General features: G+C 44.5%; 1 protein-coding gene across 1 annotated transcript; it reads left to right on the top strand.

Moving 5' to 3' along the window:
- Positions 1 to 28,626: 28,626 nt before the first annotated feature.
- On the top strand, positions 28,627 to 59,698 carry IRS2 (insulin receptor substrate 2). The gene is made up of 2 exons (XM_054446582.2): positions 28,627 to 33,228; positions 57,235 to 59,698. The coding sequence occupies exons 1-2, from the start codon at positions 29,187 to 29,189 to the stop codon at positions 57,237 to 57,239; spliced, it is 4,047 nt and encodes a 1,348-aa protein (XP_054302557.2). The 5' UTR covers positions 28,627 to 29,186; the 3' UTR covers positions 57,240 to 59,698.
- The last annotated feature ends 12,391 nt before the right edge of the window (positions 59,699 to 72,089 follow it).

Raw genomic sequence — 72,089 nt, 5'->3', positions numbered from 1 at the left:
ATCCATAATCCCTTCCAACACCCTGAGGACCCACTCCACATTTCTGTATCTCAGACAGGTGCATTTGCTTCCAGAATGGAAACTTTCTCAGGTTCACTGTTCAGAGCTCTGACCCTGGTTATTGGCCTAGAGGTAATGCATGAAGTGGTGGTGCAACTTGAGGAGGGTGGGCACCACCTTGTAACAGATTCCCTTCTGGTGATGTTTTCACAGTCTCTAGGAAAGGGAAGCCTGCTCTCCCCCAGTGAAGAGAGGGGTTCTGCAGGCAAGGAGCTCTAGGGAGTCTCAGAGTTCAAGTTGCTCAGGCTTATCCACCAAGGGTCTCCACCCCACTCCCAGGGACCCTCTGTTTCTCATCATGGCCTTGAATTTGGTGTAGGACAGCTGTGTCCCTGCTGCATATTCAATCTGCCTTGTAGTTCAATTAAACCTGGTGCCTAATTTTCAGCACAGTCTGCTCTGAGGCTGTAGGGAATCAGGGCTCTTTGAAGTCTTGCATGGCAGCCTTCTGGCTTTCCCCGTATAATTTTGTTGACAGTTGGCAAAGCTGAGTTTGCTCAATCTTTTAAGGCTCCCATATAAGTTAAACAAAATACAACCAACTCCATAAGAGTTTTAAATAACATCGTTCTATATTGTTTGATAGTCATAGTTACAAAAAAAAAAAAAAACATTAAAAACCCTCAGTGCTTTCCCTTCTCCTTGCCTTCAAATCAGAGGGCTCTGGGCCAGTGGAGTGGCCCAGACCTACAGCCTGGATGAGGGCCACTACTTCCCCCTGAGGAGGCTGATGTGAGTCTGCCCCTCCCCTTTCCCACAACTCTGGGCCTTCTGACCCATGACATGCTAATGCACTGCAGGCGAGAGCCTCCGGCAAGTGTGAAGCTCCTGCACTGCCAGGGCTCACCCCTACTCCACTTCCTACCTGCAATGGGGTCCTTCTTCTTTTTCATTTAAAAAGGAAATTTTTATGGGTAGGCGGTAGGTGTATATATTTATGAGGTACATGAGAAACTTTGAAACAGGCAGACAATGTGCAATAATCACATCAGGGAAATGGGACATCCATCACCTCAAAGATTCATCATTTCTTTGTGTAATGAACATCCCAATTGTACACCCTCAGTCAGTCTAAAATGTGTAACAGATCATTGCTGACTGTAGCCACCCTGTTGTACTATCAAGTGCTAGGTCTTATTCATTGAACCTAACTATATTTTTGGATCCATTGGCCATCATTGGGGTCCTTGTTGTCCCCTGACTAGTGAACTACCCGCTTTCAGAATCCTGTACTGAGAGTGTATGTTCTATGGCTATCCTGGCTCCGACTTTCTTGGCCTCTGTTCTGCTGAAAGCAGAGATGGAGACCAGGGCTTACCTAGTTCTTGTTTATGTGGTATCTGTTCCCAGGAGGCAGGAATGAGAGGATGGAGGGCGCAAAGCAGAAGAGGGAGAACGTCCGCCCAGAGAGGACATCCAAGCGGCCGCACCACGAGCAGCTGGTGCCTGAGCCCGTGGGGACCTTTGCCCAGAGAGGACATCCAAGCGGCCGCACCACGAGCCGCTGGTGCCTGAGCCCGTGGGGACCTTCGCCCAGAGAGGACATCCAAGCGGCCGCACCACGAGCCGCTGGTGCTTGAGCCCGTGGGGACCTTCGCCCAGAGAGGACATCCAAGCGGCCGCACCATGAGCCGCTGGTGCTTGAGCCCGTGGGACCTTCGGAGAGGCCGTATCGATTCTGCCACAGGAACTGGCTGGTCACATGGAAAAGGCAGATGTCTGTGTCCATCGCTCTCACCCTCCACGGCCTGAGAGCTGCCCACGGTGGGTGAACTCCTCCCACTTTCATGCAGCATAAGCACTCGGCAGCATTGAGAAGGCTTTTCTTTCCATCTTTCGTGTCAAAAATCCCAGGGAAAGAGCAAGAGATGAGTGATAAACTTTCAGGCCAAGGTGCTGTCGGCATGAGGGGAGTTGCAGCCTCACAGAATCTTCCACACTGCTGCGCTGGAGTCAGAGGGGAGGGGAAGGGATGTGGGACATGCACAATACCACGCGGCTGCTATGAGGGGCCAGGATGGGGACACACATCCAGAGGAGGGGGACACACGGCCAGGCCAGGGGCAGGGATGGGGACACACAGCCAGAGGAGGGGGACACACAGCCAGGCCAGGGGCAGGGATGGGGACACACAGCCAGAGGAGGGGGACACACGGCCAGGCCAGGGGCAGGGATGGGGACACACAGCCAGAGGAGGGGGACACACGGCCAGGCCAGGGGCAGGGATGGGGACACACAGCCAGAGGAGGGGGACACACGGCCAGGCCAGGGGCAGGGATGGGGACACACAGCCAGAGGAGGGGGACACACGGCCAGGCCAGGGGCAGGGATGGGGACACACAGCCAGAGGAGGGGGACACACGGCCAGGCCAGGGGCAGGGATGGGGACACACAGCCAGAGGAGGGGGACACACGGCCAGGCCAGGGGCAGGGATGGGGACACACAGCCAGAGGAGGGGGACACACGGCCAGGCCAGGGGCAGGGATGGGGACACACAGCCAGAGGAGGGGGACACACGGCCAGGCCAGGGGCAGGGATGGGGACACACAGCCAGAGGAGGGGGACACACGGCTAGGCCAGGGGCAGGGATGGGGACACACAGCCAGAGGAGGGGGACACACGGCCAGGCCAGGGGCAGGGATGGGGACACACAGCTGGTGCAAGGGGCTGGGATGGGGACACACAGGCAGGTGAGAGGCTGGGACGGGGACACATGGCCAGGCAAGGGGAAGGTACGGGGACACACAGCAAGGTGAGGGGCTGGGACGGGGACACACAGCCAGTGTGAGGACACACAGCAAGGTGAGGGGCCGGGATGGGGACACACAGCCAGTGCGCAGGGCTGAGATGGGAATACACAGCCAGTGTGAGGGGCTGGGACAGGGTCCAGGCTGGTCTCCTACATGCCCATCCAGGGTGGACTTGGTAGCACCATCCCCAGCACAAATCTTTCACCTCTAGGTCTAAAGTGGTGGTTCTGGGTCCCATGGACACAGGTGGACTCAGCCAGAGGTGTGTTCTCATGCCCATTTCACACAGGGCGGTGACATGAGAGGGCAGCTATTCACAACCCCTCAGCTGGAACTCAGCAACTCAGGCACATCTAAGCTCCAAAGGCAGCAGGCGAGAGCCTCAGCCGGCTTAGCCAGGGGCTTGTGGGCTTTCCTGACACCCTGAGAAAGAAAGAACGGGAGAATGGATGTCGGTGGATGCGGACGGCAGGACCTGCAGCCAGAGCAAGGCTGGGAAGGAATGCTGGCAGCAGGCACCTGCCATACTGTGTCCAACAGAGGAGTGCTCTTCGACAGCTTCGGAGGGCAGTGATGCCAGTCCTGCTCAGACAGGGAGGACTCAAGGGAGTTAATAAATTGGGCTATGGGCCTTTAAGATTGATGGAATCCCTTCATTTTTATCAATGTGGTCTCACTGCAAGGGAATTGGAGTTCTCTCTTTTCCATACTCAGCTCAATCTTTTGCCTGTTGACACCTCTCATCTTCTCTCAGGCCAGTCCTCCTTTTGGGTTATAGCAGAATCTCATAATCATTTTTCTTCCATTCTACCAAATTGCCTGTGCAAGATAGAGTAGCTGTTCCAAAGACTTCAGACAAGGAACAATAGCTTAAACATATTTATACTTGAGTCAATTTTTAAAAGAAATGTGAAGCCAGGCATTTCCAGGAACCCTCTTAGCCCAGTCATACTGGGTAGCAACAGACAGAGCCAAATGCTGGGAGCAGGGCATGGATGGTGGGAGGGGCTGCTGGAACCCACGGGCACGGTCAGACCAAAGACATCCAGTGGCTTTCCACAGGGGACATCTGTCGGGTGTTTTGGAAGCATCCAAACGACAACCCACGTCTGTGGACCGGGGCATCTGCGAGGCAGGATCTTCTGTGGTCTGGTTGCCATCCTGCCCCAGAAGAGGATGGATCATTCTCTAAAACTCCAAGCTCTCCTGGAGCCAAACTCAGTGCCTTCAAGAGCTTAGGGCTAACAGTAGCCTCGGGCTGCCCAGGAACTGCCTCCTCCTGTCCTTCCTGGTAAACATCCTCACTCAGAGCTTCTCCACAGAGGATGGCAGGGAAAGGTGCTAAGCGAGAACCTAATGTTCTGGGTCCTCGGTACATCATAAAACCATAATCATGCAGACTCTTATGTCTATGTCCAATTTGATTGTAAGATGACTGAGGGCACAGGCCAGGGGTTGCTCTCACACTCCTCCCTCCTCCAGGGCGGGGCACAAAGTGCTGCACACAGGAGGCCTGCTGCCGCTCTCTTTGCTTAGCTAACAATGAGAACATGACAGGAGTGAGTTTTGGGCCAGATTTCCTGATTAGCAGCTGCAAACGTTCTGGAGCTGCTGCATGCCTATGTGCACCACATCACTCCACACATACACTGTGCACTCCCAGGCATCCAGCCTCTGCACAGCCTGTTCCTTCTGCCCAGGTGGCAATTCCTTTCTTCCCTCTCTTATTACAATTCCAGGCTCCTATGTATCTGTCCTCTGATCTCAGTATAGATAGAGCTTCCCCTAGGAAGCATATTCTAAATCCTAAGCCCCAGGGAAGGGCTTCTCTGATGGTCTCCCATGGATCTCCATACCCCACTCCTAAAATAGATGTGTAATCACACAGCCACTTCTCCAGGACCTCTGACTGAAACCTTGTCAAGTCAGGGACCACGTTTGTCTGTTCTCTGCGGTGTTGGGCACCCACACTGTGTCTGGGCACAGCAGATGCCCCATGGATGTTTGTTGGATGAATATACGAAAATGACGGCTACCACTTAGTGAGCGCTTATCAAGTGTCAAGTTCTGTGCCAGCCTCTCCGCATAAAGTATCCCAATTTTTAAAACAGTCTTGCTAGGTAGACATTACCATGCTATATTTAAAGACAAGAAGAACAAAGCCCAGAGAGATTTTAAAACTTTTCCAGAGTCACATGTCCAAGAAATAGTAGAGATGCAATTTTGACCTTGGTCCTTTGAAAAGGAAGTGTGTTCTTTCCACCACTGGTGACTGTGTAAGCTACGGAGCCAGCAGCCAGATCAACTCGTCCCTGCTGCTTTTTGAGAGATGGGCTTAAGTAACCTCCTTCCCTTGTAGTCTACACTGATGTTTCCAAAACAGAAGACATGAATTTCAAGAAGGCACAACTCAAATCTTATTTCCCCATGAACTGTTTTCCTTTGCATATTCATAATTTATTTTTCACAACTCGTGGTTTTGTAATTGATTGTATACTGTCTTAATTCATTGCACACTCATTTCTTATTTACATAGGGCATATCCTCGAAGAGCATTTAAATGAATGAGGCTTGCACTTCTCCTGTTCTTACATGAACCCCAGGTGCTCAGATGGCTGTGGTTGTCAGGAGGAGACAGAGTGGGGTGTAGAATCATCAGACACAACCGTTAGTGGGACAGGGCGTCCAACTTTCTCTCATGCCACAGTCAGGACCTCACATTTAAATGCTTCCATCAAAAGGACAAAAGCAATTGATTCTATTTGTCTTCTTCTTGAGACCACGGAATACACTTTGGAATCAAGAAAGTGGTCCCCCAAACATAGCTCGAAACCAGAAATGAGCTGCTATGCCTTGGGTTTGTTGGTGTTTCAGATAACTGGGAGCTGCCTGCAGCGGAAAGAGTGCTCCGTTCAGGGGAACAGACAGCCAGGATGGTCTCAGGATGCCTTAACTTTCCTAATGAGGTGCCAAGGCCATCGCGGATGCCAACTAAGGGGTAAGGCAGGTGTTGGTCCACACCTGTCCATGCTAGACTCCTGGGATCCATGGAAATCCCTCTAGAACAGTGCCTGGCTATGCACCTTCAGTCCTGTGCTTAGCAGCAGATTGTCACCTGAGCATAATGAACGTTGAACCACAGGAACTTTTGGAGCTCGGGAGATGCAGAGGCTGTGGCCCCAGCCCTCAGTGACAGCAGACGGTGTCTTTGGGAGGCTGGCGGGGGGGACTCTTCACACACTGTGCCAGGCTGCTTCTGTGCACTGTGTCAGGAGCTCCACCTGGGCTCTCGCAGAATTTGCAAACGATCTGCAAAAGGTCAGAGAGTCAATATTTTGGGTTCGTGGACCATATGTTTTTTGTCAGAACCACTCAACAGGTGGGTTGGAGCCAGGGTTATAACTCAGGTTTATTTGACTGTAAATCCCCTGAGATCTTCCCTATGGTTACCCTGATAAATAGTGACTGCTCACACCTTACATACCATATATGCCAGACATTGTAAGCACACTTCAAAAAATTAACTTATGTGATCCTCAATAATTTAATTTACTTGAACCTTTCTATGACATAGGAATTGGCCTTATAGTCATTTTAGAAATGAGGAAACTGAGGCACAGAGAGTTTAAGTAACTTTCCTGAGGACACACAGCTAACGGTGGCGGTGCTGGGATTTGAATCCTGGCAGACTGCCTAGGAAGTCTGGACCTATATCCACTACACTAAAACAGAGGTGAATCAGATGTCCACAATAAAAGACACTGTATAATTGAATGCATAGCTTGGTGATCAGGACTCAAAGCGACTTCAGGGTTTAGCGCAGAGTCCATCTGGAACAGGCCCAAAGTATCCCCCAGCCCCATGAAAGGAGGACAGATATGACAGAGGAGGGCAGGAGAGGACAGCGCCAGTCCCTGTGGAACCAGGCAATTTGCTCCTTGTCCAGACACTCTGCATCTAACCCATAACCAAAATTTATCAAGCACTTACAATATGCCTTACTCCATTAAGCACTTTCATTTCTCTAAAAGACAAATTAATCTGTTTTACTGCATAGATAATCAGAGAATATTAAAACTAAACAAGGCTTTAAAAATCACCTAGAGGGTTCCAGCTCAGAGCAGGGGCCGGAGTTACAATCTGAAGACCAGGCTGTGGAGGCTGCACCACCATCTGCCAAGAGGCTTGGCAGGTGGGATTTCTCTTGCTCAGGTGGCAGACAGTCCTACTCAAAATGGCCTACATCAAAAAAATGGAGACACATTGGCCACATGCTGAAAGGTCTGGAGGTGAACTCAATACATTTACACACAATGGCGTGATCTGGGCTCACTGCAACCTCCGCCTCCCAGGCTCAAGCAATTCTCCCACCTCAGCCTCCCGAGTAGCTGGGATGACAGGCATTTGCCACCACGTCTGGCTAATACTTTTTTATTTTTTATTTTTAGTAGAGATGGGGTTTCACCATGTTGGTCAGGCTGGTTTCGAACTCCTGATGTTAGGTGATCCACCCGCCTTGGCCTCCCAAAGTGCTGGGATTATAGGTGTGAGCCACTGCACCTGGCCAGCTACTCATTTTTAAATAAATTACAATCAATAACCAACCCTATAACGTACTGGGCATTTGGGTGATGAGAAAGTGAGACACACAGAGGACAAGGTGCTGGCCAGGGTGACTTAATAGAGTGGAAAACCACTGTTTTCAGGACGCCAGCACCCACTCCCACCTTGTGAAGACACTGACATTTGCTTCAAGGGAATGGCTCTGACACCACAATTTGAAAAGCATCCTATAATTCATTGCTAGGTCAGGTGACAAAGACTCAAAATGGCCTGGGAGGATGAATCCACCCCAGCACCAGGGATGGCGTGTGTCGTAGACCCATCGAACAAGCACAGGACCTCTGTCAGCTGCTCAGAGACAGCGAGTCAGCTCCAGACCTTCTGACTGAGGTACTGGGGAAGTATTTTCTGATTCTCTCTCTCTCTCTGTTCAGCTGGTGGTTGAGAAGCAATAGAGCTCAAGCATCCAGGGCTACTGTTGGAGGCTGCGAGAGGGTGCAGCAGAGCCACAGATGTGGGTAAGAAATGGAGACAGAGAGCCCAGATTCCAGGGACCGCGGCTTGCGCTGTATAGTGTTTCACTTTGTGAATATATTCTAACTTTTTGTCTGTTCTATTTTTGATGGATATTTAGCTTGTTACAGTCCTTGCTACTATTGAAATAGTGCCAGGAATATTTTTGTACATATTCTTTGGTAAAAATAAGTACCCACTTACGCTGGATATTTACTAATGCCTACAGAAGAATTTAAATCATGACAACTTTATGAATAACAAAGTTTGCCAAAATATTATTTATAATTTAAAAAAATAAAGATCAACAGGGAAATGATAGGTCTTTAAATACACAATCTTGGGAAGAAGTGTTTTGATTTTTATTTTCACCATTTACCAAAATAAAAGCATTAAATACATAACGACATAATAAATTCTAAGAAAGCATAAGCAACACCAGAGAAGGAAGAAATTTCTAAGTGTGAAAATGTATTAAGTAAACCACAATGGAAAAATCTTGAGTACATAGCAATTTTAAACTTTTGTGGGCCAACACATATAATTAACAAAATTATAACTTATCTAATAATTCAGAAAAATATTTATAACAAATACATCAAAAAGGTTTAATAAACTTACTATAATCTAAGTTCACATAAATTGGTGATAAAGACATTACCAACCCAAGAAAAGTTAGCAAAACTGTAGAAACGGATTTACACCTGTGCTTAATAATGAAAACACTTCAACATTTCTAGTAATCAAAGGAGAGAGGACTGAAACATGGGGACATAATTTTGCACTACCACAAGGTACAAATATTTAACACTATTAAAACAGCGCTGAAGAGAATGGGAAAAAAAGAGGCACGGTTATATGCTGTTGGGTTAACTTCTGCAGGAATCAGCTCAGCAATAGGCATGTGAAGCTTAAAAACATGCAGAGCTCCTGAATCAGTATTTCTACACTCAGGAATCTGTTCTTCCCCAGGAATAATGCAAAACACAAACAAAATAAGTGTATACCATATTCATCAAACCAGCATTTATCATTGAAAGAAATAAGAAAAAAAGCAATACCTAACAATAAAAAAGTAGAGAAAAATGACTATTGACTATGTGATGGAATATGATGCAACCATTAAACGATGGCGGTCATTAGGTTATGCAGAGCAAGGTCAAGTGGCCAAGTGGCACGAGCATCACCACTCCTGCAGCAGCCTGTGCAGCTTCCACTGGGCAGAACAGACCCAGGACGACAGGCCCGTAGTACAGGACTCCACTGTCCATCAACCCCACCCCGCCAGGTAGCAGCAGTCCAGCTGGTGCAGATGTTTGTTGCCTGGAGAGAGAGTCTGATCCCTGAACTGCAACCTTCAAACTGCGAGACGGGGGAGTGTCACTGGGGTGTCGTCAGGACCTTGGATAACTCCAGTGAGGCTGTAAGATTAGAAATGGCACCAGGAGACAGTGGGAGACGGTTGTCCACCTGCAATTGAAATAAGGAAATTTCTCATCGCTTCACAGTGAGTGAAGGTGTCTGTGGGCTCGTCAAGTTGAGTAAGAAAGAAAGATAGATGTGGAGGAGGGACACAGGCTAGGGGAGAGACAAGCTGGAGATACCAACTGATAAAAGAGTCCCCTTAGAGACAAACGTATGTGTTTGTATGTTGAACCAGACACAGTGAGGGGCTAGGCATTCTTCTTTGGCAGATAGGAGAATGCAAAGCAAGAGGAAGAGCAGTTACAATTCCTGTGATCCTGTCTTTAACTTCATGTTGTGCTGAGCTAACAGACATGTTCTGAGTTCCAAAGAAAGAGAAAAAGAAAAGGAATCATGTTACCTAACTCACTGTTGAGATGAAAAGGGAGTGGATGGCGGGCAACTGGGACGAGCAAGTTTCTTTGCTGCTGCCCTTCGCTTTAACCGAGCTGTTTTTATGGCTTTATTATGTAAGTTAAATTTTTTAAGAAGTTAAATGAGTGGCAAAAATCAAGCAGAATTTGTGGCAATTTTATATGTTCTTTCAAAGGTGTGCATGGTGGGGATAATAACATTTATATAGTGATTTCATGCATATTATCCTTTTTATTCATTGCATGAACTTGACTATGATTCTGATGTCACAGGTGAGTAACTAAATGTTCAGGAATGTTATCTGCCACAGGATCAGGGCAGCCACACTGTACACAGCCAGGGAGCCCTGTTCATAGTGTAGTATTTGTGGGTGGTGCTCCTGAAGTTGTGTGTGGCTTTAGGTGGCAGTCCTGACCAGCCAGAAGTAAATGGCAAAAGGTGCCTCTCAAAACTAGATTCTTTGTCATCTCCTCCCAGGGTGTCACATTACTGAAATCTGCTAGTTAAGGAAAGGAGGATTTCTCTTCTATCCTTTTTTTTCCCATACTACAAAATATAATTCATACTGCAAATAAGCTTCCCTTCCTACATGATTTGTTGAGGAAAGAAGTCATCCTATTAGGGTTCAATATCTTTAAATTTTTAAGCAGCTTCTTTGAAATGCATTTTATTTGGTATTGCTATCTATTGCTGTGACACCGTATTCATATCAAATGTCATTTAAAGACTATATATAAAATAGTTACGTGTTCTTTCTAGTACAAAAACAAAGAATGAACCATAAAAAAGGTTTTTAGACAGAATTCAAAAAAATTGAAAGCCTCTGGTTTTCCCTTTTGGGCAAAACTTCTAGTCTTGATACCCTGAAAAATCTCTGCTATAAAAGACCTCTAAGGTATAAAATAAAATAAAAATCCACATCCTTTTAAGTTCATAATGACCTTGCAAGAACGTAGGAGAAATCCCAGGGGACAAAACAAAAGGGGGCAGGCACGTCGTGGAAAGGCGGTGCAAGGAATGACGGCTCTGGGGGAACCTGGTAATTTCCCTATACCTTGTGCTGTGGTTTCAGTAGCCCCAAAAGGCAGAAGACAACGTGGAGGGCTCTTGGAAGCGGAGAGTCTCCCTGGACCTTCTCATGCAGCCAGAAACTCCAAGAGCCATGCTGAGTGAAAGGACAAACACACACACACAAGTCTCTGCCCTTCAAAGGGAGAGAAGGTGACTTCAATATCTAGGCACAAAGGTTGGAAGTCAGCAAACTAACCAACAGATGATGACTCAGCCACACAGCTCCACAGCCAGATGCTGGAACTATCAGACGCTGAGCCCTTCTCTCAAGGTCCTTTTTTAGGGGAACCCAAAGTTAAAGAACGACCAAGTTAAATCTATTCCAGAAATGTAAATTTTGTTTAACATTGAAAAATCAATTAATGTAGTTAGCCCTACTTAATAAAATCAAACTAGAAAGGCCTAAGATCACCTCAGTAGGCACTAAAAAATATTTGATTAATTTTTATATCCATTCAGCTTAAAATCATTGGCATAATGGGCTAGAGGAGAACTTCTTTAAACTGAAAAAAATTGAACCTACCAAAATCTTAGTGCAAACATGGTACCAAATGGTAGAATCTAGAACATTCCCTTTCAAAAAGGATTAAAACAAGGTTGCTTTTACACCATACATTGGTGGCTCTAGCCAGTTAAATAAGATGAGAAAATCTGTAAGCAACACACAAAATGGTATTATTTGTGTATTTATAAAATATTTCCCTCCAAACATCTTTAAAGCATTAAAATTAATATGAGGGTTTAACAAAATTATCAGATATAAGATAAATTAAAAATTGATTTTATTTCTATACCCAAGCAACAAAGAGAAAATGTAGTTTTTAAAAATGGATACTGGCCAGGCGCGGTGGCTCACGCCTGTAATCCCAGCACTTTGGGAGGCCGAAGTGGGCGGATCACGAGGTCAGCAGATCGAGACCATCCTAGCTAATGCGGTGAAACCCGTCTCTACTAAAAAAAATACAAAAATTAGCCGGGCGTGGTGGCGGGTGCCTGCAGTCCCAGCTACTCGGGAGGCTGAGGCAGGAGAATGGCGTGAACCCGGGAGGCGGAGCTTGCAGTGAGCCGAGATCGCGCCACTGCACTCCAGCCTGGGCGACAGAGCGAGACTCCGTCTCTAAAAAAAAAAAAAAAATGGATACCTTTTACAAGACTAACAAAATATATAGGGTGCTAGGAATAAATCTAACAAGATATTTTAAAGATATCTACGGGGAAAATTATAAAACTTTATAAAAAGACATTTTACAATTCCCTAAAGAAATAGGGAAATGTGCCACATTCCTGGCTAGGAGAACTCAATACCTTAAAGATGTCCAATCTTTCTAATTTTATCTCAGTCCTAACAAGGTTTATTAAACTTGTCAAGCTGATGCTAAATCATAAGGAAAAGAGTTACAAATATCCAAGACATTCCTGAAGGAAAGTGAAGAAATAGGTGAAGGAAATGGTCTACCAGAAGGTGAGATTTGTTAATAAAATATAGTAATTAAGACAGTGTGGCATTGGCATAAGAAGAAGCAAAAAGAACATCAGGGGAAAAGAACAGAGGGCACAGAGGCTGACTCATGCAAACCTAGAGACTTGCTATATCTGGGAAGCGCTATTCAGACCAGTGGGAAAAAGTCAAATATTTGAAACACGCCTCAGAAACAATTAAAAAAAAACTGAAATTGAGCCACTATCAGACACCATGCACAAACATATAATGCAGGTGAATTAAAGCTAAAAAAAAGAGAGAGAGAAAGGAAATACAGGGGTAAATACTTGAAAATTTGGCGACAGAGAAAAAAATTAAAACAAAATGAAAAAGGCACAAAACTCAAAAGGGAAACTTGATAAATTTCACTCAGTTAAAATTTAAAATTGATGTTTATTCAAAAGAAAACATAAAGAAAATAAAAAGCAAGTAATAAATTTGACAAATCGATTTTTATAAAAGATTAACACATGGCATATATAAACAATGCCTACAATCCAATGGGAAAAATTATAAAAGACAATGATACCTTATCGGTGGAATTTTCAACTTGTACACTCACTTTAGAAAATGATTTTTATTACGCATTATAATTAAAGGCAGACAGAATTAACACTGGCAATTCTATTCCTCTGTCCAAAACAGTGTGCCTAAGAATATATATGTATGCATAAATAATTGTTAAAAGGCACTTTAATTGTTAAAAGGTATGCAATTGTGAAACATACTTTTTTAAAAAACAAATCATGTTCAAATAGAAATTTTAAAAACAACTACAAATAACCTAAATTTCCATTGGCAGAAGTGAAAAACAGTTATATATTTATTACAACTGAAAAAGATGAACTATGACTTCAGAAATCATAATACATTTCTCTCAAAAGCGTAACGATGAAATCGTAATACATTTCTCTCAAAAACATAACGATGAACAGGGACAGAAAGAAGACTTGTGGCCACCAGGGGTGAAGGGAGGGGAACTCAAAAGTGACTGCTGTGGGCACAAAGTTTCTTGAGGTTTCTTTTTGGGGTGATGAAGATGTTCCAGACTTAGATTTTGATGACAGTTTCACAGCCTTGTGATTACACTAAAAAATACTAAGTTGTGCATTTTTATGGTATCTAAGTTATATCTCAATAATAAAACCATAATGTTGAGCAAGTTGCAGAAGAATATTAATAGGATGATAATATTTGTATAATGCTTAAATTTAAGTACAATGCAAAATGTTTACATACATATCCAGTAAAATCATGAAGACAGCCAAAGGATAATAATCATAAAATTTCAGATCGTGATAAGGCTAGTCAGTGGACTTCAAAATATTGGTAATGTTCTACTTTTTAGGCTTGACTATGCCAATTTTAAAGTATTATTATTTATAACTTACATATATGTTAAGTATCTTTTTGTATGGGTGTACTATGTTGCACAATATAAAAATCCAATAAGTAAAAAATAAAAGTTCTTAAGGTAAATAAACTGAATTTCATCAAAAATTTGAGAGGAAAATTGGAAGAAGAGTAACAATGGGTAGGTGTGAAAAATAAAAGATAATAAATACCTAGTATATTGCTGAACCAATAAGCAATTCAAAAATATTAGGGCAAAAATATTTATGAGGGGTGGAAAGAAGTGAATAAGCTTGAGAGATACTAAGAATAGAAAATTGACAGAATTTGGCAATGGATTGGGATTGGGGGTGAAAACTATTGCAAGAATGATTTCCAGGTTTCCAGCTGCACAATTGGATAGATGGTGACCTACTTATCAAGGTAAGAATCATCTCCCAAATAATCATTAGCAAGGGCAGTTAAATTTTTATTTGCAAGAAATTAGAAACACCAAAAATGAAGCAAGTATTAAGAGGTGGTTAAATGAATCATGGTACAATGGGGTGGAAGAATGGTATGCAGCCATTAAAAGTCATGTTTTAAGAGACGGATGACATCTCTTAGAATGACATCTCTTAGAGTATGTGTGGCATTTCAAAATGCAATTAAAATCACCATGAGTCTCTTCAAGTCCATCTCTTTAGGACTCTGATGTTACATGGAAGGCTGCAAAATCACACATTGTATCATGCATGTGCTATGAGGTAGTATGGGAAACTGATGAGGAAGAGAAATGTTCCTGATTGTTACGAAATAATTATGTGGCTGGGGTTAAAAGCCTCTTAGGACAATCAAGTGGCAGCTTTCACTCAGACACTTTTAAGGCATTGGCAAAATGCCTTCTTTTCAAGTGCACCCCAGGTGATTCAGAGTAAAAGCTCAAAACAGCACCTTTTTGCCCAAAGCTACCTTCAGAAAGAAGGGTTGTCAATTTGCTAGAAATAATTTTTGTAATCTTCTAGGGTTATAGGCACAACATGGTTACTCTCTTTCCCTTAACTTTGGAATGTTGGAGTTTTGCATGTCTATCCCTTCTTGTCCTTTTTTCCATTTTCTCCATTACTATCTTCCACTTTCTTTCTGTTTCATCTTTTGAAATAAGAATGGAATAAATATTGGAATAAATATTATGTTTTTATTTGTTTATTTATAAAAGGACAGTAGTTACGGTATTGTTACTTTAACCTTCTCTGTGTAGACATAATGTCTTAATCATGGCATTTCTATTATATTTTTTAGGCAGCATTTACATAACATAAAATTATTCATTTTAAAATATGCCATTCAATGACAATTAGTACTTTCTATTGGTAGATTTTTAATACATTTATGTTTAATATATATCACTGAATAAATAAGATTGCATTGAATTAAATAGGCCTCCAAACAACAAAATGCAAATTGAAAACATTTCCTACCTTGCCAGGATGCATATTGTTTCATTCTTTCAAGGGAAATCCCTGCTTAGATATAAACTTCCTAAATTAATATAAATATCCTTACACAGTTAAATATGAGTTTAGGAAGCAAGTGTTTAGGTAGCAAGGGATAATTCATTTCCATTATATGCCATTAGCTCTTGGAAGGTAGACTTCCAATTATGAAAAACACTGATTTCATTGAAATGAGGGTTTTCTACTCCCTCAACAGAAAGCCATGGGAATAGGTGGTTTTATTCAAGTGACCAAGTATGGCTAGAATCACCTCTCACCTCCCTCTCCGCATTAACCCCACAGATGCAAACAGACTTCTCTGCAGTTCTAAAGATTACACACTTCATCTTGATACCATTGGGAAATGAAGAATTAGAAGAAACAAATTCTAGATTACTATAGTAGCACATCTATAAGATGAGATTTTACAGATTAATCCTCTTTGCTACAAAACTAGATTTTTTTTCCTCTAAAAACCTTCAGCTTTCTTTGACTGGCTTTACCCATTTTTTTCCCTCTAGCAATGGTCAAGAGACAAATTGTACTCTTCTGGAACCAAATCTTGAAATATTTAATAAATATCTAATTTATCTAAATCATGTATTTACACATATTTGTTCAGAATACATAATATGGCATAATTTGTCACTTTTTAGTCATAAACTTCCTCTGACTCCTTCACAAAGGGCTCAGGTTTCCTTGCCTTGGCCAACTCCCTTCACCAAGAGACTCTAGGATTGGTACTTCCAGAAACCTGGAGGCCAACTAGGCCCCCTCTTCCCCCTTCCTATACTCCCTTTTCCACCTCCCTGCACCCAACATGCTTTGTTCTTCTCTATTCTAGGTCATTCATTCCATCACAACCTCTGGAATTTCCACGTCATTACAACACAAGCTTCTTTTATCCTCAGATACCAGCTCTTCACTGCTTGAACAGAGAGGATCTGTAGGGCCCCATCTTTGTGGCCTGTAAACCAATCTGATACAGAACACAAGCGATTATAGCCAATATGTACTGGCTGTGTCTACCGTGCCAGGCAGGAGCTTTCAAAGGTCTTTAAGGTGTTAATTTATGTGAACTTTTCAGTAGCCACACAAAAAGTATTTAATCAGAAAAAAATTATATAAAATTGTAATCTAAAAACATAGAAGAACAATCCTGAAAAGAGTGTGTTGAGCACTTATGATGCAGCAGGTTCTTTGAGAAAGCCTATCAAGCATAGAGAGTGAGTCAAAACACACCCAGGGCAGGTTCCAGAGGCTACCAGGAATGCTCCTTGAGGAGGTGCAGTGGAGAAAGGACAGCCTGCAGGACTGAGGACCAGAAGAAAGGCCAGACCCCAGTCTCCGTCTCTATTCCAAGATGATGCCAACATCATTTGGTCTCACATGTCTGGTGGCATCTAACAGTCCTCTAATGGAGAAATCTCTGGAAAGGTCTGAGCTGAAGTCATTGGAAGGGAGGTGTTAAATGTAAATGTGTCGCATTCATTCCCAGTTGCTACATGGATGCATTCTAACAAGCTGCTAGAAAGGGAGTCGAGGAAAGGAAAGATTCTGATCCATGTTCCAAAAATGCAAAGCTGAAGAGACGTTGCAAGATGACATTCAATTTGGGGAAAAGCCCATAATGGGGCTTCTCAGCTTTGCAAGAAAACCATGAGATTAAGAGGAATGATGGAGACCCACCATCCAGACACGATGGAAGCCCCTAGGGTTTCATACCTGGGCTCCCAGGGGCTTTGACTCAAGCAGAAGAAACCTGGGCACACCCAGATCTCTGCCTCTCCCTGTAAGCACCACAGGGCCCCTGGCTGGAGCCTCTCTGTTCACTGATGACAGCTATTGCTGCACTCACCATGGATGCCAATGCAAGCAGCACAGAAAAGGGGGTCTGCAGTGCTCCTCTCAGATGCCAGGCCACACTTCCAGGCCACATCTGAACTTGCATCTTCACAGACACCATTAAAACTCAACCTACCGGCCAGGCATGATGGTTCACGCCTGCAATCCCAGCACTTTGGGAGGCTGAGGCGGGTGAATTGCTTGAGGTCAGGAGTTCGAGACCAACTCGGCCAACATGGTGAAACCCCATCTCTACTAAAAATACAATAAAAATTAGCCAGGTGTGGTGGTGCACACCTATAGTCCTAGCTACTCAGGGGCTGAGGCAGAAGAATTGCTTGAACCTGGGAGGCAGAGGTTGCAGTGAGCCAAGATTGTGCCACTGCACTCCAGCCTGGGTGACAGAGTAAGACTCAATCTCAAAACAAAATGAACAACTCAACCTACCATGAGTCATATTTCTGCCCAGAGTAGGAGCCCTTAGAGCTATCCACTTTCTCCCATGGGGTTATCCTAAGTGATGTTTTCCTTTCATCCAGCCCTTTTTCACTCCTTTATCTCCCAAACACTTCCAGTGTCTTCTCTCAAGTGTCCTTTCCATTGCAACACTACTCCCATGCTTTCTGAGTCTCAGCCTTTCCTGAAAGCTGGCTGCATCCTGGGGACACTGACTCTTCTGCTCCCAGAGGATAATGCTTATTTTGCCCCTGGACTTTCCTTGGGATTCTTCTCCTTCTCCAATGTTTCTGCCAAATAGTACTTTGAATTCATAATGCAAAGCTTCATTTATTGAAAGTTCATTCTCATGGATCCTGCCCCATCTGTCATGCCTTCTCTAGACTGCATTCCCCCCTTCCTCACACCAGGAAACCACGCACTAGATCAACATGGCTCCCGTGTCACCAGGTCCCCTACCTGGACCACTCATCCTCGTTACCCCTGGCTGGCCAGTCCCTGCTGCAATGCTCTCTGCTGTCCACTCCCGTGGTTCTTCAGCCAGCTAGTCTGTGCCCCTTCACTGTGTTTTCTCTGCTAGATTACCTTTCTGTCCCTGACTTCTAAATGTTAGAGTAGTTGGGTCCAATCCCAGGTGCTCCTCTCTATCTCATCTCTCACAGTCATTTTCGGCAAATCCTAGAGACTTAAATGCAGCTAGATGCCCATGAATCCCAAATTAATATCTCCATTCCAAGCCTCTCCAATAGCCTATCCAACATCTTCTCTCAGATTTCTATTATGTCCAACCTTGTGTGTCCAAAATAAATCTCTTAACTCTCCCTCCCCCATCTCAGGAGAAGATCTTGTCATCACCCAGTGACAGTGCAGGACACTGAAGGTCCTCCCTTCCTCCCCCACCCCCAAATCATCACCAAGCGCTACTGAGCCTTCAGAAATTAAAGTCAATGATTTTTACACTGTTAAATATTTAATACATACTTGTGCCACAAAATTCGGAAAGTTCAAAAAGTAACACGATGAAACATGTGTCCTCTCTCCAACCCATCCCTTCCCCAGGAAGCCAGGTTGGCTCCTCGCGTTGCCATATTTGTGAGGTCACTTGCAGTAGGTATCTGTGCACATACCCACACATTTTAAAAATAAAAAACATGGTTGTACTATACTATACACACCGTTCTGAAGCTTGTTTTCCCACCTCACATTATACAGTCAAATATTATTCTGGGTCAGTATAAACAGAGCTGCCTCGTTTGTGTTGCAGTTTCATAGGGTTCAAACCTTTGCCATTACAAGACAATACTGTAATGAGCATGTGTATAAGTTTCTATTCCTAACAATAATGCAATGAACACCCTTATAAAGAAGTCATTTCCCATCCACATGAGTAATTCCTGGAAATTAGATTGTGGGTCAAGGAACATAAGACATTTGTCGTTTTGATAGATACAGCCAAATTGCATAGATGCTGTTCAGTCTGTACCACCAGCAGCCTTGGGTGGGAAGCTGTTTCCCAACATTCTGGCAAATACATCGTGTTATCAAACTTCTTGATCTGTGCCAATCTGATAGGTGAACTATTCTACTACATGTGGTTTTAATCTGCATTCATCTTATTACAAGAAAGGTTAAGCAAACTTTCATACATTTAAGGCTTTCTTGCATTAATTTTCATTATTGTGAAATTTGTATTCAGGTCATTCACCCATTTTTAGAATGTTTTTAGTTTCTTATTTTTTATAGCGCTCTATTTTAAAGTATTAAATAAGTATCATTAGCACTTCATCTATGATACTGGCTGCAATTTCCTTCTAGCTTGTACTTTAACTTTGCTTTTACTGTTTTTGTTTTGTTTTGTTTTTACTGTTTTCCCCCTACAGAATCCTATTTTAGAAAGTCAAGTTTATCAATATTTCTTTACTTTTTTACTAGGTTTTATGGTTTCATGTTTTAATACTTAATTTTTTGCTTCACCTGACATTTCAGTGAAAGGAGACAGACATCTAACTTTTATGTGTCTACAGGTATATTTTCTGGTTCTGCCAACCCCATTTACTGAATAATCTCTTATCCTCCAATGAAATAAACTGCCAGCTTTATAATATGCTTTGTCCCTTGTATCTAGATTTATTTCTGTACTAAATACAACTGACCTTTTGATTTGGCTATGTGCATGTAGGTTCTCCTCCTCCCACTGGTTTGTGAGCTTCCTAAGCACACTGTCAGGGTCTGAGATTTTATTCCCCTTCCCTTAGAAAGTAACGTTAGCCCGTCACCGTTAGGTGGTTGCTGGCAGAGGATGTAAGCCTTTCCGGTCAGAGACTCATGGCACAGAAAGCGGCATGACTTGCCTCTATTCCTCTTGCTTCCCGGGCAGCACGGGGTAACAGGGCGGGGCCTGTTGGATGCCACGCCAGCAGTGAGCTGTGTTTCAAGCAGGCCCGCTCTTTGTTCTGGAATGCGACCTCACCTTTTAGTGTGGTTTGCTGCAAGCACAACCCCTAGAAAAGGCTTGAGTAAAGCGAAGCCAGGGTCTTGCGTATTTCACTGACCCACTAAGAGGCGTGGGAGCAGGAGAGATGCACCGAGGAGGGCCTTCCCCAGCAGACACAGCTGGGTAGTTGTGGTCGGTTTGCATTTTGATGTTCACAGGATCAAACAGTGTCTAGTACAAAGTAGATGCTTAAGACACGTTGATAAATTTGACAGAATCCAACATTTCATTGGGTTAGGATGAATTTACCACCACATAGCATAACTACATAACTACATCTATTGAGTATTATTCTCTACCACACAGATAGTTCCTCACACTATGGACCCAGGCAGTGTCAAGAGTCTAAAACGGTATCTTTTAAAGGAAGCAACCTAAAAATAAAAGAAATAGAATTACTGTTTGACTCATTAAAACTAATTTCTGTGAAATGAAATTTAGAGACTTTATTTACTATCTTCATTTCCTGTGAAATGTTCAACTGATACTTGGAAGCAAGCACTGAGTTGAAGCACCCCTAACTGTTTTTTAGTGGCTGTGCCATATTTGTCAATGGCCCTTGATTATTATCACTAAAATGTTTTAATTATGCCTTATTATGTTTGAAATTACTATCTAACCATGACCAGGAACACCATCCAGTGAAGAAACACGAGGAGATAAAAAAGCGTTTTTCCCTCTTACGAAATTAGCTAGAGATTGCAAATACCATTTAGAAACTAGAAAAACGAACTTGTTTAAGAACTTAAAGGAAAAAAGACCCAATGGAAAACAGTGAGACAATCGGCAAATAGTTTAACTGTACTTAAGAAACATTTGGAAATGAATGACAGATGCAGTCTCCTTAAACATGTAGACTTAAGACTTTGTGCCTGCACACTGAGTAGGGATTGAATGACATGCATGACGCTGTCTGTGGAAGCACATTAGAAGACAGTTAACGTCACAGGTGGATGTGCTGCAGACCTCACTGAAGCTGGCACACTGAAAACAGCTCTCTGGATCACTTACAAATCAATTTAAATGTTAACATTTAACATTGATACATTAAAACAAAGGTTGCCTCAATTTCCCTTCTACTTGTTTTCATTTACCTCGTGTCTTCTAACTGCAAACATAATTTCAATCAGAGGATAAATCTATTTAATGAAGATGGAGTTCCATTATTATTTTTTTTTTTTTTAGAGATGGAATCTTGCTCTGTTGCCAGGCTGGAGTGCAGTGGTGCGATCTCGGCTCACTGTAACCTCTGCCTCCCGGGTTCAAGTGATTCTCCTGCCTCAGCCTCCCGAGTAGCTGGGACTACACATGCACGCCACCACACCCAGCTAATTTTTGTATTTGTAGTAGAGGCGAGGTTTCACCATGTTGGCCAGGATGGTCTCGATCTCTTGACCTTGTGATCCTCCCGCCCCACTCTCCCAAAGTGCTGGGATTACAGGCATGAGCCACTGCACCTGGCCCATTCTTATCTTCTTACCCTATCTTTATATCACTTTTTCTTGGAATTTCCCTGAATATGTAATCCGATGTGATATTTGATACTTTGTGAAACTTCCTCAGCTCAAAGATAAAAGTCACTTTCTCTACTATATACCATTAGTAAGAAGAAGGTAAAATTGCAGCATTGGACATTAAAATTAAGCACTAAGAAAGTTAAAAAAAAAGCCAGATGATGGTTATAATATGTGGCAATTTTTATCTTCAAACTATGTGTGGCAATATTGTAACAAAAGACACAAGAAAAAATATTTGAAGAAAGAAATATTTGAGGAAAACAGTGCCTTATTACTTAGATAGAAAGCTAATGGGGCAAAGACCTATGTTCTGGGTAATTCTTAGTATATGTTTGAGGCTTAACAAATATTTAGCACATTTTTAGTAACAATGTTTGCAGATTTTTATATTTTGAATTGAAAAAGCCATAAATGCACCTTCATAATAAAGGGTGAGCCTTTTGTATTATTCTGTAACTAAAACATGATGATATTTAAAACAACAAAGCAAAATGATGATCTAGATACTAATTTCCTTTAAAGTTTATATTGTGAGAGACAAGGGTGCCATTTTGAAATTGTGGTGTACTTTTAGTGTGAAGAAACTTTAAAACTAGGTACAAGTTTATCAAAATAAAACAGGTATCAAGTCTCAAAAATATGTATTTCATTTTCTGTGTGCTTTTAGTGGCAGTGAGAATCATGTTTTTAAATTCTCACTTTTACTACCTAAAAGGAAATTTTTGTAGTATAAAATATGTTAAGATGTTTTCAATATATAATTCCTATTTTTTTTTCTCTTTTAGCAAGACAACCTTGGGCTGACATTCAAAACTTTTACTAAAGAACCAGCAAGTATTAAAATGCAGGCTGATGTTTACACTTTCAGTAGTAATTCTTAGAATGTGTTTATCTGAACTGAAATCTCCACTTAACAGTCAGCGGGAAATGGCAATACATGGCATCTGCCCTAAATTTCACAAGTTGTTGTTTTATTTATTTTCTTGTGAACCTCATTAATCCATACTCCCTCAAGTCACTTTAGTTTAGTTAATATTATTTGTGACAAAAGTGTTTTAAACAAGGAAAAATGGAAAATTCATGTGTAAATAGCTAATCATTGTTCTTAAACATAGCATATACACGGAGGCTCAGAGGACAGGTTGGTAAAGATTGCCCAAAAGGAGAATTAAAAGACCTTAGCTCAATTCTCAGTTGTGTCATAATCATATCTTTATAGTAGCTACATATTATAAAATATTTTTTATTTATCCCTCATACTGGTAAGCGTCAAATTCATGATCTTTGTGAGTATACGGACAAACTACTCTCAAAAGCTATTACTATTATTGATATTTTATATATCAACTGTTTTTTTAATCCATAAAAGCACCTCAACATGTTCAGTAGCAAATAAGTCAAGTTTTCAGATCCCTTCACTCTACTGAATAACAGCTCTAAACACTTTGACTAACTTGAATATCTTCTATTTGCAATTGAGATTGAGAATAAAGCAGTTAAGAAGGAAGGTGTAATTTGTAAATTTAGAATTGCCAAATTAGTAATGAGTATATAAGTTCAAATAATTTTACGCAATCAAAAAGATAGTGACATTTGATGCTTATTAATTGCCATTTGTTATTTATGTTTTTAAAATACATTTTTGTTACGTGTCATTTTCAGAGTATGTTTTCTTTCCTATCTTACTTTTTCAAATTTTGCTTTTCAATATCTTTCAAGATGACTTTGGCTTATCCTAAAAAGAATTTGAGACTTAAAGGTCAATGTAGGGGAGAAATACAATTAAAAAAAACTTTGCTTGCCAGATAAGCAAATCTTGATTATAACTTATTTTTGATTAGGTAAACATTCTAAAATAATACTGAATTTAGATTCTTGTTTTTATTTTGTTGGCTAGTATTCTAAACTCTTAAGTGGGCAGTGATATACATTTCTATTAAACTGTATAAGTAACTATGCAAATTGGGATATAAATTGCATTAGAAAATGTGAACATATTTGCTTGATACTTAATTCAACCATAAAAAATAAATTATTGCACTTATTAATGTTCTCCTTCCTCATTTGTCATCTGATATTGCTCTCAGTCACTCACTATCAAAATTTCTTTGTTTAAATTACTTCTATTAATTTCCTTAAAGATTCATGCAAAGCAAATTTACGTCAGGTTGCAAGCACCTTTCTCTCAAAGCAACCACCACTGTATTTGTGACAACTCACACCAGAACCCTGAATCTGCCTTGGGAAGAAACATTGCCAGTTGGTGGCAGCATTCACAAGAGAGGGTCACATTTCCTCTGTTATCTTTAGGTTGAATTTCAAAACAACTCTAGAAAACAGACTCAGAGGGCTAGCCTTGGAAACAGCATGCAAATAACTGCAGAAAAGCGGAAGGTTTCTGACTATAATACAGTTCTACCAAACAGCAGAGCATGTGGCAAAAAAGCAGGCTGGCTCCCTTCCTCCTGTTTACCTCCTGAGCAGTGTATAAAACAGGGTGAGCTTGCTCCTGGAATCAATAGGTGAATCAATGAACACAGGCTGATCTTCCCCACTTCATAACATCTGTACTCTGTACAAGGACACTCTGGGCCACCCTCGCTGAGCATCCTCCCGCCCTCTTCCAGAAAATATAGCTGTGTCATCTTACAGACATTTTTAATGTCATCAGCTTATGATGTGCAGATTGAGAAGCAGACAATTTTGTTCTGCTCTGGCATGAAAAAAAAAAACGTTTTAATCGGCAGCTAGGATAGCAACATGAAGCAACACACAGGACATCAATTTCACCATGCAAAATATGGGTGTATTATATTACAGGGGCCAAGCATTCCAAGGAAAAGTAATGATCTAAGAAGATGCTCTTGCATTTTAAAAGTATCTACTAGTGTTATACAGTCATTAATGTGTAATTTCCATTTCAATAATAGGAAGCTTTCTGGGAAAAAAAAAAAGCTTGTGCTGCTTCTTAAATCTAGAAACACATTCTCAAAATTCAAACAACAAAATCCAGAGGCATATTAATAAATATTTTAAACTCCTAACCGCAGTCACTTTTTAATTGGGCATTTATGTATTTCTTCAACATAATTATATTTATAATGAAAAAATGTTGAGAATACTGGATTAGCTGCATTTGTACCTACAACATATTTTTCTAAACAGTATTAATTCAATTGATAGACTTTTAAAAAGTTATAGTAGTTTGTTCTATCATATATGCACATTAAATAATCATTTATTTTAGAAAATCCTCCCTCATCAAATGAACTTTTAGGAAAGAGACTGATCCATATTTTTAACAAGAATAATAAACACACAAGTAGAAAGCCTTTATAATTTCCAAGGGGCTGATCAATTCCATTAACAAATCCTGATACTTTAAATGTTCGCAGTGCCATACATAGCAAATGATCCAAACAGCAGTTATATTCTCTCATGTAAGTCATTCTGTTGCAAATACACAGAGGTAGCATGTTACAAAACTCTTGTGAAATTTCAGTTGAAATGTTAGCAAATAAATTTGCTGGTAAAGTGCAAGAAGTCTCCTTATAAATCCTAGATGAGGAAAAGTCTGTCCACAGTTCATTCATCAGAGGAATGGAATTTCTCAAATGAGCTACTGAACAACATTATCTAATAAAATGAAATATAATGAAATGGTGCCACTCATTTTAAAGATTAAATATATCCTTTGACAGAAACCTGTGAAGTTAAAAATCTTTCCCTCTTAAAATACCTTTTAAATTAAAGCTATTCTAACTAGTTATATAGCATTCCACTTAATCTGCTTAGTTTTTAGATTGAGTTCACCTAAATACAAAATACTGTCAAACACCTACAGGGCAAAGAACTAAAAAAAGAAAAAATTTCACAAGCAATAAAATGCTATCCATCTTTCTCCTCCCATACTTGCTTTTCCTATATGAAACAAAAAAAAGAATTAGTGATGTTCATTATTGGTAGTGCTACTAGTATTTGTATTGTGAACCTGTAACATATTTTAAAATCTCTACACTTTTATATAATTGATTCTTTCTTGAAAAGTAATTATTTCAGAAGACTTCTAATAAAATAATCATTATTGTATATGATTCTGTTAAAAATAGAAAAAAACAAACAGAAAAAACTCCCTGCTGAAAGATATGGCCATTTTATTAACTGTGAAAGGAAAGAAAGCTTCCAAGGAAAGATCTTGGACCATGAGAAAAAATTTCAACCAGGCTGTTTGCTGGCAAGAGGCCATGCCAGCCCCAGCCAGTCCTGCGTGCAGAGCATGTTGGCAGATGTTATTAGCTGACTTTTGCTGAAAAAGTATGGAAGAACAGTTGGAAAATCACAAGGTGTAGAACAAGCTTTAAATAAATAAATAGCTTATCTGGCAATAGAAAGGGGGGAAAGAAAACAAGTTCCTCGGTTGAGGAAGAGGACTGGGATACTTCTAATTACACAGTTTCTTACTGTTGGTTTGTTTCATGGGCTGACTCTCAATGAGAATTCAAATTGTTTATCACCCACATTTGTATTTAGAGGTTCTAACTGCAGAATTGCAATTAATTTCCAGTTTGCTGTAGGAAATTTATACTCTCTATGACAGAATACCACGGACATAGGTGATAATTCTTTAACCTTCTCTCTTTTGTCCCCAGTCTGGTAACTGAGGCAGTACATGGGAAAAGTGCTAACTGCCAATCCAGAGCTGCTGACGCCTTAAAAACACTGGCCTTTAACACTAGGATGGCCCCAAGAAACAAGCAAACAGGAAAAGATGACACTTGCTAACGTGTGACCGGCACAGCAAGTAAATGTTCAATACGGATATGAAAATGCAATTTCATAATGAAAGTCAAAATGAAAAAGAAAAAAATTGCAAAATATACTTTCTCAGAAGAAACCATGACATGATGTTTAAAAGTGGTGGTTCCTTTAGCATTGTCTACTGATGGCTGGCAACATACAGGAACATAGAGGTGGCCCATTTACCTCCTCATGAAAGTGGGATGTAAGTGATCACAAAGCCAATAAAACTACAGCACATTTTCTTCAAGCTCTAAGATAAGAATCCCTTCATCTTTCCTGAGTAGACATATCGCTAGGCAACATTTGTGAACATATAAAAAGGTAACAAGATCTAAGAACGCCGAAGCACAATGTTCATAAAGGTGGCGCCCCCAACACACACAATCATACACACATACCTATACACACACAATCATACACAATCTATTATATAAACAAACACGCACACATGCACACATAGGTGCACAGACTTAAAATGGCATTTCTTGAGGTATTTTTTTTTAAGGTATGATTCAAAAATGGAAGATCAACTTTAAACACATCTCTTTGAGGCACACTGTGTGATATTTGCCACAATGATTATTCTTCCCAAATTCAGGCTACTGATCAATAATCCTAACTGTATACATGCTAAAAATAAAAACGCTATAATCTTTGTACTAGTCAGGGCTCTCTTGGCACATAAAATTAGCCAACACAATCTTCAAGTCACATGTTACAAAAACATATTAAAATATATACCACTCTTTCAAAAATTACACTTATTTTCTCTTAGATTAAGATTTTATTACTTTTAAGATACTTCTATGAATGATAGAGGACATCCAAAAGTAAGCATCCTGGACTTAAAAACAATAACCAATATTATAAGATAAATTATTGCTGTAAATTATTTCATGAAGGCACAATTTAAAAAAAAATAAACAGCCAAAGCCTGTTTTGTTGAGCTTTCTTCGTTGCGCAGGATCGGGAGCTCGCTGGGATCTGAACTCAGGAAGCCCTCACCTCACCCTCACTTGGTCACTGAGGAGATGTAATTGCAGGGGTGCTTATTTGCTATAGGCTTTGAAAGTCACAAAAGCCCAGTAGATATAAGAATTCGAAGCAGTTCTCCAAAGGCATCTCCAACTTGGCCGTCACCGCCCGCACCGCGCACACAGGTAGTGGACGCCCGCCCACCTGCCCGTCTGCTGGGCGCAGGGCGCTCCTGGGGTGGGGAGGGCGCTCCTGTGGGGGGAAAAGGGGCGCTCCAGCCTCGGAGGGGGAGAGGACGCCCCTCTGGAAGGAAGGGGGGCTCCTGCCTCGGAAGGGGAGAGGACGCCCCTGTAGAAGGAAAGGGGGGCTCTTGAAGCAGTGTGGTGAGAGGACACTTCCGAAGAAGGAAGGGGGTGCTCCTGCAGCGGTGGGGGGAGAGGACGCCCCTGCGGAAGGAAGGGGGCGCTCCTGCGGGGGCTGGAGAGACGCCCGCGCGGTCTCCCGGCTCAGGGGCCGCTGGCTCGCGGGTCCGCCCTCTCCCTGGCGCTATGGAAACCGCACTTTCTCCGCCTGCCGTCCCCGATCTCTTTCTCCTGTTACCTCCCAAACGCGATTTCAACTTCCCGAGAAGCTGACAAGTGAATGGCGCAGAGGACGCCCCGTAAAGCGCCCGCGAGCGGGTGGGACACGGGCGCCCCCTCAGCGCCCCTCGCAGCCCCGCTGTCCTCCAGGGAAGGGCGCGCGCCGCTCTCGATCTGGAGCGCGGCGCTCGCGAACCCGCGGCCGCGGGCCCTGGAACCTCCCCGCGCTTCGCGGCTGCGGAGGACGGAGACGGGGACGGGGGACGGGGGACGGGGGACAGGGGACGGGGAGGGGGCGCGCCCACCCCGAGCGCGGGAGCGGCCGCCCTCGCCCAAAATGGGGACCCCGCGCCCCGAGAGCACGGCCCAGCTCGCCGCCCATGCTTCCCCTGCAAAGCCGCTGCCCCCGCCGCCTATCCCGATCCCCCGCCCCGCCCAGCCGCGGCCCCGCCCGGCGCCCCCTCCCCGGCGGAAGCTCAAGCCCAATTAATTGAGTCCGAGGCGGGAGAGAAGGGCCCTGCGCGCCGTGGCCCGCCCCGCCCCTCTTCCGCGCCCCTTTTCCCGCCCTGGGTGGCATCTCCTCCGCCGGCATCCACAACAAGCCGCTGATTAATGAGGCCGGGGCCGCCCCCACCCCGCCCAGCCGGGCCGGGGCCTCCGCGGAAGGGGGAGGGGACGGCGGGAAACGCGGCCCGGGGAGAAAGGGGGGCGGGGCGGGGGCGCGCGGCCCGCCCCCGCAAGCGCCGCGCCGATTGGCCGAGCGCGCCGTCCGTCGGGGGGCGCGGCGCCAATGCGAGGCGGCGGGGCGGGGCGGCCGCGCTGTGTGTGCCTGCGTAACGCCGAGTCACATGTTGTTTTGCTCTTCTTAGTTCAGTCACTCGGTGCGCGATGTGTTACTCACTGTGCGGCGGGGACCGCGACGAGCCCGGGTCGCCGTTGGCAGCAGCAGCAGCAGCAGCAGCAGCCCCAGCGGCGGCGCGGACCCCGAGCGCCCGGGCGCACCCCGGCTTCCCGGAGCGCGACGCGGTGGCAGCAGCCCCGGTGCGGCCGCGCGCGCCTTAGGCTCGGCCCCGCGGCTCGGGGACCCCGACTCCCGGCCCAGCCAGCGCGTCCCCCGGCGCCGCCCGAGAGCCCGAGGAGGCAGCGGCCGCAGGCAGCCGCGGCGGGGGGCGGCCACCGCCCGCGCCGGGCATCCTCGGGAGCCCCGGAGCGCGGAGGGCGCGGCGCCGCCGAGCGGTGCTGGCCCCCGCGGGCCTCCCCGGACCTTCCCCATCGCCTGGGCCCGAGGGACGCGTGCTCGGGCGGGCGGCCGGGCGCAAGGGTGGGAGGGAGCCGCCCCCGCCCGCGCCCCCTCCGCCCCTCGCTCCAGCCCCTGGGCGCCGGGCCCGGGCGGCGCGGCCTGAAGCGCCCGCGATGGCGAGCCCGCCGCGGCACGGGCCGCCCGGGCCGGCGAGCGGAGACGGCCCCAACCTCAACAACAACAACAACAACAACAACCACAGCGTGCGCAAGTGCGGCTACCTGCGCAAGCAGAAGCACGGCCACAAGCGCTTCTTCGTGCTGCGCGGGCCCGGCGCGGGCGGCGACGAGGCGACGGCGGGCGGGGGGTCGGCTCCGCAGCCGCCGCGGCTCGAGTACTACGAGAGCGAGAAAAAGTGGCGGAGCAAGGCAGGCGCGCCGAAACGGGTGATCGCGCTCGACTGCTGCTTGAACATCAACAAGCGCGCCGACGCCAAGCACAAGTACCTGATCGCCCTCTACACCAAGGACGAGTACTTCGCCGTGGCCGCCGAGAACGAGCAGGAGCAGGAGGGCTGGTACCGCGCGCTCACCGACCTGATCAGCGAGGGCCGCGCGGCCGCCGGAGACGCGCCCCCCGCCGCCGCACCCGCCGCGTCCTGCAGCGCCTCCCTGCCCGGCGCCCTGGGCGGCTCTGCCGGCGCCGCCGGGGCCGAGGACAGCTACGGGCTGGTGGCGCCCGCCACGGCCGCCTACCGTGAGGTGTGGCAGGTGAACCTGAAGCCCAAGGGTCTGGGCCAGAGCAAGAACCTGACGGGCGTGTACCGTCTGTGCCTGTCGGCGCGCACCATCGGCTTCGTGAAGCTCAACTGCGAGCAGCCGTCGGTGACGCTGCAGCTCATGAACATCCGCCGCTGCGGCCACTCGGACAGCTTTTTCTTCATCGAGGTGGGCCGCTCGGCCGTCACAGGCCCCGGCGAGCTGTGGATGCAGGCGGACGACTCGGTGGTGGCGCAGAACATCCATGAGACCATCCTGGAGGCCATGAAGGCGCTCAAGGAGCTCTTCGAGTTCCGGCCGCGCAGCAAGAGCCAGTCGTCGGGGTCGTCGGCCACGCACCCCATCAGCGTCCCCGGCGCGCGCCGCCACCACCACCTGGTCAACCTGCCCCCCAGCCAGACGGGCCTGGTGCGCCGCTCGCGCACCGACAGCCTGGCCGCCACCCCGCCGGCGGCCAAGTGCAGCTCGTGCCGGGTGCGTACCGCCAGCGAGGGCGATGGCGGCGCGGCGGCGGGGGCGGCGGCCGCGGGCGCCAGGCCGGTGTCGGTGGCCGGGAGCCCCCTGAGCCCCGGGCCGGTGCGCGCGCCCCTGAGCCGCTCGCACACCCTGAGCGGCGGCTGCGGCGGCCGCGGGAGCAAGGTGGCGCTGCTGCCGGCAGGGGGCGCGTTGCAGCACAGCCGCTCCATGTCCATGCCCGTGGCGCACTCGCCGCCCGCCGCCACCAGCCCCGGTTCCCTGTCGTCCAGCAGCGGCCACGGCTCGGGCTCCTACCCGCCGCCGCCCGGCCCGCACCCGCCCCTGCCGCATCCGCTGCACCACGGCCCCGGCCAGCGGCCCTCCAGCGGCAGCGCCTCCGCCTCGGGCTCCCCCAGCGACCCCGGCTTCATGTCCCTGGACGAGTACGGTTCCAGCCCAGGCGACCTGCGCGCCTTCTGCAGTCACCGAAGCAACACGCCCGAGTCCATCGCGGAGACGCCCCCGGCCCGAGACGGCGGCGGCGGTGAGTTCTACGGGTACATGACCATGGACAGGCCCCTGAGCCACTGTGGCCGCCCCTACCGCCGGGTCTCGGGGGACGCGGCCCAGGACCTGGACCGAGGGCTGCGCAAGAGGACCTACTCCCTGACCACGCCGGCCCGGCAGCGGCCGGTGCCCCAGCCCTCCTCTGCCTCGCTGGATGAGTACACCCTGATGCGGGCCACCTTCTCGGGCAGCGCGGGCCGCCTCTGCCCGTCCTGCCCCGCGTCGTCTCCCAAGGTGGCTTACCACCCCTACCCGGAGGACTACGGAGACATCGAGATCGGCTCCCACAGGAGCTCCAGCAGCAACCTGGGCGCAGACGACGGCTACATGCCCATGACGCCCGGCGCGGCCCTCGCGGGCAGTGGGAGCGGCAGCTGCAGGAGCGACGACTACATGCCCATGAGCCCCGCCAGCGTGTCCGCCCCCAAGCAGATCTTGCAGCCCAGGGCCGCCGCTGCCGCCGCCGCCGCCGCCGTCGCCGTGACCCCTGCGGGGCCTGCGGGACCAGCGCCCACCTCTGCGGCGAGCAGGACATTCCCGGCGAGTGGGGGCGGCTACAAGGCCAGCTCGCCCGCCGAGAGCTCCCCCGAGGACAGTGGGTACATGCGCATGTGGTGCGGCTCCAAGCTGTCCATGGAGCATGCAGATGGCAAGCTGCTGCCCAACGGGGACTACCTCAACGTGTCCCCCAGCGACGCGGTCACCACGGGCACCCCGCCCGACTTCTTCTCCGCAGCCCTGCACGCCGGCGGGGAGCCGCTCAGGGGCGTTCCTGGCTGCTGCTACAGCTCCTTGCCTCGCTCCTACAAGGCCTCCTACACCTGCGGCGGGGACAGCGACCAGTACGTGCTCATGAGCTCCCCCGTGGGGCGCATCCTGGAGGAGGAGCGGCTGGAGCCTCAGGCCACGCCAGGGCCCAGCCAGGCGGCCAGCGCCTTCGGGGCCGGCCCCACGCAGCCCCCTCACCCCGTAGTGCCTTCGCCCGTGCGGCCTAGCGGCAGCCTAGGCGGCGGCCGCCCGGACGGCTTCTTGGGCCAGCGCGGCCGGGCGGTGAGGCCCACGCGCCTGTCCCTGGAGGGGCTGCCCAGCCTGCCCAGCATGCACGAGTACCCACTGCCACCGGAGCCCAAGAGCCCCGGCGAGTACATCAACATCGACTTCGGCGAGCCCGGGGCCCACCTGTCGCCGCCCGCGCCTCCCCTGCTGGCGTCGGCGGCCTCGTCCTCCTCGCTCTTGTCCGCCAGCAGCCCGGCCTCGTCGCTGGGCTCAGGCACCCCGGGCACCAGCAGCGACAGCCGGCAGCGCTCTCCGCTCTCCGACTACATGAACCTCGACTTCAGCTCCCCCAAGTCTCCTAAGCCGGGCGCCCCGAGCGGCCACCCCGTGGGCTCCTTGGACGGCCTCCTGTCCCCCGAGGTCTCCTCCCTGTATCCGCCGCTGCCCCCGCGTCCGTCCGCGTCCCCGTCGTCGTCCCTGCAGCCGCCGCCACCGCCGCCGCCCCCGGGGGAGCTGTACCGCCTGCCCCCCGCCTCGGCCGCCGCCACCGCCCAGGGCCCGGGCGCCGCCTCATCGTCGTCCTCGGACACCGGGGACAATGGTGACTACACCGAGATGGCTTTTGGTGTGGCCGCCACCCCGCCGCAACCAATCGCGGCCCCCCCGAAGCCAGAAGCTGCCCGCGTGACCAGCCCGACGTCGGGCGTGAAGAGGCTGAGCCTCATGGAGCAGGTGTCAGGGGTCGAGGCCTTCCTGCAGGCCAGCCAGCCCCCGGACCCCCACCGCGGCGCCAAGGTCATCCGCGCAGACCCGCAGGGGGGCCGACGCCGCCACAGTTCCGAGACCTTCTCCTCCACCACGACGGTCACCCCCGTGTCCCCGTCCTTCGCCCACAACCCCAAGCGCCACAACTCGGCCTCCGTGGAAAATGTCTCTCTCAGGAAAAGCAGCGAGGGCGGCGTGGGTGTCGGCCCCGGAGGGAGCGACGAGCCGCCCACCTCCCCCCGACAGTTGCAGCCGGCGCTCCCGGCGCCCCCTTTGGCACCACAGGGCCGGCCGTGGACCCCGGGTCAGCCCGGGGGCTTGGTCGGTTGTCCTGGGAGCGGTGGATCGCCAATGCGCAGAGAGACCTCTGCTGGCTTCCAGAATGGTCTCAACTACATCGCCATCGACGTAAGGGAGGAGCCCGGGCTGCCACCCCAGCCGCAGCCGCAGCCGCAGCCGCCGCTTCCTCAGCCGGGAGACAAGAGCTCCTGGGGTCGGACCCGAAGCCTCGGGGGTCTCATCAGCGCTGTGGGCGTCGGCAGCAGCGGCGGCGGGTGTGGGGGGCCGGGTCCCGGTGCCCTGCCCCCTGCCAACACCTACGCCAGCATTGACTTCTTGTCCCACCACTTGAAGGAGGCCACCATTGTGAAAGGTGAGGCCCTTTGCCTTGGCGTCTGGCGGGAAGGAGGGGTGGGGCGGTGAGGGAGCCTTTTGGGTTTCACTGCTCTCACTTTTTGGGGACCTTGACCCAGAAGCCAACAGCCTGTCTCTGGCTCCTTGTTTTGTTTTTCTGCGTGCTGCCTTGTTCTCTTCCCTCAGAGAACTTGCCAGGAACATTCGTCTTTGAGTTGAATGTGACGTTTTCCGGGTGGGAGGAAGACTGATTTTTTGAGGCCCCACCCATTGTGTGCGTCCCACAGCCCCCTGTCCCTTAACACAGTGGAAGTTTTCCCAGACCGGTCACACTAGAGGCTGCGGGGCACCCGACTGTCTTCATCTGGGTGCGTGGGTCCGTTCTTCTGGAAGGACCTTGGGTCCGGACCGCTGCCCTTAGCCGCAGCTTTCATCTTTCCCTGTGTTCCTGGAGCCGGGCTCCGCCTGATTCTTGGTGAGCTTGAAGGTTCAGACCTGAAAGTCATTTAAGAAATGAGCATCCATTTTGAGGGCTGCTAATAGCGACAGTTAACCATTTCCATTTTACACATAAACTGTAGGAGCTTTTCCATCAGAGGCATTGTTTTTCTCTGAAGGGGTGAAACGGTAAGGCTGCACACAGCCTAATGCAGTGGTGTTCAACTTGAGCATATGTGGGTGTTACCTGGCGGCTTTGCTGAAACATGGATCTCTGGCCTGTGTTAACCCCGCAGTTTCCGATGCTGTAGCTTTGGGGCGCGGCCCAGGCTGTGCATTTCTAGTGAGTCTCCACATAATGCTGATGCTGCTGGCCGGGGGGGCGGGGGGACTACCCTGTGAGGACCCTGCCCCAGGTGAGGCTGACCTGGGGAGGATTGAAAAATTACCTATTGGGCCTCACCCCAGACCCATTGAAGTGAAACATGAGATGGCTAGGAGGCAGGGACGGGCATTTTTCAGAGTTGTCCAGGTGATTTGAATGTGCAGCCAGGATTTACAATCAGTGCTTTGGAGAAAACAAGGGAAATACAAAAAACACAGGTCTTTTCAAGAACAACTGGATAGGAGGGTGCCTGGTATTGTTCTTCCCGTTCTAATCAGATATCCATGAGGAGAGAGAGCTGAGCTGACTTTGCAGCTGGTGGTGCATTCTGGCTGTCTCAACTTTGAATGGTGTTTGGGGTAGGGGAGATGAGAGGGAAAGGTGAATGTTCAATTCGGGAGACTTTATTTAATTTTGTAGCTGTTTTCTTTGTAGGGTTCCTAGCAGGATAGAGGCTTTGTGGGCACAGTGAAATATATAGTAAAATTTGGATGCTGGATTAGATGTGAGCCTTAGGTGTAAACACTCTTCAAGGGCCGTAAGATGAGGATCAAGGTGGGCTGGAGATTCACAGCCTTTTGTTCTTAAATAGACCAGTTTAGTGCTATCTAAATCCAGTATCTGTTTTATAGTATACTTAGGACTGTTGGTCCATGGGATTTAAAATTATAGCTGTGGAGTGAACACCCTGTTATTCTAGTGTAATAGAGAAAAGCTATTTCGTTTATTAAAACCGTATACTAGAAGATGAAAAGAGTCACAGAAAATTACCAGGAGTGTGGTGCTTCAGCATCCAATTAAATCATTGGAAGTTGCCAGAATGTATCCTGTGAACAGTGATTCTCAACTGAAGGTCACTTTGGTTGGAGTTACTTATACACTATTGCTAGTGTGTCAGAAAGTTGAAGGATTAGCTGCCTTATAAGACACAGACCATTATAAACACAGCAGCAGCAGTATAATTGAGTGGGGAAAAACACACATATTTATGGTCTGCACAAATGGGTATATGCCAGAGTGAACATGAAAGTAAATTACATCTTGCCCGAATCTGATTCTAATCAGAAAACAGCCAAGAACATAACACCTTTTCCTGCTTTCAGTGGAGCTGGTGGGACAAACCTGGACTGGGTGGAGCTGGGGCCCCAGCAGTGGGCTCTGCCATAGCAGGTGCCATAAGCTGGAATTTGTGCCTCCAGGCCTGGAGGGACACAAGGCCTTTCTCACGAAGCTGATACATTCAGAATTGGGGTCCAAATAGGAAATAATGCCCTTTTCAGGCTAGTGAAAATGTTGAACTCTAAGAGATAAGTTTATTTAGAGACTGGATTGAGCTTTCGTTTAAGATTTCCCACCTGCGTAAAATTCCTTTCAACCCGTAGGATTCTTGATTCTGAAGGCCAGACAGAAGCCTGTGTTCTGTAGCTGCTGAACAAAGATGAGAGATCATTGGGGCTGCTGTTTGTCCGAAGTTTGTATGGGTATCATGATGAACCCTCTTCTAAGAAGTAAAAGGACTATTTTAAATCAAAATAGACAACTGCAGTCAGTCCACCATGCCCAACGACATTTAAAAAAAAAAGAGATATCTGCCCCACTGGGTTTCTAGTAAAGTAAGTTGAACACAGAGAACAGCAGAATAGGAAAGGCTAGTGTCACCTTAGTCCACGTAGCACCAAAGTTGTGGTCCGTTGAGACAGAAAGGAAACATTTAGGAACCTGGGATAAATATCCACTTTTATTTAACTCATACATGCGCTAGAAATTTGTTTGGGACGCTCATAAGTACAGAGTTCACAGTAGATAAGTGTCCTTTGAGGAAATGATTTGTAGAAGGCAGACTTAAAAAGCATTTCTTTGAAGATGAAATAGAGAAAGCAATTCCTGGGCGGCCCCCTGCCCTGCCTGGCTCTTAGAAGTGGCCTGTGTTTCCACCCTGAGCTCCTCCTGTTCTGCATGGGAAGACCTCGTTAGTGATGCTGATGCAGAATAATTTGGGGTTACGTGGGTAATGTTTGGTATTTGCATAAGTGATAGCAGAGAGGTAAGGTTCCAGCCATGTCTGGCAGTTGTTTACAATAGAATTGTGAATGGGGGTGGGATTTCAATGCAAGAGCCAATTAAAAAGTATATCTCAGGTACCTCTGTTTTTATTAGTCCAGAGCAAACTCTGAATTATGCATCTTATTTGAGGGCAGGTTAAGGTTACTTATCTTGTGTTTTAGGTGTGTGTGCATGTGGAAAACTCTAACCAATTTGTTAGGTTTTGTTGTTGTTTGGGAATTGGAAATACGCTACTGAATTTCCTGTGCTTTAAAACTGATTTTTAAAATTAACTTTGTATGTTTCTGTGTTAGGATGGTAGATTGATGAATGCCATAAAATTTGCTATTCCTCTTTAGTGATTTTAGGGATTTTATTCTAAAATTGGCATATATATATGTATGTATGTATGAGACAGATTAGATCAGAATTACCACTGAAAGTATCCATATTTAAATTTTGTTGAATAAAAGGACTATCATTTCTTAAGGGGAAAGAATGATAAGAGATATGTTTCCAAAGCGACAATAAAATCACGATTTATGTTGAAAAGTTTTGCCTTTTGAAGTCGTAAAGCAGAGAATTTTCCTAAATTCAGAAATCCAGTGAGGTGATTGACAAACCACAGAAGCCTTCTGTTTGCTGTGGCGGGTGCTAGTTTGCTTTAGTTGGCTGGCTCTGGCAGTAATAAGATAATAGCGTGCACTGCTGCTGCCCTATTCGCAGGAGCAGACAACTAAGGTGCTAATGAAAACACACACGGGCTTTCGTGAATGAAAGTCACATGACTTGTTCTGTTTCCTTTATTGAAAGAGAAACCTTTACAAAAATAGTACTTCATAGAAGGAAGCATAGTATGTGGAACACTAAACCAGGAATCAGGAAACCAGGTTTCTAGTTGCTGATCTTAATGAGTCATTGTGTGTCTATGGGCGAGCCACTTAATCCTTCCTTCTCACTTTCCCTGTCTGTAAAATGGGGGTAATTATAGTCCTCCTTTCTGTGTCACAAGGCCGCTGGAAGGTAAATGAGATCATAAACATCAAGAGTGTTTGAAGCTCTTCTAAAGGAAGATGCTAATAAATCCAATTGTTGATACTTATTACTTTGAAACCATGAATGTATACAGGAAAGACACTTTTGTAAATGGGTACTCTTAAATTGAAACAAACAGTAACAGCGTAGTCTGAAAATGGAGCCAGCACCTTAAAAATTGCTTACCTTTACTGCTTATTGCTAGTTCCACTCCAGGCTCCCAAGAGCCATTGTTTTCCCCCTTTATGTAACTTAAGATCTGTTCATAGATACTTATGAACAGATTGTAACAAAGTGGTGTTCTAAATTACATAGTAAAGTAACAATTAGGGAAAACAGTATGGTAATCCTGAAACTATATTAAGACTGAACTTCTGATTACCTTTTATGATTTGTTTTTATATTAAGAGATGTTGACAAGATGAAAATGTATAATTAGAATATACATTTTAAAAATCGCCTCTTAATGCCGAATGCATTGAAAGAAAAACAGAACCCTGAGGTTGTTTGATTACGCATTGTTTAGTCTGGGGGTTCGTTCTTTGGGGTTGATTTAATTAGGGTGGTCATTCCTGCAGTTTTGATGGTAGCACTGTGCTTATCAAACATAGTAGGAAAATATGTGATTCTTTTGTTTTTCTACCACCCAAAAAGGAATCTTAGTAGAGAATTGATATTTTATTTTCTTTAGAAGTATGAGTATTTAAAATGAGGCTCTTTTTTCTGAAGAGAAGAACTTGGAAAAGTTTTAGTAACAGCATGAGTATAATGGGTTTTCTGTTAAAATTCCCACTGATGCATTTTCTGTAGAAGCATAGTTCTAAGAGCTAATTTTGGTATCAGATTTGGCAAGTAGAAGGGGTTTTTGTTTGTTTGTTTGTTTTGTTTTGTTTCTAGGGGGAGTGGCACAGAATCAAGTGTTCCCATTTCACCTTATAAACTTAAGGGAAAATGTAACTTTATTCTTTCATCTGCGTTGCCAGGTAGAATGAGGAAAACACTGGGTGAAGCAAAGTGCTGTGCCCCCCACCCCCCATCCTGCATTTGGACAGCTGTAATGCAGGTGGATTCTCTGTTTAATTTCTCTAGTACGGATGACAGCAGAATGTATATTTCTGTACAAGATGAACAAAACATTTTAATGTTGGCATTTTAATGAACAAATGAAAACAAAATTTTCTGAATGTCCAAAAGTATTGGTTATAAACATATTAACTGTCAGATCATGATTTTTGTGAAAATAATGCTGTCCAAGTTTAGATAGGGACACTCTTTCTATATTTAGTTTGAGTGGGTTCTTCAAGATTGCAGTGGTTATTCTGACTCATATAAGGTAGATTATTGTACACAGAGTTCAGTGCTAGACTTTTCTGAAGAAAACTAGTAAAGTCATCATTTGGCATGGAGGAGATGATGGGGTTGATGATTGCTACTGATTTCAATTTCTTTCAAGAGAGCTACAGAGACTTACATTAACTGGGTGCTAAAATAAAATGCATAGGTGAAGGTTAGTATAGAGAGAGTTGGAGTATATGTTGTATACCAACATTTTGCTCTGTAGGTCCAAATAATGCAAGATGCTTCTGTGTGTTATAGCTTTATCACTGAAGTGAATTCATTACATAAGAATTCTGAGATAGGTTGGATTAAAACTTATAGGTTACATGTTTACAAATGATAAAATAGTCAATTTGGTGGTTCTGATTAATTTTCTATTAGACTAGAAAAATACTAAGTTTGTATAGAGTCACTTTTATGTGTCCAAAGACACTGTAAAACTTGAATGGGTAAAGGTGAAGCCTTGGAAACTTCGTCCAGTTTTTTTATGTCATATATGATATCTATATACACAAACAAGGTTTATAAAATATTCCTTGCTTACTGTGTTTTTACTGAAATTTGGAATATTTGATCAAATATTTTGACCCACGATATATTTTTTAAAGATAAGTGATCACATGCATTGCACCCTGTAAATGCTGAGTTGTTGTTGTTGTTTTTTTTTTTTTTTTTTGACACGGAGTCTCGCTCTATCACTCAGTCTGGAGTGTAGTGGTGTGATCTCGGCTCACTGCAACCTCCACCTCCCGGGTTCAAGCGATTCTCCTGCCTCCGCCTCCTGAGTAGCTGAGACTACAGGTGCGTGCCACCATGCCCTGCTAATTTTTTGTATTTTTAGTAGAAATGGGGTTTTACCGTGTTAGCCAGGCTGGTCTCGATCTCCTGACCCCGTGATCTTCCCGCCTCAGCCTCCCAAAGTGCTGGGATTGCAGGCATAAGCCGCTGCGCCCGGACTAACGCTGGATCTTTTAATATTCATTTTAAAGAGTATCAGGTTTTCCAGAAACAAATATTTGGGGCTGGTGTGTGTGTGTGTGTGTGTGTGTGTGTGTGTGTGTGTGTGTGTGTGTGTGTGTATGTGTGGTTCCATAATATCTCATCCAGTCATGCTCCAGGAGGCTGGATATGATATTTGTCTCCATAAATGAAATTCAAGTATTAATGATGTGTTCTTTGTTCATGTTGAAACTTTATAACTTAAGCATAGTCTACTGTTACTTTATCCCTATACAGTTAGTACAAATACTTGAGTCAGTTGTTATGGTGTGGTATGAAATGTCAATTGTTTTCAATGCATAAAAACAGATATTATGATATAGTTCATTATACTATGTGATTTTGTTACCTTAAAATCCTTATGTTTATGTTAAGAACGACTCATTCTTGGATGAGCACGGTGGCTCATGCCTGTAATCCCAGCACTTTGGGAGGCGGAGGTGGGTGGATCATCTGAGGTCAGGAGTTCAAGACCAGCCTGGCCCAACATGGTGAAACCCCATCTCTACTAAAAATACAAAAATTAGCCGGGCATGGTAGCATGCACCTGTAGTCCCAGCTACTCAGGAGGCTGAGACAGGAGAATCACTTGAACCAGGGAGGCAGAGGTTGCAGTGAGCCGAGATCGCACCACTGTACTCCAGCCTGAGCAACAAAGAGTGAAATTCAGTCTCAAAAAAAAAAAAAAAATGACTCATTCTTTTGCATATTATTAATGCTTAAGCTTTAATATTTAAGAATATGATATATGCTTTCTCTATGCAGTCTATGGACTTAAGTAAGTCAATCTTTGGCCTCCAAAGTATAAGGGTAACAGATAATCCCGCAACTTGGTAGACATCTGGCAACTGAAGATTTTGAAAGAATGTTATTGAAGTTGAATGCAATGACGATGTACCATTATTCTGATCAATATTGACGGATAACTGCCTGCCACTCTCCTCTTGAGGTTAAAAGAGTTGTGTAAAATTCAAAAGGTGTTTTTCTTCCCTTTATAGTGGTAAGACATTTTCCTATATACAATATTGTATAATATTTCAAAGAATCCTATGGCATAGGCAGAACCACCATGAACCCCATTCTTTGGAATCAAGAACCTACAGTGTGGAGAGGCCAGATGACTTGCTCAAGATCTCTGAGCCAAAGGGAGGAGGAGTGTCAGGTTCAACCTCATAACATCTTAGTATCCCTAGCCCAGTTCTCTAATGTCATATTGTCTGCTTGGGAAGCTCATATGCAATAATTACGTTAGGATTTTATTCTAGACCCTTGCCTCAAGCAACATTTAAGTTAATATTTTGCTGGAGTGATAGTTACTTAATTGCCACCCCCCGCCATTTTTCTTCCACTTGGTATCAATTCAAAGAAAAATGGGGACAATTGAGGAGGAAGACTGGTAGGAAAGCCCTCTATTTATTTTAATCAGTTTTTACATCCACCAGTTTGGAGAGTTTAGTATTTGATACTGTTTTCAAGGCTGTGATGTTGCTAGTGAATTTTAGAGTTGACAATCAAGTTGGTGATGGATCTGTTCTGGGGACTCCAGTCATGCTTCCTGGACCTCTAGATGTGTCAACAAAGTGGAAAACTTAGATTCCTCTGGCTAAGATTTACTAAGATTACCTCTTAGTAAAGCAAACTGTATAATAGATACTTGGTAAGATACCTCCCCACCACCACCACCATCAAATACATTAAAACTCTTGCAACTCAGGTGGTGACAATAAGAAAAAAATATACAAGGGTGTTTTGAGAATGAAGAGTTGAGAACCGTTGATAGAATGTAACTTACTTATTTTAAGGTTGTGAAAACAGAGGCTGTGTGAGGTCCGGAGTCTTAGTCAAGGTCACTGATTTAATTAGTGGTAGAGTTGTTTGTAGATATCAAGAAAGAGTAGGAGAATGTGATACAAACAATGACACATCTCAGTTGGTTGTTTGTATCTTGATGAATAACTTTCTCCCAGGATACAGCCTGTGCTCTTTAGAACAACTTAGTATTTGTAGAAATGATATTAGTCTTTTTACTTTGGAACATTTTAGTAACTTTCTTCATCCATAGACTAAAAGAAACCCTGAAAGCCAGAAATAGAGAATGCAGAATGCCTTAATGAAGAAATGCGTTATAAATCAGAGAAATATGGCTGTTCATGACTTTGTGGATGGTGTTTACTGAGTGGGGAGAAGATTTGGCAAATATTTAAGGTCATGTATTTACTTTGTTAAAGAAAAGGAAACAAAGTTATTGTTTCATGAAGACCCCCAGTGAAATCTAAAGGCCTGCATTATCTAGCAGAATTGAGGTTGGCTCTGTGTGACAGGTTCAGCCTGGGCGGTGACACAGTGATTGATGAGTCAGCGGGTGCATTGGGTCACTGCTCTCTGTGTCTCTAAGACAGGCGCTTGTTCTGTAAGTGAAATATCATATATTCCCCATTATGGATAAGTCCATTAACATTTTCCTAAGAAATGAGTCATTAACCTATTTAATGAGTTTATTTGAAAACTAACCAATTTAGAATTTGCCTAAGGACCAAAAACTAACTAATCAGTTGTTGCTAGGTGGTTATCTTCTGGGGATTTGAGTATTTTGTCAGTGCCTTTTTATTTTTAACAGCCCTTGTTGTTTTTTGTTTCTTTTTTTTTTTTTTTTTTTAATTCTCAGGAAAAAAATCATTTAGCTGGATTTTTATATGAAGATAAATAGTTTTCATACAAATTTAATTTCACAGAAGCTGCCATTATTCTAATGACACGGCTATGACCTCACTTTCAAAAGCAGAAAGGAACACTAGCAAACACGTAAAAATTCTGAAGATATTCACACTTTAAAAAATGTAATAGGCAAATCTGTGGCCTGGAACTCTTGTGGGCAGTGTAGTGTTTGGTTTGTGTGAGCTGTCAGGCCCCTCAGCATCAAGAGACAGTACCTCCTTCCTGGCCAGCACCCCCAGCGGTGAGCCCCGTGACCCACCAGACAGCAGGTGAGATTGGAGACCTGGCTGGATGAGCAAAGCGGGAAAGCAGTTTTGCTATCGGGGCGAATGGAGTTACGGACCTCCTTCCAGGTTAAGAAGAAAGCCACGTTCAGAGCGCCCTGTGTTGCAGTGATGGGTTTGTTGAGCAGCCACCAATTTAGTCAGGAAAACTGACCCAGACGTGTGGTGTGGGGGTCTTCATGAATCAGCCAGAAGCCTTTTTTCCACAGCAAGGTTTGGGTGCCTCTAGGAACTTTTGCCTTCTGCAGAGGACCTGGGAAGAGCGTGCACCTACCTGCACTACTCTGTGCTGTGAACCACCGAAAATAGGGACTGAAATCAGGGACCATCTGACCCCGTGAATTCCCGGGTCTGCGGTGGAAGCCGCCCCTGATCCCATCATCTCAGTGGCCACCCTCACCCATGACTGCCCTGCGCTGCCTGGGCCCAGCGCACGCTGGGTGAGCCTCTCTGCCCTCCTTTCTTTGTTCGGGACTTCCCATACCCAGATGGATGGATAAATAAGGGGAATTATGAAGCAGGGAGAAAAGTTTTGGAAATAGGCCAGAATTTCCTTACTAAATTTAAAAGCCATGCACATAATCCTTTAGAAACTCCAGGCAATAAGCAGGATTAAGCAAGTCGTGGATTAGAGTGTATTGAGCAGAGACTGTTTTTGTTTGAAGAGGTCAGAAATGGAGGTACTGGGACCCTAGTTTACTGTGGACATTGCAGGGCTTCTGAACTTCCCAGACAGCAGAAATTCTTGGAAAAGTAGAGTCTTGTGGTCAGTTTGTTACCCTACAGCTTCAGTGCATTTTGAAAAAATAAATTTCTAAAGTGTTTTGCTTCAGTTTTATTTTGGTGTGATAGTAGGTATTCACTTTTTTTGTCTTCCTGTATAAAAGCGACCTAAAATAACATTTTCCATATGCAAATGAAACAGAAAACAAATCCATAAGCTACCCATACCCTCTTCCAGTTCTGTATATCAGGTGAGTGTGCTGAGACTTGTACAAATAACTTTTGTTATGTTGTCAAGTAGACATCTACTAAATGTATAGTTCAACTGAAAGTATATTTGGGTATGCTTTAGCAAAATGTATTAGTTGCAAAAGTACCAAATCTCTTTTTCTCTTTTAAAGTATTATAAACCCAGGATTGTAAATTTATTTTAATTGCAGTCAGTTTCAGAAAACTAACTTTAATTTAGCTGGCTGAGAAAGCAAAAGAGAAAAAATTAAAATTTTAATATTGAACTGCATGAAAATACTAGATACAAAGGCTACACAAAACCCTTTTAGATACAAACATCAATGGATTTGCACTCATTGATGCAAAGACATTGTTGAGATTATTTGTTCTGACAAGTTTTTTAATTGAGAATTTTCTCCTAAAGGTTTTGTAGCTTCTACATGTAAGGGCATTTTGGTGTTTGGGGACAGATGAAAGTTTCAGTGGTCCAGTAGAAAGGACACACCTTGGTTCAGTTTGCCATCTTACTGTTATTTGCAGCTTAGCTTATCAGTGTTCCTAGTTCCAGATGAAATAATCACTGCAAGAAAATGTCCAACTTTTCCCAGCAGGGAGCATTTAATTAAGTTCTTAGAACAAGTCTGGGTGATACGCATTCATCTGTGTGAGTCTTGATCTGTCCAGGTCCGCTGGACTGTTTAGAATTCATTGGGTCTTCAGCCATTTCCAAAAGGCAGAACACAGTTGATATTTTAAGCCAATCAATGTATTGAGAGTTCAGCGTGTGTCAGCACAAGAGTTGATGTCCTGGGAGATGCAGAAGAAATGTGAGGCCTGGCCTGTGTTCCCTAGGTGCCTTCAGAGTCAGCTTGGCAGCATCCCACCGTGCACCATTTTCTGGGCAGCCCCTCTGATCCTTTTCATAAGTGTCCACCCCGCAGGCAATCTTGGCTGAGCACAGAGAATGGGATGTTTCATGGGATGTCTCTGCTGTGACTGTGGATGTCCTTGCTGGAACATTCACAGTACTGGTCCCATTCACAGCTGGGACCACTCAGATGTTTCACCCCTTCACCCCTGTGTGAACCTGGGGTGCATCAGATGAGGTGGTGTTTGTAAGTTTTCTTCTCTGAAAAATAGTAGCTTTGATTCTGCTGCTATCCCGATTCCTAGATGTTAGCTTGCCCTGAGCTCTTGGCGGCCTTGCCTCCAAGCTCTCCTGGTATTTCATTCTGTGCTCAGTCTTTGTCGTAAATGGTAGTATTCCAGAAACTTCCCCATTGTCAGGTTTCTTGGCTCCTTTTTGTAGGCGGCCCCGAAGTCTGTGTTAAGAGTATTGATCCCATTCTTTCTACAGGCATCCCTAGCCTGTTCAGGAAAGCCCCCTCCTTTCCTGCCAACCACAGCCCCCGCCGGCTCAAAGGGCTGCTTCCCGCTCTTGGCCTCCCTGCCCTCCATGGTGGTGGCCGGTGTAGGCGAAAGAAGGAAGTCCCATTGGGTTGGGGAGCTCCAAGTCACCCACCCGTGAGGCTGATGGGGGAGTTAGTCACAGATGAGTCTCCTCCCATTCTCACCTTTTGCCACCTTTTACAGTTTTCAGAAAAAAAGAAAAATAGGAACTTTACTTATGGGGTGCTTGAGAAAGGTAGAAAGTTGGGGGCAGAAAGGACGATGGCAAAAATGGTGAGATCTCCCTTTAATTTTTAAATGTTTTCAAACTGTTAAATTTCTGCATGTTTTCATTACAAAGATGACAATTGTTACAGGTAGACTATCTCAAAAATACTTCATCCATTTGAGCAATATGAAAGAATAGGCTAGAGAGGAACAGATTTGGTTTTTCAAGCTGAAAAGAATAACAGAAAGTGGGCGAGTCTTCAGTGAGCTGTCTGCCTTTGAAACCTAGGAAGTAAACTTAGTTTGGATGTGCATTTAGGAGATGAAGCACTACAGGTGGTGAAATGCTCTAGCAATGAAGCAGGGAAGGGAGAGGGGGAAAAGGAAATTTGAGCCAAGCAACCTGAAGGTCAGGGGAAGCCAGTCTTACGGATGTTGAGGGAGGAATCCAGGTAGGCAAAGGGGATGAACAGCAATGCAAAGGCTCTGGGGCAGCAGGTTGCCCGGTATGTTCCAGAACAGGAAGGAGGCCAGTGTGGCTGGCATGGAGAGCTAAGGCTCAAAGGAGAAGGTGAAGAGAAAGAGGTAGTAAGGGACCAGGAGGAATTGAGCCCGGCCAGCCGTGCTGCTGATGTTAGCTCGCATGTCACAGTGTGTGAGGGAGATAGAGTCCTTGGGAACAATAATATGCAGAGGTTTTAAAAACTTCCATACTGTAGCCATCAATCCCATCATCATTGGGTGGTGGTGGTTACTTGGTAGAGTATCACTCAACTTGAATTTCTTCCTCAAAAGTATATAAAATTTGAAAAGACCTAGAAGTGATCTAGTGGAATGAAGACACTGAGATACCATTGAGGTTGGGGAAACTACTGGGACGTGCTTACAGGATAAACTGCAAAACAAAAGCACAAGTTTGTAATCATGGAATGACATGCCTTATTCTAAAAACCTACATTTGTAGCGTACCTTATAATTCATAAGACATTTAAAAATGGTATTGAATCCTGATAACCTATGCGTAGGGTTGGGTCTTGTTGTTATCCCTGTTTTTTAATGGAAAATCTGAGGCCTGAAGATGGTAGGCCATGTATATGCCTGCCCCGCTGTTGAGCCTGGTTCCTGCTGTTTGGAGAAAGTTTCCCAGTCTGTAGAGAGAGGATGTGGTCCTGGCAAGCCTGGCTCCTGCCTGATTCTGTATCTTCTGGTAACACACAGCCGTCATTTAAAAAAAAAAAAGACAAGGTCTTTCTCTCTGACAAACTAAAAGCTGAATCCGCTTATTTCGAACTCTGCCTTGAGGCAGGATGCCCCGTGCATTACGGTTAACTGTAGGACCTGCTAACCATCGGCTTATCAAACAAATCAATTTCACTCTTTAGCTAATTTGGAAATGAAAAATTATAGAAGTTAGAAAAAATGTGCAGAAAATGTATTATTCCAATGTATTATTCCATTTGTTTCATAGAGATCCTGGCTTCACAGGAAAGAGCCAAGGGCGTGGGTTTTGCTGAGGGCGTAAGACCTTGGGGAAGGTGAGGGCTAGGTGTGTACGGGTGCCCTGATGTCCTCTTAGCCTACTGGTGAGGAAAGTGCATGTTTAATAAATAGGCTCCAGCCAACTGTGTGCAGTTATTTGTAGCCTGCATAATTTTAAAAATGTGGTTGAGCATTTAGGTCTATCTTTATAATTTAGGCTCCATTTGACTTAGTTTTCCTGAAATATGTAGAAAACTAATGGTGAAAGAGGACCTAATTCTTGAATTATCTGCTTGAACTGTGTTGCTAGTTATTCCAAGTAGAATTTGTAAAATGGTCCATCATTCTCTAAGCAAAATGAGGGAAATAACAATTATTTTTTAGAAATTTCATATATATTGAATATTACAAAATCATGTAACTGGAAATGTTTAAATGGTCAAGCTGGGCCAGGTACAGTGGCTCACGCCTGTAATCCCAGCACTTTGGGAGACCAAGGCTGGTGGATCACAAGATCAGGAGTTTGAGACCATCCTGGCCAATATGATGAAACCCCGTCTCTACTAAAAATAGAAAGATTAGCTAGGTGTGGTGGCGCATGCCTGTAGTCCCAGTTGCTTAGGAGGCTGAGGCAGGAGAATCGCTGGAACCCGGGAGGCGGAGGTTGCAGTGAGCCGAGATTGCACCACTGTGTTCCAGCCTGTGCAACACAGCAAGACTCCATCTCAAAAAAAAAAAAAAAAAGGAAAATGGTCGAGCTGATTTTCCAGAATGGAATATCACTGTGTGATGCTGTCTGGGAAGAGAAGGCATTAAGTCTGTAACACACAGGATAGAACTGTTGTCCATTCTGTACGCATCTGCTTGATCCTGAGTTTTGTCACCTTGGTTACTAACAGGGTGGTTAGAAAGTTACGTCTCTCTTAAATCCATTCTTAAAGGCCTTCAAGGACTCAGGCACAGCCTTGGGAAACCAGGAAATGTGAGTGTGTCAATCATCACACAGTCCAACTTCCTTTTCATGTAAGAAATGTTTTCTTTATCATTAATTGATCAGTTCTCACCTTTCCAAACTTCTGGCAGTTTGGGAAATGGAATCTTTACGTTGCTGGGTATGTTCTTCTTGCACACCTCCTCCTCCTCGCTGGAAAGGAGGGAAGGGCAGAAGACGTGTTTGTGGCCACATTCCCGGTGTGGCCCGCCTGGACAGGAGCCAGGGTGCACAACCTGCACGGCCTCTGGCCTCTGTCCCTGGGCCTGAGAGGCAGGAGCAAGGGGCCTGTCCTCACTCTGAATCCAACTGCTGGTGACTCAGGGCACCCTGCTGGACCCTCCAGGAGAAGTTGGGGCCCACGTATCTAGGCTGCCCGCTCATCCAAACCTGCCTCCATGACCCCGACCAAGGCATTTCGCGGATCTGGGTCCTCTGGTGTGTGAGGCTCCTCCCAGCCCATGAGCATCTGAAAATGTCTACAAGATCTTTGCCATTTTAGGTTCTACCGTAGCTAAAGAATGTATGTTTCCTTTGCTTAGACTTAAGTTTTTAAGTAACTTTATAGACACTTTGGCATTTTGGCTGAAAGGGCATATGCAGTAACTTCATATGACTTGTGCACTGTTTCAGTGCCAGTCAGTCACGTGCAGGGGAGTCGGAGCCAAGGTGGATGAGGCTGGGATATCTACATGCTTGGTGGGGAGGAGGAACCAAAGACGTGGATTTCCTCTGTCTCCACATCCTTGGGCAAGGCCTGGTGATCAGCTGCTACTGTCTTATTTTATTTGCTTCTCCAGTAAATGAACTTTATATAGTTGGTAACTTGGCGTTTTCCATTTTGCATTACTGAAATTTTAATAAATAGTGCTTTATTTAGATGTAAATCTCTGTCATTTGTGGCAGAGGAATTTAAATGTCGGCCTGCATTTTAGTGCACCTTTTTGTACAGAGCAGAGAGAAGGGAAGTGCTGTCCCCCAATGGCCTGGACCAGGCGGAGTCCAGCCTGTTGATGATGCATTGTGTGTGCTTCGCATGTGTGACGTGGCAAGGGATTCGTGTTCTCTACGGGCAGCTGCCTGAGTAGTAGACATGTGAGGCCCCTTCCCGGGCATTTTGTCCTGTCCTCAGGACGTGAAGAAAGCAGCTAGGCAAAGGCACTCTTTGCAGCTTTAAATGGCCTAGAGTTACCCCCAGAAAAACAATTCTACTTCTGTTCAACTTCTGTCCAATTAAAACAAGTTTGTTCATTTTATTCTAGGAGCTATTTGCCATTGTTTTAGTGCATTCGGCAGTTGTTTATTTGCTGCTTGCAGTCGTGGTTGTTCGTGGTATCATTCACAAATACAATTTTGAACGAGGAAGAGCTGTGATGACAAATGCACTAAGAGACACCACTGTGGCTCTCCACAAATTAGCCAGAACATAAGGGTGGGGGGAGCCTGTCTTTCCCTGGCAGCACAGGGCTGCCTGGTCTTAAGAAGTCTGTAGTTGAGAACACAGCATGTGGTTACATGTATACATTATTTGAAGGTGCACAAAGAAAGCAAAGGGAAGCCAACCACAAAATGCCAGTTGTGCTAGTAGCATGTGCTTCTTTATGAATGAAAGAACATACGTATTTTTTGTATTAATTATTTATATATTTTATACATGAAATCTCATCTGACAGATTCCCTGTGACTCCACTGGGGAATTCAGGGTGGGAGAGGTAGTGCCCCCATCTTCATAAGAGGGAGCGGACTTAGAGACATAGCTGTAGAGATTATACAGTTGGTAAGAGGTGGTTCCTAGATGCCAGCCCTGGGGACCCGGCTCTGGTGTGGCCACAGCGCCTTTCACACCTGTATTCTGAGAGTCGTGGGAATGGCATTAGTTTAAAGTACAGAGATGGTGGCATGGAGTCATTCCTAGGCTCCCAGGGAAGAGCAGAATGTTTTTGATATGGCCGATTAGGAAGAATGGGTACTTTGATCTCTGCAAAGAGAGCCTGCACTTCAGTGACTAAGTAGGATTTGACCCTTCAACCTTGTCTCTAGTAGATGGCTCAGTTAAAGGCTATACGGTCATTCTTGTGAGGCTTTTAAATTAGATAGATGGATTTGTCCCTGGAGAGACAAAGCTGAAATCCTATATCACATAGATGTTATAGACCAGGGAGGGGGGATTTACCTACAGTTATTTAAGCTTTTGAAGTAGAAAAAAGGTCCAGTTGAAATGATATATAACAACAGGCTCTTTGGAAATGGATATATTTTGAATAAATAATTATTCTACATTCTCTTAATTTGGTAGCAAAAATATAATTAAGTTTTATAATTTCAGATATAAACAATATAAACATTGTTATGGTGTACATAAAATTTTTTTAGATTAGTAAAAAAACCATACGTATAAACGTGTTAAATCTGAGAAAAGAATTACATCGTTCATTGGCTATTTGCAATTTTAATGCACATTATATCACTTGGCCCAAATACTCTTAGGGCAGAAGCGTAATGCTTACATTCACATTCTCAAATGGCCCAAGAAAGAGAAAAGATTTGGACCCTTTATGAATTGCAGATCTCATATGTAAACCTTTACTTTTGTTAAAGGAAGAATGCTAGTGTAGGATGTATTTAGCAATGATTAGATTTATTGAGCACTTTTGTGTTATGTATGAAAAATCAAATAGAATAGCGGTAGCTAAGAGAAATTCATTCCAAAAGTGTGCTGGCTTCATAAATGATTTTGTGATGTGTGTCCTCTTTTTCAGTAGGGTCTGTAACAGGATAGCGTGGTTTTTAGTAGACAGTATTGCATTTCTAAAGTACATAAGCTTGCAGATAATTTTCAAAGGGATATCAATTAGTTTCCCAGTATAACACACAGATGGAAATACATGGTGTTATTCTGACAAATTTGCCTGTTTTTCTTCTCATTGTCTTCCTTAGTAAAGGTTGCCATGTTCATGTGCTCCTTAAAGGATTAACAAACATTCTGTGAAAGGTCAGGTAGTAAAGAGTATTGGTTCATTGCCATGCAGTCTCTGTCACAGCTGCTCCACTCTGCTTATGGTGTGAAAGCAGCCATGTGTAAATGCGTGAGCACGGCTGTGTCCAAATAAAACTTTATTTGCAGAGACAGGCAAGCCAGATCTGGCCTTACTTGACTGACCTCTGCTTAGAACGTCACTCTCCGAGTGGGCTGGAAAGGGTTTTCTTTTCTTCTGGGTCTCACGCAGTCCTAAAGCTTTGTTCTCTTTTAGAAAACTTTATTGAGCATTTCTGCCTGTGAGAAATGGCATGAACCACATGGGGTTTTTGCTTCAATTAAATACCTATAAGCTTTACTAAGAACCTGACCAGCAGGGTGCCGGGTTCTGGGGACAGGGAGGTGAGAAGGCAGGGCCTGGGCATCAGCTGGCAAGGAAGACAGACCGTGGAGCACACCCGCATCGACTCACAGGCTTCACTGAATCGTGTGACATGCTAGTGTGCTGTTTAATGTCCTTCGAGGAGAGTTTTATAAAGAGCTAGTGGTTCATTGTGGAAGTTGACACTCTGGGGCCCCAGGTGACAGTTGCAGGTGTCTCTGCTCCTGCCCCATCCCACCCATCTCATTGTCACCAAAGGGGAGCAGAGAGGAAAGTGTTCTGGGAGAAACTGAGGACTCTGCTCTTCCACAGACTGGCAGGGAGGCTTCAGCAAGTTGTTTATGCTTCCTGGTCTGGGTTTTAACTAAAAAGGGTCTAACATTTCATAATTTAAAAGAAAGGGTCCACCCACAATTCTTGGGACTTTTTGTGTCTCAGGTGTTTGTGCGGAAGAATCATCGATACTGTTTCTTGTATGGCATTGGCGGCTGCTGCAGGGGCAGTGGGCAATTCTTGCCATAGACGGATAGCTCACATCATGCACGTGGCAGGGTTTTTAACAATAACACTCAGAAAATAACTGTGTGCGTTCTGTGTTACACAATCTGCTGTAGCCTTGCTCTGTAAAATTTATACAGGCTCCTGTGTAGGAAAGTTGAATGTGTAGAGGGAATTTGAAGTGCAGTAGGTAAAAGTTTAGGAGGCCTGATTTTCCTAGTTTTGGATGATTAAGACCAGGTCTTATGTGCAGGATTAAACAGGAGTTAAAGGGGGAAGATACCTTTTACTAAACCCAGCCTGTGAGACAACTAGATTGTCTCATCCTATTTTGTATTGTGTCATTAACATCAAGTTGCAACTTGATATTCGGAATTTTTTTTACTAACAAGCATTCAAAATGAAATGATTTTAATTGTCAGTGGAAGTGATGAGCTCATAGAAAAGAATGTTGTCAGTCTTTCTCAAGGAGGGCAGGAAAGCAAGTTATTGCCCCTGTTTGTCATGGGGAACTTATTCTTCCATATTTTCCTTTTAAGTTACTTTTTTTTCCAATTTAAAAGAAAAGTTCAAGTAACCGTTTTTCCTAGAATCTCTGGCTTTTGTTATCATACCCAACCTTACCTTTTTTTTTTTTTTTTTTTTTTCATATTCTTAGAGTGTCTTGCTTTAGTAAAGTCTGGAGACACTAAATTATCGGGTTTATTTTTTCTCAGAATTGCTCCTGCAACTGAAAAGTCAATTTTCCCTCATAATTCTGTGTTTAACATAAAAGGCTGAAACTGGGCACTGAGATGTACGTGTATGATATGTTTGAGCTCATGGAAGGTTTCATTGCTTTCGGAATCACATTTGCTACTAGAAATACAAATGTTAATTTTAAGAAGTGTATCATTTCATTTTGTCAAGCACATCAGTATTTGTAACACTCCTAATTCAGCTATGGCTGCAAATGTGAAAGCATCTTTACCTACTCCATGAATTTGGCCTCTGGGTGGTCCAGTGTTGCTCACCAAAGGCCTATGAGGCCCCATGTCCCACAGCCGTGCCATGGGGCCCTACGTGGTGGCTGTGTAAGCCCCTCTGCAGAGAGGACCAGGGCCTCCTTGGGCAAAGCTACCATAACCCGGGTGTATATCCTGGATTTCGAACATTGAAATGTAACATTGGAGGCAAACACGTCCAAACCCAAATTGTCATGAGAAATTATGAAGAAAAAGGATTGGTGAGTCAGACTGTGTGCCTAAAATGCTGCCTGATTTTATTGGCTGGAGCAAATTGACCTTATTTCCGACATGTTCTAGGCTTGATGCCCACTTCAGTTTTCTGTAATGTGATTGCAGTCATGGTGCCCAGCTCCATGTGACATGTCATTGTTGGGACATTGTTCCATATATTACAAGGAAGCTTTCCTCCTTGTCTTAATCACAGTGTTTTCTAGTGATTTGTTTTCTTTCCTCCTTTCTCTCTTTCGGGGGAGTCAAGTTGAGCAGTTTGAAGGTGGAGCTTTTACTGACAGCTCTCTCCTTCATTTGCATTCTGATTGCTCTTTTAAGTGGAGGAGAAAAGGGGAGGAATTATTGCCCATCTGCAGGGCATTATGGTGAGTGGCACAGGGGACTGTATCCCACGTATGAATGTCATCTGTCACAAGGGACAGCAGAAAGGAGATGCGGAGTGGATACACTGCGCGACATGTCACATGGAACAACTCTCATGTCTGCTAAAAGTGTTTTTGTTTGTTGGTTCTGTTTATTTGCTCAAATAACTCTACGTGAATACATCTGTGGATGGATTTCTTTACAAAGCAACGTCTAAGGGACAGAGTAGTACAGTGTGTAATGAATGATGTGACAAATTCAATGAGTATCAGTAAGTTTACATTTTTTATATACATTACCTGTAGCAGCAGAACTGGTGTGTGGTGTTCTGTCATTGTGTTCATGAGCAACATGTGAGTCTTATTATTTTCTTTTTGGTTTTGCCATTACAGCTGATGAATTCAGAAAATCTCTCCCTTCTTAGTGAATATTCAGGGTAGAATAGCCATAAAATTAATAATTCTTTGCTTCTACTAAAATTAACACAGATAATACAACAAATAAATTTTTGCTGGAATCTCATCTTCAGGAAGCCTGAAGTTCGATCATATTTAAAGGTTGAGGATGTCAGATGATTAGTGTTAGAAAATTGTTGGTGTGTTTTTTCCCCAGTCAGGATGAACCAGGCTGATTTTCAGGGTGAGGGATAACTTCAGTTACTTTGAAAGTAAATGAATATAAAGGCAAAAGTTTACTCTCATTCCTAGGTTTGAATCTATGGAGTGTTTTCCAGCTTGCTTCTTCCTGGGGTAGGGGAGTGTCGCTGACGAGTGGGTGGCTGTCAGGTGGGTGGCAGGTATCGTGTTGCTGTAGTGGCTTCAACCAGGGGCACCAGCTCTTGGTGTTTGGTGTCTGAAAGCTGTGTGTGAACTACAGAGAGCCCTCCTGAGCCCTTGCACGTGTTAATCATTTTAGCCCTGTGACTGTGGGGCCTTTAATAGTATGTGTGGCAAAGATTCTACCACCAGCTCACTTGGAAAAAGGTATTTGAGACATCAGTTCAGGCAGATGGCTTCTGCCTTAGACCTTCTTTCTCTAACAGATGAATAAAAATTATACTTAGGGTTTCAAAACAGATCCCTTTTTTCCACCATGCATTCTTAGTACTGATGCTTCTTAGGTCTCTGTTGTATCCCAATCCCTCTGCTGCGGCTGGGGCAGGTCCTAGTCATCTGGGTCCAATCTGAGGTGTGCTCCAGCCTTTTCCTCGCTGCCCTTTTGCACCTCCGCAAAGGATTGTTTCTGCTGGTTAATTCTGTTTAAATCACCGCGAGTGCTTCCAAGCATCCCAGAGGGTCACCTGGAATCAGCCGCAGCCTCCTGGTGTTGGGGGATGTCTAAGCAAGCAGGTCTGTGAGAGGCAGGGCGCTGAGGAGCAAGAACCACAGGCCTGTGCCCACTGAGCACACCCAGACCACAGTTCTTGCTTTACCATGAAAGGAGGCGGCCGTTGAAAGTGGTTGTATTTTAACCTAACAGGAGACAGGCTAGGTGAGACACATGCATGTGTGTGCATGCAGATGTGTGTGAAACGCTGCACAGCTGACGCCCCCATGCCTGGCTCTGAGCGGGTGGTCATCCTGTTTCTGGTCTCCCTCACCTCAGCTCTCTTGTGTCTTTTGAGTGTGCCATTAACAGGTTCATCTTCCTCTAATAACCCTTCCTTTCTCCCTTCCCCTTCCCCTTCCTCCCTCCCTCTTTCTTTTTTTCTTTCCTTTTTTTCCTTTCCTTCCTCTCCTCTTCCCCTTGCCCTTCCCTTTCCCCTTTCCTTTTTTTTTTTTGTCAGCCACCTTCCCCGAAGTTATCAGTGAGGCCCTGCACCAGAGTAGAATTAAACAAAGAAAATTGTTGAAAGGTCATTGCATGAATAAATGCATGGATGAATTATTTCCTTGCCATTTATCAGCTCTTTTCCTGCATAATGCTAATGCTTAGAAATTAACGTTTTGATAACTGTATTCTACTTCCAAAAAATAAAATTACATGTCCAACTTAATTAGAGCTCGCAAAGATGTAATGATAAGAGTTGAGTTTTACAGCGATACAGCATCCTAAAAAAACAATTAAAATGTCAGTGGCTGTATGAAATCACAAATGAAAATGGAAAGTAATTTTTTTCAGCAATGATTTACCCACCATTTATATGACAAAGTGCTAAAGTTTGAGAAACTGAAGAACTTACTTGTTTAGCTGTTTTCAAAATAACAGACTTAAAGTTAACATGAGATAATTCAGCCACATTTAGCTAATTGTTAGTATCAAAATAAGCAATTGATTAGAAATCTTTCTGTCAATGGATTTGCAGAGTCTCAGTTACCTGCTTTATGGTGGCCATGGGATTCTTCCCAAATCAGGGCCTCAGGGACAAAATGCAAGCTCATTTTAGGGTGAATTACAAGTCAAGGTGTGTTTTAGCAAATGCCTGTTTTTTTTAGGGGATACACTTAGATTCTCACTGAAGTCTCCTGGGATTGAAAATCACAACAATAATGAATCAGATAACTCAAAGACAAATCTTTCCTTAGGAAGAAATTAATTCTGTTAAGGTTCATTGGCAGAACATTGTTTACTTATTAAATTTATAATGGACAAAAAGCTTTTTAAAAATAACAAGATAGGCCGGCCGCGGTGGCCCACACCTGTAATCCCAGCACTTTGGGAGGCCTAAGTGGGTGGATCACCTGAGGTCAGGAGTTCAAAACCAGCCTGGCCAGCATGGTGAAACCCCATCTCTACTAAAAATACAAAAATTAACCAGGCGTGGTGGCACGTACCTGTAATCCCAGCTTACTTGGGAGGCTGAGACACGAGAATTGCTCAAACCTGGGAGGCAAAGGTTGCAGTGAGCCAAGATCATGCCACTGCACTCCAGCCTGGGTGACAGAATAAGACTCCGTCTTAAAAAAGACTAATAATAATAATAAATAAAATAGATAAAACAGCCTCAGAATGTTGCATTGTAGGGAATTTTAAAATGTTTACTTTGTATATTGACAAGTATTTTTTCTGTAAAGCTTTTGGGGTTTTTGGGGGGTTATAGGGTGTAGTGGCTCGAGTTCATAAGGAGATGTGGTTATGAGGGACTCACTCTCAGCTTCAGGGCACACTGGAAGTTTCTGTCTTGTTGAGTTCAGTCCTCTAAACTTAAGATGGAGAGAAAAGAATTTGGTTCACAAAAAAGTAAGTCAGGAAGTATGATAAGAAGCTAGGATCAGAATTCTAAATGATTTTAGAAGAGTGTCCAGAAATGCAGTTGGTATAAATGCATCTGCAAAGGAAGGAAATGTACCTGTTTGAGAGCAAAGCAGTGCTCACCCTCATGGAGCTGAGTGATGAAAATGAACAGTATGTCATTTTGGTTAAAAAGCCAAGAAGCTTAGAAAGAAGAAAACAGCATGCTGTGAAAGGTCAAAATCTTCCAATTTGTTCTGTCCCTTGAAGAAGGAATATATCAAGTAAAAATAAGTCTAAAACACTGGAAATTGAGAAAGGTTAAAGAATTTTGATCCTGCATCCTGGAAGGGAGGAAGCAATTAGATCTGGCCACGTGTCCTCAGTCCCTGTCCCCTCTGAGCACAGCGAAAGGGTAAATTACTTAAACTGGAACATATGAAAGTTGAGTGGATAAAAATAACCCTTTCCTAATGTTGAGGGTTATGCAACAACACGTGAGGCCGTGCAGGAACCTTCCATTGCTGGGCACGTTCAAAAAGAGGTAGATGATCCGGTTGGAAGTTTTCTGAGGGCAGAAGTGTGGAGTTATTAGTTACTCCACTTTCATAACATAATGCACATTTGTAGAATAAACATAGTTTACAGAGCATTGTAATGTGTGTCATAGTTTTTCATCTCTGCAGCCCTGGGAGGAAGGCAGTGGATTGTGTGTATCCCACACAACACAGGAAGCATCAAGGCCTAAGGAGTTATAGGGGTCATTCCATCACACAGACACGCAGTGCGACCTGGGAACTGGCCCTTCTTTTTCTATCTTGTTCGACAGAATGATTCACAAAAACACGTGTGAATATTTTTCTTAAATTGAAAATATGAACCTAACTGTCTAGACAACTCACCATGAACCTAACAGCTCTGCTTCCAGGAAAATTCAGAGTTTTCCCGCTGAACTCACTTCTGGAAAGCAGAATGAATACATGTTTCTTTCTCAAAGGTCACCAGTTTATGAAAATGACCCAGGTCCTAGCCGTGGGTTAGAGGGGCCCTTTCTGGAACTCCAGAGATTGCTCTCTTCTCCTGAGGGTCTCTGCTAACTTCCCTCCTTTCTTTTTCAGAGTGAAGATCTGTCTGGCTTTATCACCAGGATGTCACACGTCAGAGAATATCATTAAAAGAAGATGCTCAGCATTGTTTCAGCCCGAAGCTGCTTGCAGTTTTCTTTTGGATCTGAGCAATGACTGTGTTTGGAAACATCTGTGGACTCTGTTAGATGAGGCACCAACAAGGCAAGGTCACCTGCCTCTTTCCCTTGTTCCCGGATGGGGCATTCATCATTGTGCTGTTTGCGTTTTGTTTTGTTTTGTTTTAACAAAATTAGCCGAAGAAGTTATTCTCAAGAAAATTGGATGTTTTCATTGGCCTTCTTAAAATGTGGCCAGTGTCTTAATTTCTTCTTCTTTTCCTTTTGGCAAAGCAGATGTAACCCTCAGCATGCTAGGAGAGTGCACCCGTACCTATGGAAGTGGTAAAATCTGGTATTTACTGGCTTACACTCAAAACGACCACAGTCCTACCTCAGTTTAAGGTAAAGCCGGATTTCCGTGGCGGAGGTCCAACAAGACCTCCTGTAGTAGCCCCTGCGCTGTGTGTCTGGAGCGCGGTCCTCGGCCTTAGTGAAATGGTCCAAGTAGACAGCTGCTTGTTGGATTCCAGTGCAGGTACCTGCGATGTTTACGTCCACACCGAGCCCAGTGTGGGACTGACATGTCTCAATGGAAGTGAAATTTGGGATTGGACTTTGAAGACGGATTACTAAATAATAATTATTATATGTAACTGAAGCAACCTACTTTTGAAAATCAACTGTATTGGGTAGTGGGAGGTGGGAGGGAAGGGCTTTGGGAAGGGGATGAATATCTCTTTTTACCTTTAACAGACTTGTTTAATCTTCTTGATGTAGATGTTTATGTAGGTACTTCACATTGCAAACGCCTTTTATTCTATTTACAAGCTCAGATGTCTCTGCTCTCCTGAATCTTGGGCATGCCTTTCTGTAACCAAAAATCCCTGTAGGCGTGCTAGCAATTCCAGGGTGGTCTGGGTTTGGCAGATGTGATTTTTTAAAAATGTATTATCTTTAATAAAATGTTATTATGTCAACCAGTGAGGCTGCCCTGAACAAAAAAACAAAAAGAAAAAAAAAAAAGGAAAGAAAGAAACTGATAAAAAGAGGCATTCCAGCCCCTATGTTATTGATGGAAAAAGAAAAAGAAGAAAAGCAATCTCGCAGTACATGTTACTTGTTGAAAAAATTCCGGACAAGACTACCCTTGTTTTATGTTTTCAGTATTCTGAAAATACCAGTGTTGTGGCAGTTCTCGCAGATGTTACCTAAAACTGCTGAACTTGACCGGCAGAATGTTCTGCCATTTTCTGCTCCCTCGACACTTGATTGGAGGGCTGTCGACCTCTCTTCCCGTGGGGGCTTCCCCAGTGCCTATCTTCTCTGATAGTCATGGAGAGGTTACACTAATTCATTGGAGATGTAAGTTGTTGGTTTTGTTTTGTTTTGTTTTTAGAAAAATATATATAAATATATAGATATATATCACTATAGAATAATGCATTAATAAAATGAGGCTTTTTTAGAGGAAGACCAAAAAATTCAATGTCTTAAAAATATATTTAATGGCAATGCAAAAGTCTTCCTGCTTCCGTGCTGAACTTTAGAACAGAGGATTGTATTGCAAGACAAAGTTGAATGTAAAGTGATCTCCCTGAACATTTTTAAGGTTTTACTTTTCTGAAATTATACATCACAGCAGCGCATAGGCCATATAATGTTAGCTGGAAGGTCAATTTCAGTGTATGATATACTTTATTAAAATGTGTAAAACATCCTGAAGTTTTTATTTAGTTTTGGGAATAGGCATCAATGGGTGGTATTTGCTTTGTAACTCCCCCCAGGTACGATAGGGACTGAATATGGACCCTGCTGAAAGCAGTGTATTGACGCATATTTAACTCGTCCTCTATCCTTAGAGTAGTCATGACACTATACAGATGGTTCATGTTCATACTGCAGCTTAAAACAAGCAAAATACACAGATGATAATATACTAAATTTTCCTGTATCCTGTACATTTCAAAAAAAGGCATATGCAATATTTACATTTTTAATTTAGTTTACAGAATGGAACCAAAATGTATAAATGTTATGTTTGCTAAAACTTCACAATGTATATTGGGTCTTTGTACATTTTGCCTGACTTACCTTAAATTTAAAATATTTTTTGCTATATAAACTTTAACAGTTATTAAACAGTGTTTTCTTTTTGGGTACGTATTGTTTCTGGATATCAAGATGTTAAATATATTTCTTGCTATTGTGATATGACAAGAGACTTAACTTATCTTGCTCTGTCTTCCACTGTACACGCTGTATATAGGGGTCAATGTGATGCTGCTGGAGACGAGAATAAACTGGACTAGAATAGTGCATTGTATTTAGTCTGTATTGATCATGGATGCCCTCCTTAATAGCCATATGCAATAAAATAAAGTACGTTATTTATGAAATGAATACAGTCCTGAAGATTTTTTCTGTATGAATTCTCTGTTTAACATAAAGCCAATCTACTTTTAGAGTTTGGGAGTAGGTGAGGAAATACTAGGCTCCTAAAAATACTTGGATACCTTTTAATTTTAAAACTTTTATTCTGGAAGCCAAAAAATACCTGCCAGATAACAACATTTATGAAAAATAAATGTGTTATAACAACAAAATAGAACATTCGATTTACTCTACAAAACAGAGACCTTATGATGTGCTGGATGCTATTCTAAATGCATTACAAATATTAACTTCTTTATAGCTCATGACAGTCTTAGGAGGTAGGAATTGCCATCCTCATTCTACACAGGAGGAGCCCAAGGTACCAAAATGCTAAGAGACTTGTCTGAGGGCACACAGTCCATGAGTGGTAAAACCAGGACCGCTCCCCAGCTCTGCAGTCCAGAATCTGCTTATGCACCTCTGCTTAGTGCTCCCTTCCTGATGTGCACACAGAAGATACACCAACGTGTACATCAAGAATGCTCCCTCCGTGACATGCACACAGAAGAAGATGTACCAATGCATACATTAAGAATGCTTCCTCTGGCAGGGCGTGGTGGCTCACACCTGTAATCCCAGCACTTTGGGAGGCTGAGGCAGGCGGATCACCTGAGGTCAGGAGTTCGAGACAAGCCTGACCAACATGGAGAAACCCTGTCTCTACTAAAAATACAAAATTAGCCAGGCATGGTGGTGCATGGCTGTAATCCCAGCTACTCGGGCGGCTGAGGCAGGAGAATCACTTGAACCCGGGAGGCAGAGGTTGCTGTGAGCCAAGATCATGCCATTGCACTCCAGCCTGGGCAACAAGAGTGAAACTCTGTCTCAAAAAAAAAAAAGAATGTTCTCTCCATGACACATACACAGAAGAAGATACACCAATGCATACATCAAGAACACAAAGACCAAAATCATCAGATCCAGGAAAATGCAATTCAGGAAGCAGAAAATAGAAAATTGATGCTGTGAATTTTTATCCAGGACAGTTTTACGTCCTTGCTTGAAACGTTTGTCCATGCATCCACTTTGCCCTAAAATGATAGTCATGTAATAATGTGTGTGTTCTCTTTTGAACAAATAAAATCAGTGCAATTTGGAAGGTGATTTTTAAATTATGGTTTTTAAGTCAGCAAGATGGGCTCACACTGTGGTGTGGAAACCTGTGATGGGATAGCCACGGGCTGCATCCCTTGTTTGTGCCTGGATGGTTTGTTCTGGGGGAGCCTGTTAGTCACACAGAGTAAGAGGCCTGATCTGCAAGGCTTGATATACCTGAAATCTGATAATCATTTTAACAATGAAAGGGCAAATGATGTAGTCTTTCCACAGACCTCATCTAAGGCAGGAACGGACAAGTGATTTATCTGAAAGAGCCATTGTGGATAGAGTACAGCGAAATGGAGTTGTTTCAAAGGTCCACAGATCCTGGAAATATCACTCAAAACCAATGCAGGGACTTTTCCAGGATGTTAAGTGTTATGTGACAAGATGAGAAGACTGCAGGCTGCAATAATTTTGGAAGAATTTGGTTCTAACCCACTGATGGCCTCGACAGGCAGCTTGCAAGAGGCACCTTAGCTCATGGTACTGTCATGATATTTGAGTCCCATCCTTGAGCTGATCTGCAGCTCGTTCTTCCTCAAACTTCCTTAAGCATTGCTTCATAGATTAGATGGGTTGTTCATTGGTGCATATCACTGTGAGTTGAGCAGCGGTAATAGCATTTGAGTGAAGCTAGCATTACTTGACATAGCAACTTTTGGATGGCACCAGTTGAAGGATAGGGGACGATTCCTCCACTGAGAATGTGCAGTGTCTCTTCCCTGTCATTGCCCCAGTAGTATTTCTCTGAATTCTATAACCGAGTGAAACCTGATGTTATGGTTCTTGCTTTGGCAATGATACATAGATGGTAGACCTAGCATGCTGCAGTTGATAGCTTGAAAATATTAAGCGTCCCTTTAGGAGCACCTTTTAGATTTCGACCCTCACAGCTGTGTCTTTCCTCTTGTCTCTTCAGCCTCGTTTCCCTCTGCAGATCCCAATGACCCTAAATAGCAATTTGGTGGTTTCTTGTCCTCTTATCATTAGTGCCTCCTTCATTTCACACTGGTCCCACTTTCCTACCTGAGCTCTCAGATTACTCACCCTTTCTGCTGCATCTGGAAACTCTCTGTCCTATTTTAGGCACTTGGTTCCTCTGACAGGAGCTCTGTCTGAGTTTGTGCCTCTGAACTTTTCTTTTTCTCCATTTCAAAATCCTCTCCTTTCACCTTGGAACTCAAAAAGTTCTAAATTTTTATGAAAATTACTTACACCCCAGGAAACCTACCCCAACTCTTTACTAGGCTGTCTGGGTGTGTCAAATACATATCAGGGACTGTACGACATGCTCCTGTCTCTCCAGATCTTTCTGGTTATGACACTGTTAATTCTCAGATGACATTGACAGAAAACATACTGATTGATAGATTTTTCTAGAAAAGATGCATAAAACACAATAAAGGAGCTGTATTAATTAGCATGCATATAGCTGCAAGTAATTGAAACCCCAATTCAATGGCTCTTAGCTGATCTGAGTTGCTATAACAAAATGCCATAGACTGGGTAGCTTATAGACAATAGTATTTTTTTTTCTCACAATTCTGGAGGCTGAGAAGTCCAAGAACAAGCTGCTATAATGTGGTGTCTGGTGAAGGCCTGCTGCCTGCTTCATAGATGGTACTGTCTCAGTGCCCTCCCATGATAGAAGGGTTGACCTAGCTCTCTGGGGTCCCTTTCATAAGGGCACTAATCCTATTCATGAGAGCTCTGCCCTCATGACTGAATCACTTCCTAAAGACGCCCACCTCCTAATACCATCACTTTGGGGATTCAAATTTTAATATAGGAGTGGTGGGAGGACACAGACTTTCAGACTATAGCAAGCTCAGAGCAGTAGTTCTCAAACTTCAGGACTTCTTAGAATTATCTGGAGGGCTTGTTAAAAACAGATTGCTGGACTCCACTCCTAGACTCTTAGCAAGTCTGGGGTAGGGCCTCAAAATTTGCATTTCTAAAAATTTCCAGATGATGCTGATACTGGTCTTGGACCACACAATGAAAATCACTAAATTGCAAAGGGATGTATTAACTCACACAACAGGAAGCCCGGGGCTGGTTAATTAGGCAGCTAAGTGGCGTGCACAGAAGCCCTGGATCTCTTCATCTTTCTACTCAGCCATCCTCCCGATCTTTGCTTTCATTTCAGACACTTGGCCCCCTGTGTTTCTAAGATGATTGCGGCAGCTCCAGGCAGCATATCATCTCATAACAATGTCCAGCGAAGACAGTGTCTCTTCCTGGGGTGTCTTTTTGGAATGATGTAAATGACCCCGGAGCCACCCCACCACCAGCTGCCTCTGCCTCACTTCCATTGTCTGGGATTGGGTCCCAAGCTCCTGGTTCCATTGATTATGAGGAAGGAGATGGCTGATTTACACTAAAAGAGATGCACTCTCCGGGGCTGGGAGGTGTCCTCATCCCATGAAGAGACAGTTGAACAAAAGCTGGGCGTCGGAAACCAGGAAAAAGAAGGAGTACTGTCACTTCAGTAGCAACTAACAGTGTCTGCTACAGCAGCAGAAAATGAAAGGGCCATCCTTTTCAAATGCAATTATATCTCTAATGTATGATCTCCATCTACAGCGATTTTGAAAGGGGGGATTTATAATAGGGTAAAAGTAGAACAAAATTATGAATCAAGCATGATCAAAAAGAGGATGGCATTGCTTCACTATAGGCTTCACATATCTTTGCTTTTGTTATTAAATTTTGTGCAACATGGGAAGCTGTTTTATAAAAAATCAAGATATAAAGGATTGGAAAATTGGACCTTTGAAGGTACATCAAAGAGCTAGGACTATTTAGACTGGAAAAGAGGAAACTACGTGGTGATCGATTAGCATTGATAACATCAGGGGCTATAGATAAAATAAAGATTAGTCAGCTGACCTCCTCAAAAGATGAGAAAACCAGACAAAGGGGTAGAATACAATTAGAAAAATGTGTCTGATTTCCATAAAAAAATAATTTGATAATAATGAGGGTTATTAAATACCAACTTTGAAACAATTGTTGATTTAATTGCCTGGAGGCCTTAAAAAATCGGACTTTGCAGCTGTCTTTCTTTGTAGTGATGGGAGAGGGGACATAGACCACATAATCTCGACTGGCCCCTCCCCCCAGGGGCTCAGCATCACACAGCTGAGGAGGCAGCCACTCCCTTGGTTGCTCATGTCAACAGCTCCCCTGGACTTGCACAGGGCATGGCCTGAAGCCTGAGATCCTGGCTTCTCTGAGGATGAGAGAACTACTGAGCATGGATTTAATCAGGAAAAAGAATCACCATAGTTTTTTCTGCCTAGTTTAGTCTGTAAAGTGTTTACCAAAGTAGTATTTAGGAATCTGAAGGAAAGATCTAAAATTTGAAGGGAGGATCAGAGTGTGAGGTCCATCCTGAATAGTCCAGGTTCATAAGATTATAAGATCATAAGATCATGCTGATAAAGCAGCTCTAAATCATGTTGCTTAAAGAGATTTTTAAATACAGGACAGCCAAAGTGACAAAGTGATCTTTATCAAATAGCCGGGCCCTCTTGCTGGCACCTGTAGTCCCAGCTACTTAGGCTAAGGTGGGAGGTTCACTTGAGCCCAAGGGTTGGAGGCCAAACTGCACAATACAGCTAGATCCTGTCTCAAAAATAATAAATAAATAAACATATATAATTCAAATTTTCCTTCCTCCCCACCCACCCATTATCTTTTAGGAAAAGTCAAAATTCCTGAGCGTGGTAGGCCTGAGACAAAAGGCGCTATATGAACTGGCTTCTGCCTAATTCCCCAGACGCATCTTCAAGGCCCTGTCCCTCCCGCTCCACCCCTCCCTGTGTCTGCACCTAAGCCTTCCTAGAGCATATAAAGTGTACCCAGCTCAAGTAAGGAAGAGAACATAAAATGAAAAGACAAAGAATTGCTGAACCTAAAAACAAATGTTTATTTACCAAGAGTTATTATTTCCTAAAAGATCCCTTGAGGAAAGTTATGCAACAAGTTAGAAACATTTTTAAAAATACACATTTAAATGCTATACAGCATTGCTTCACTTCTTCCTTTGAAATCTGAGGACATTCATCATCTCATTTCCATTCACCTCTCCTTTCTCCTTTTTCCCCGCCTTAACATTTGTCAGTTACATTATTTTCTGCATTTTCAAGGTAAAAAAATACATTTTTTCTGTAATGTAATTCACATGAGTTTACAATACTTATCCTTCATTTATATTGATCCATTTCATGCCACCCTTTCTTTGAACATGTTTATTTTTTAACCATCTATTAATTGCTTGGATTTTGTTACTGAAAACAACTCAAAACTTTTTTCCAGAAACTTTTTAATATGCTCTGTTCCCTGAGCTCTCTCATATTTGAGAGGTAATTTGCCTGTTGTCTGTATAGATGAGCAAGAAATTGGCTATGTAGATCACTCTTAGGTCCCATACACCTTTCCAAAGAAGTTTGTGACATTTCTCCAGCCTCCTTATTTATTGAATCGGGAGATTTTGATGAGTGGTTTTCAAGTTCAAATTACTTTGGGGAAATTCACCTTGCACAAAGGTGCCCTAAATATACAACCCTATCTACCTAACCAGACTCACCTTCTGCCTTTCTACCACCCCATGAATGCAGTGTTGGTCACAGTTGCACTGATCCTATCACCAAATTTTAATCCTTTTATGACTCTGCTTTGCATAAAAATTTCATTTGCCCTAGAGTGTTGAAACCTCTTTCTTCATCTAGAAACTTGTACTGACTCTTCAAGACAACTCTACCATGTGTCAGGAGAAGGAAAACTGGAAATATCCAGTGAATGCTTGCAATGACTATAATGCAACCTGATTTCAACTCACCTAAACAGAGCTAGTGACCCACTTCTCCAGATTCTCAAACCACTCCGCTTACCCTTCTGTTACGGCACCTTCCAAGTTTCACTGTATTATCTGTTTATCTGTGTTTCTCCCACGAGGGGGCTCCTCGATGGAAAGGATCACGTTGCAGACATGGTAGCTAGCAAAACTGTGTTACTGTAACTTCTGAGCAACTCTGTTCAGACGTTTATCTACCTCTCATTCCATATTCACACACCTCTGAGAACTAAGTGCTATTAAGAAAACTGAAGCTCAGAAAGGTTAAACACCTTGCTCAGGGTCACAACTAATAAGCAGTGAGTCAGAATTCAAAGCATTTATTCCAATTCCAGCTCTTTCCTACTGTGTTTTAGTGAACCTAACACAATACATGACACATGGTAGTAGGTACTCAACAAATATTTGTTGAATATTTGAATGAATGCATTTGTCTTGTATACGACTAGAACACTCGCAGGCTAAGAGAGCAGGTTGCCTTGAATGATTGTATTCTATATTTGCACAATTTTTCAACAATTACCCTGTTTTATTGGCTTTATGAAGGCATAACATTGCTCAGAGAAGTAAAGAGCATTCGTTGAATTATAATAAGTGACCAATATTGAATCCCAATGGTTCTCTGATATATGTATAGGAAACCTTTAACTATATATAGCAGAAAAGCCAAAACAACAATGGCTGGAACATATATAATGTTTTATTCTCTCAGATGAAACTAGACAGATGTGGGCATTCCAAAGCTGGCACGGGGTTTCCATCACCTCCCAGGACCCACCTTCCCACCGTCGTTCAGCTTTAGCATTTTCAGTGCACGTCTTTCTGTCTTCAAGGTTGCCTCATAGTCCAACGCGGCTCCTGAAGCTCCAGCCATCACACTGGCTTTATCCACAAGAAAGGTGAAAGGGGAAAGTGTAAAAATGGGTGTGTCTGCTGGGCGAGTCAGCTACTTTATAAGTGAGTCTTCCACTTAAGTCTTGTAAGCTGCATATTGGAAACACTTCATTGAGAACATTTCCTTTCTCCATGATTGATTTCTGCAACTAATTTCTATTGCATTCTCCTCCTCATCCAATATGCTTCTGGATACTGGAGATCGAGTGGAGAGGAAGCCTGAGTGCCTGGACTCATAAGGCCTTCTTCTGGTGATCAGCAAGTAAACAAATATGAAACACGAGATGAAGATAAGAACCGGGAGGAATAGCCCAGGCGTGGGGGAGAGAAGGCTGGTTTCCAGGGGATGGTCAGAGGAGGCCTCTCTGAGAAGGCAACACTTGGTCAGAGTTCCCAAAGGGCCTACTGTGGGGACCCGAAGGAAGAGCAGCCCAGCAGGTGCAAAGGCCCCAGGGCGGAGGCACACGTGACATGGTGGAGACCAGGAAGGAGGGCCACGACTCGGTCAACGACTCGGTCACTCTCCTCTCATTCCACTTCTTACAGTTCTCTATTTAGAACTCCCATGTTTCAATGAGAACCTATTATAGAAACAGTCTATCAAAGTCTTGCCATTTAAAGATTTAAGGGTGATCATTAAGAGCTTTGCTTTACTTCACAAGAAGTAAAGAGAGGAGGAAGGACAGTGTGAAGCAGACAGACAGAAACTCCCCTTTGGCTTTGAAGGTGTATTCTTTGGGGGTGCTGACATATTCCACCAGAAAAGGCAGGGCAAAGGGAGGCTGAGCATTCATGTAGACAGTGTGTCTTCCAGCAGAAGGTGTGCGTGACGCCCGCCTGCATAGGAACGGGTGCAAGCACTCAATACCTGGTTTCTATCAGGGCACTGCCTGGGCTCTGCTGTTTCAACAATGCACTTGGCTTCTTCCATGACCCAGAGCTGCTGCAGAAACCACTGCTGAGAGTACGATTGATTCTCTGTATGCCGACGTGTCCAAGGACAGTTAGTAGGAGCGGAGGTTTCAGGGCATCAAGGAGTACTGTCCTTGCACACGGGCACGGTACTGATAAGCTGTTCTCTGAAGCCCGAGAGCCGGTGCACCCCGCCGTGACCAGGCGCAGCTCTGTGCTGCAGGATAACGCGAGCTATCTCATCACTGTTTGATCACTCAAAAGGCTTCTGATGAAGCCCGTGGCTGAATGGGTCGGGTCTCATGCTAACAAGATCTTGATGCGGATGCACCCTCCACCCCGTGTTTAAGATCTTTAATTTTATGGGTACAAGTAATAAAAAATCAGGCTGTGTACTTTCTGTATCCACTGATATAAATGTTTCTATCAGCATTATTATAATCTTAATTACCATCATTGGTTACATCTGCTAAAAATGTTCACGCTGTCTAAAAGAAAATAAAAACGAGCGGTGGCAGGACCCCTGCTCTCACACAGTAAAGGGCAATAAACATCGACATGCTGAGGAGAGGAGATTGTCATATCCTATTAAAATAACCAAAGATAAGGTTTTAAAGAATTCAGCCTGTCGGGCTGTCTTTTCACACGAAGGCCAGAGACTCCCAGAAACCATGATGTCCGCAGTGGCGTGGCAGGATCTGGTTTGTAACTGTACAGTGCTGGGTGTGTGAGCGCAGGCGTTCCATGAGCGGCGACACAGACCCGTTCATTTGAAAGGCATTAGAAGAGAAACTCCTGCGGTCAGCCTTGGCAACCTCCTTTGTCCCTGTGGATGTGTCTGGACACCCCTCATCACCCTCCCTCGGGGGACGGGAAGCCTCAGTTAAGAGCGGAGCCCAGTCCTCTCCTTCCAGGAAACCCCATAACCTTCACTTCTGGGGTAAGGGGCTTCGTCTACACAAGCTCCACCCGTCAGCTCCAGCAGCCTGTGAGCTAGAGCCGGCGGAGGGCACCGCCTGGCTTTGCTTCTCCTCCACCGCCCTGCCCTTCAGAGAGCTAGGCCAGGGAGTGGAGGTATGAAGGGCGAACCCTATGGGCGTTTGCCTGGGATTCTGCTGTTGGCCTGCCTGCTGGGTGTGGCTGAGGCCCGATGCCCACTGCTGCATGGCGCCACGGCAGCCCTTGCCCAGCCACCCCACCCACAGCCCTAAGGAGGCTTCCTCAGCCGCTCTGTGGAGCTTTCGAGGATCCGCTTGAAGATGTCAGCACACTCCTCCCTGGCCGGCAGCCAATATTTTGTTTATTGCTCTCAAAGCACACTCACACTCTTTCCTCCCGTCCAGTCCATTTTCTGAAAACACTGAGCCCTTGGCTCACGGTCAATGCCTCCTGCTTTTATCTGCTCGGCCTGAAACAGTGACGTCGAGCCAAGAGGCCAGAGCTAGCCCTGGGGCTCCTCCGATGCTCCAAGGGTGGTGGCCCTGCTCCCCGATGAGGCTCGTTCCCGCAAGGCCAATGCTTAGGCATTTCAGAGAGATGCACTCTCCCTCTTCTTATCGCTTTCCCCTTCTGCTTTATTAAAATTAGGTCTTTTCAAGACTCCATGCAAAAGGTGGCATGCATAGCTCTGGCCATGCAATAGAAACTAAAGTAAGGTTCTCGTGTATAATCCAATCACACAGCAGCCCCGGCTTCGTCTCACGAGGTCTGCAAGATGGCAACCCCCTTGGTTTGCCCTCCAGCCTTCTCTTAAGTCCTGGAGCCGCTCTGGTAATTGAGCCTTCCTTCTGGCATCCTCTGGAAGGCTAATTGAATACAGCAGGAGGCAGTCACAGAGCTTTTTAGCATTTCTACTTCCTTTCAATTGCACACTTTTCCAATAGGAAGCAAAGCTACTCAATTCAGGAGACAACTCCCCTCTCTTCCTACTTAACCTTTCTCCTGCATACACATTCCGGCTACTCAAAGGTATGCTGTTTCCTTTCTGCTAAAAGTTTCCTCCTAATTACCTCGAGGCATCCAGGTATGGCTGAAAATATGCTCAACCCTGGGAGTAAATATCTACACCTAAGGGCAGTGAGTAGCAGAGCAAAACAGCTTGTGCAGGGCGCAGTGTGCTTAAAACAACCTGCAGCTATTTATCGGGTGACTCAGACAGGATGCAGGGGCCAGATGGTTAGCATCTTGCAAAGGCTGACGGGCGCTTTCATTTGATTGTTTAAGAATAAGTTCACACCGGAAAGGGGATTTCACACATCCTCTTCCATTCTGGAGTTTCAGTGTTTCATTAAGCTACTTTATAAACTATTATCTTGGAGAAGACACAAAAAAACTTTTAATTATGTTTCCTTTGCATTGGCGGTCAGGCAGACAGGTGAAACTTTTAATTATTGAACTGCTCCAAGGTGTGCCTGTAAGTATATCTAAAATATGTCTTGAAATAGTTATTGTACCTTTTTTTCTAGAAAATGATAACTTCTATGTTTTCTTTGTAAAATAAAAACCCACTTGTTACTGGTATACAAGGAAGAAGCTGACCTGAAGCTGTCTAAATAATAAAGGCAAAACTAGTAGACCCCATAAAAGGATAGAGCTCACTCTTCTCTGGCACATGGAGAAGGCATGGAACTATCAAAGGCCCCAGGAATTGAACTCAGGAAAACTTGGTTCAAGTCCGGTGGGGCAGTGGGCAAAGGGTTGATGTTGTTGAACTTCATGGACTTCATCATCAGTAGGCATAAGGATATGATCGCTTAGATGTTTAGCGTGGCAGTGAAATAGTAAAAGTGCATAAAGGTAGTCTTTAAAGAGTGAGTGAAGCACCATGCCAGGTAGGTATTGAAGCCATGTCAGTCACTAAGCTGAACATCAACAATTTGCTTTGGTGCTTTGGCGCATACCTAAAATTGTCAAGTGAGTCTTTTATTGAAAGGTAAGGATGCTTGTTGTCTAGTTTCTTTGGATGTTTTTATTTGGAAAACCTTGAGTGAAGTGTCATTAAATAATATATGATACTGCTTTTCTTTCTTTCCTTCCTCTTCCCCTTCCTCTCTCTTTTCCTCTTTCTTTCTTGACAGGGTCTCACTCTTTCACTCAGGCTGGCATGCAGTGGGTGCTATCAGAGCTCACCACAGTTTCGAAATGCCAGACTCAAGGGATTCTCTCACCTTAGCCTCCTGAGTTGCTGGGACTACAGGCATGCACCACACCTGGCTAATGTTTAAAAATGTTTTGGCTGGGTGTGGTGGCTCACGCCTGTAATCCCAGCACTTTGGGAGGCCAAGGCGGGTGGATCATGAGGTCAGGAGTTTGAGACCAGACTGGCCAACATGGTGAAACCCTGTCGCTACTAAAAATACAAAAACTAGCTGGGCGTGGTGTCACACACTTATAATCCCAGCTACTTGGGAAGCTGAGGCAGAAGAATCACTTGAACCTGAGAGATGGAGGTTGCAGTGAGCTGAGATCATGCCACTGCACTCCAGCCTGGGCAACAGAGCGAGACTCCATCTCAAAAAAAAAAAAAGGTTTGTAGAGATGGGGTTTCCTTTGTTGCCCAGGCTGGTCTTGAACTCCTGGCCTCAAGCGATCCGGCCCACCATGGCCTCCCAAAGTGCTCGGACTACAGACGTGAGCCACTGTGCCTAATAATGCTTTTCAAATGTCAACATGCACACAAATCTCCCTGGCGATCTTGTTAAAATGCAGAGTCTGATTCAGGAGGTTGGGTGGAGATTGAGAGCCTCATTTCTAACCAGCTCCTGGGTGATGCTGATGTTGGGCTGGTGCACGCATTTCGGACAGTGAGGGGTGGGTGATGTGAAGCAGACAGTAGACAGGAAATGCATGTTGAGAAGAGGAGCTAAATCCTGAAAGTCAGTGGCCCTCACCTTATTCGTTCTTCCTCAAACTCTGCCTTACCCAGGGGGCACGGTAATACGCCTTACAAGTCCTGAGGTGGAACAGGAGGAAGGACTCACAGACATGGCAGGAAGGGAGCTGGGAACCAGAACTGTCTGGGCTCTGAGGCTGGAGTGCTGAGGGCCTCCGCCCTGACTAGGGGTGTCTGGTGGAGGATCCAGCACAGACCCACTGGCTGGAAGGATCCCTGTAAAATCCCTGAAAGAGAGGAGGAGCCTCACCCCAAATGACTGCCTCTTCTCTAGGCCTCTCCACAGCCACCCATGTAAGATTTGCGTTCTGGAGCTCGGGGAGAAGTAACCAGAAGTCATGTAAACATCATGGCCTTGATGCTTTCCCTTCCTGCTGATCCTGTCTCACTCCAGTGTGGCCCTCAGTGACTTTCCTTCTCCTTTTCTGCAAATGTACCTGACGGCTTGCCAGACAGAATTTCCACGCTTGGTTAGAAAGGACGATGCAGCTGAGAAGATGTGAGATATTTATTGCCTCTCGACTGGAGTTTGTGTGACACCGCACCTTTCATCCGCACGTCTGTCTCCAGTCTCAAAAAGGTCAGGGTTCTCATCTGTGCACCGCTCTCTTGCTTGACACCCCTTCCCCAGGTGCCCTCATCCCCCTCATGACTTCAACTCCCTCATCTACATCCTCAACTTTGACTTCCACCC

Source organism: Pongo pygmaeus, chromosome 14, assembly GCF_028885625.2.
Source record: "Pongo pygmaeus isolate AG05252 chromosome 14, NHGRI_mPonPyg2-v2.0_pri, whole genome shotgun sequence".
Lineage (NCBI taxonomy): Eukaryota > Metazoa > Chordata > Mammalia > Primates > Hominidae > Pongo > Pongo pygmaeus.
Note: the sequence above shows the minus strand (reverse complement) of the source record. Positions and strands in the feature narration are given on the sequence as shown.

Coding starts and splice junctions, on each gene's coding strand:
- IRS2 (XM_054446582.2), top strand. CDS start 29,187: ATGGCGAGCCCGCCGCGGCACGGGCCGCCCGGGCCGGCGAGCGGAGAC.